Genomic DNA, 72,089 nt, shown 5'->3' on the forward strand with positions numbered 1-72,089 from the left:
AAGTTACCGCCAATGTTGAAATGATCCATTTTCATAGGTACGGAAGTAATAGCTCGTGACATCTTTTTTTTCACAATGCACTTCTGCCATGACCCGCCCCCGCCTAATTTTTATTGGTTGACGTGTGTGTGTGTGACAATTGCTGATATACGCCTAGTCTCTTATGGGAATGAGATAAATAACCTTATTTGATATTTTACGATATTGCGTTAATAATTTCACACATAAATCGCTCCAGAGTATAAATTGCACCCCCGGCCAAACTATGAAAAAAACTGCGACTTGTAATCCGAAAAATACGGGGAAAACATCCAAGGGTTTTGTGAGATGACCACGGACTGGTGTGAGCTTAGCATGAAGAACAAAAAAACGAATGGCAAATGAAAACAACACTGATATTGGAGTTTTTCCTCACTTTCCTTGTTTTGAAATACACAAGTGTATAGTGTTGTCATTAAAACAGTGTTTGTGTTTTGCAAATGTTTGATATAATAAAACTGAAAAAAGAACTGGAAAACATTTATATTTTTCTGGTGTAATCCTGCTGAATGAGAAGTTGCGGTGTACATGCATACAGAGTATAAGTTACAATTACATCATTATTAGTAAATGACACCTTGATCCACTGTAGTCAGTGTAAAGCGTGTATAACAGTGTCAAATCACTGTGGCCTCACAACAAAAACACATCCGTTAATGTCTAAGCCGTGAGTGCAGGTAAGCATGAGGGCAAAAAAAAAAAGGTAAGACAAAGATTAGAATATTTAACAGAAATGTGAAGTCAGTCCTACTCCCAACAAAATCCAGTCGTTGGTCAACACTTGTCTGCGACAAATCCTCCAGAGCCACTGGCCCAAAAGATTTGTGGCAACTGTTAGGTTCAAACACTGATGACATCTATTAAACAAGAAAAAAGGCAAATAATCAAACAGAGACAGAATTAAATTTGGACTCAGATCTGAGGAGAGACATGGCAACTGTAGTATCTGTACAGTTCTACACCACGCTCTGCCAAAAGATTGTACTCCTCCTTTACTTGACTTTCTCCCCCCTCCTGCCCACTGCTGCTTCCTGAGGGAAGTGAGTCGTAAACAGCGTTGCCTTCGGTTACCGAACAGTTCGAAAAGAGTTTGTGAAATAGTTCAAAAAGAGTCCCCATAAAATTATTCAAAGAGAGTCCCATAAAATAGTTCAAAGAGAGTTCCACAAAGTAGTTCAAAAAGAGTTTGTAAAATACTTCAAAAAGAGTTCCTCTGGAGGTTGGGCAGATCCTGCCATCTGTCCGCTTTGAAGTCCCGGTGGAGTTTTACGAGCCTTCTTCTTGGTTGGTTTCAAAGACAGCCTTTTGTCTTCTTGTCAGGAACACAATGTAATACAAAGTTTTTTGTGATAATTTGAAACAATTATTCTAAAAGCAACGCACCAACCAAAAACCAGCAGAAGAAGACACCCTCAAACAGCTTTGGAGATGGATAGGCCATACTCTTCATAAAGCACCCTCAAGTGGAACCCCCAAGGGAATGCTTAGAGAACTCTTGTACTGTAGACGGCCTAAGCCCCAGAGGGGTAATAGGTGAAGGTAAAGTAACTAAGTGGTTTTATTTTGGCTTTATCTTTAACTGACATGAAATAATGTGAAAATGTTTATTCCTCCAAATAATCACATTCTGTTGTTTATTATGTTTGGAGTTGCCATACATGGCTCCAGACAAACTGTGTACTCGTACTATTTTAAGTGTCACCCTTAAGCATATATATTTTAACTGCAGGGGGGTAGGCTGTGGTGACTTCATGTGTTAGATTTATGACATTTGTTTATTGTATTAGACATGGATCCGAAATAAAACAAATATTTGTTTTAACCTCTTAAGGCCCAGGCTGTTTGTTTACATGCTTTTTGTTTTTCTGTTTTTTATTTGGGCTTATTGGACCTTAATTAGAATGAAAACTAAAATTCATCTTTTAATATGATGTTCTTAGTCCATAAGTACAAAACGTGTACTTCATGTGTAGTGACATGCAAAATTTTGCCACCCAAACACCTAGGGAGGTGTTTCGGACACGTCCGACTGGTAGGAGGCCACGGGGAAGACCCAGGACACGGGAAAACTATGTCTACTGGCTGGCCAGGGAATTCCTCGGGAAGACCTGGACGAAGTGGCTGGGGAGAGAAAAGTCCAGGCTTCCCTGCTTAGGCTGCCGCCCCCGTGACCCGACCTCGGATAATCGGAAGAAGATGGATGTATGGATGGAATATTTAAGCCTCTTTTGTACTTCGATAGTTTGTTCGCCGCTTGCTGTACAACAGACATCTTGGCTTGGTTGACCACCATTGGTTTTCACTTCCTGGAAGAAGTCACATGACGGAATGCAAGGAATTGACAAAGAAATCGAATATTTTAGTACTCTTATATTTAAAACACAACTTTTTCTTTTTTGTTCACCAACAGAACAACAAACCCTCAGTTAGATGGTGAGACAAAAAAACGAGTTCTTCCCTTTAAAGTCCGCACTAAGCAGTAGACCAGGGGTCGGCAACCCAAAATGTTGAAAGAGCCATTATGGACCCATCCATCCATCCATTTTCTACCGCTTATTCCCTTTCGGGGTCGCGGGGGGCGCTGGCGCCTATCTCAGCTACAATCGGGCGGAAGGCGGGGTACACCCTGGACAAGTCGCCACTTCATCGCAGGGCCAACACAGATAGACAGACAACATTCACACTCACCTTCACACACTAGGGCCAATTTAGTGTTGCCAATCAACTTATCCCCAGGTGCATGTCTTTGGAGGTTGGAGGAAGCCGGAGTACCCGGAGGGAACCCACGCATTCACGGGGAGGACATGCAAACTCCACACAGAAAGATCCCGAGCCTGGATTTGAACCCAGAACTGCAGGACCTTCGTATTGTGAGGCAGACGCACTAACCCCTCTCCCACCGTGAAGCCCACATTATGGACCAAAAATAATATAAAAAACATTTGTCTGGACCAGGAAAAAATGTCAAGCCTTATATAAGTGTTATAATGAAGGCAACACATGATGTGTCTATATTAGCCTACTATCAAAATGAACTCAAAAGTCTTGTATAAGTTGTAGAGGCAGGGATTTGTTTCTCACTTGTTGCCTGGGGTAGTGGGTGTGGCTACATGTGTGTGGGCGGAGTCTGTGTGGGGCTGAATGATTGCTGAATGGATAACACCTGCACTTGCCTGTGAATTGTTTGGCTGGTATTGAGAGAGAGAGAGTGAACCAGGGTGCCGTTACCTCTGTTGACCGCAAATCAATCTGCGTGTAATGTATTGTATTTATAAAATAAATCACCCTCAAAATGCCGGTAATGACTTCATGTTGCATCCTTGGGCACCGTGACAGCGCCCTGCTTTCCACTCTCAATGACTAATTAGTTTGTGATAGTCACACAACATTGTCAACAGAAAAGGCTTCAGATCCGACACTGATCTGCTGATATTTCGCTGGAATTGTGCACTTTGGACCACTCAAGTAACCGGAGGAAACAAAGGAGCGCAGCACAACCCATGGTATGTGAAACTCAGTGCATTCATACTGTGAAGTATACTTGCCTGGACACAGTTGATGCTGGTTACTGCTGCATATTGGATCGTGTATTACATATACAAACCCCGTTTCCATATGAGTTGGGAAATTGTGTTAGATGTAAATATAAACGGAATACAATGATTTGCAAATCCTTTTCAACCCATATTCAATTGAATGCACTACAAAGGCAAGATATTTGATGTTCAAACTCATAAACTTTATTTTTTTTTGCAAATAATAATTTACTTTGAATTTCATGGCTGCTACACGTGCCAAAGTAGTTGGGGAAGGGCATGTTTACCACTGTGTTAGATCACCTTTTCTTTTAACAATACTCAATAAACGTTTGGGAACTGAGGAAACTAATTGTTGAAGCTTTGAAAGTGAAATTCTTTCCCATTCTTGTTTTATGTAGAGCTTCAGTCGTTCAACAGTCCAGGGTCTCCGCTGTCGTATTTTACGCTTCATAATGTGCCACACATTTTCGATGGGAGACAGGTCTGGACTGCAGGCGGGCCAGGAAAGTACCCGCACTCTTTTTTTACGAAGACACACTGTTGTAACATGTGCTGACTGTGGCTTGGCATTGTCTTGCTGAAATAAGCAGGGGCGTCCATGAAAAAGACGGCGCTTGGATGGCAGCATATGTTCCAAAACCTGTATGTACCTTTCAGCATTAATGGTGCCTTCACAGATGTGTAAGTTACCCATGCCTTGGGCACTAATGCACCCCCATACCATCACAGATGCTGGCTTTTGAACTTTGCGTCGATAACAGTCTGGATGGTTCGCTTCCCCTTTGGTCTGGAGTACACAATGTTGAATATTTCCAAAAACAATTTGAAATGTGGACTCGTCAGACCACAGAACACTTTTCCACTTTGCATCAGTTCATCTTAGATGATCCCGGGCCCAGAGAAGCCGGCAGCGTTTCTGGATGTTGTTGATAAATGGCTTTCGCTTTGCATAGTAGAGCTTTAACTTGCACTTACAGATGCAGCGACGAACTGTATTTAGTGACAGTGGTTTTCTGAATTGTTCCTGAGCCCATGTGGTGATATCCTTTAGAGATTGATGTCATTTTTTGATACAGTGCCGTCTGAGGGATCGAAGGTCACGGTCATTCAATGTTGGTTTCCGGCCATGCCGCTTACGTGGAGTGATTTCTCCAGGTTCGCTGAACATTTTGATGATATTATGGACCGTAGATGTTGAAATCTCTAAATTTCTTGCAATTGCACTTTGAGAAACATTGTTCTTAAGCTGTTTGACTATTTGCTCACGCAGTTGTGGACAAAGGAGTGTACCTCGCCCCATCCTTTCTTTTGAAAGACTGAGCATTTTTTGGGAAGCTGTTTTTATACCCAATCATGGCACCCACCTGTTTCCAATTAGCCTGCACACTTGTGGGATGTTCCAAATAAGTATTTGATGAGCATTCCTCAACTTTATCAGTATTTATTGCCACCTTTCCCAACTTCTTGGTCACGTCTTGCTGGCATCAATTTCTAAAGTTAATTATTATTTGCCAAAAAAAAAAAAAAAAATTATAAGTTTAAACATCAAATATGTTGTCTTTGTAGCATATTCAACTGAATATGGGTTGAAAATGATTCGCAAATGATTGCATTCCGTTTATATTTACATCTAACAATTTCCCAACTCATATGGAAACTGGGTTTGTAAGATGTCTGGGTCCACTGGACCTGGGGCTAATAGAAGTGTGGAAATTGATGTTGTGTGTAACACACGCAACCACCGACACACACACACACACACACAGCAGGTCTAGACAGGAGGAGAACAGAGTGTAGGTACACAGAACATCAGAAGGTCAAATGTGCAAGAAAATGAGAGCAGACAGTGCACGTTGACAAACAAAGTTGCAACCTTGTGTGGGAACCGCAGGTGCAGAAACGTTCATATTGTTGTTACTCAGCCAGCGTTTGTATCATTTAATGCAGGGGTGGCAAACTAATTTTAGCTTGAGGGCCACATGGAGAAAAATCTACTCCCAAGTGGGCCAGACCGGTAAAATCACGACACGGTAACTTCAAAATAAAGACAACTTCTGTTTGTTTTCTTTGTTTAAAAATAGAACAAGCACATTCTGAAATTGTACAAATCATAATGTTGTGTTGTTGTTTTTTCACAATTACCTGTTGCAGATAATAGTATATATACTTTATCTGTCGTTATTTATATTTTCTGAATAAATGATGCGATAATGTTCGTCAGTTAACTCATTGGTGTTAATTTTTAATCTATCAAGATAAAAAAACTCAAATTACAGTATGTTAATTATGTAGTTTGATAATTTTCCTCGACTGATGTACAAACATCATGTGGATTATTTTATACATATGTAGCATAATCTTTAAAGATACAAATATTTGCTATTGCGACATCCAGTGGACACATTTAGAACAGCTCTTTCCTTCATTTAAGAACATCAGGTTCATTTTTCTACTTAGCAAACTCATCCCGCGGGCTGTACGTTTGACACCCCTGGTTTAAATGTTTCCCTTTTAATGTGGCCGTATTGCTCACTGTAAAAAATCATTGTTAATTCTTAGCGAATTGCTGGCTCATAATTGCATTACTTTCACTGTAAAACTTACAGTAAATAGTAAAGGACTATGATTACAATATTTTACTGTAAAACAACAGTTATTTTCTGAGAAACATAACAGTAACGTAATTTTTCCCAGTCATTCGTTTTTTTTTTATTACAGCATTTTACTGTGGCAAAATACTGTTACATTCTGGCAATTTTTTACAGTGCTTCTGTATAATGTTTTATGTGTGTATGTAAACTAATCTCGCGGGCCACATAAAACCTGTTCATGGGCCTGATCCGGCCCTCGGGCCGTACATTTGCCACCCCTGATTTAATGCCTCACAATCAAACACTTTAATGCTAAAATACTGAACAGCTGTTTATTGGGATAAGGTAAACATCTGTTCAGTATTTTGATAAACAGATGTTTATTTGGATAAGGTAAAAAACTGTTCAGTATTTTAACATAAAAGTGTTAAGATTGTGAGGCATTAAATGACACAAAATGCAACGGTTCCATCAGACCCACACATGCTGGCTGAGAATCAACAATATGAACATTACACCAGGTTTAAACGGTCTCGTTTGAAATGTGACCAAATAAAAATGGAAATGTTTTTTAGACATCAGAACAGGCGGGATAGCATGAGACGAGAAGGAACGAGGCTGCAGGTAGAGAGCAGAGGAGACTCCAGGAGCCATGCAATCAAATATGTCTGTAATAGTTTGTCGGTACCTGATAGAATTTCCCACTTACACTAAAACTCGACCAACATCACTGTCTGAGAACAGAACTTGTTTGTAACCCGAGGACCACCTTTGTTCACTTCCCTGGCAGGTAAATTTTGCCCAATAATAAGGAACCTTTAGGAATAGTTTCATCTAAAACACAATTTCATACAAAATAGATGAGTAAGGGGTCCCCATTTCGTCTCCCCATCAGTTTGGGGGTCCTTGGCTTGAAAAATATTGAAGATAAAGATTAAAAACTATACTACACATTTCTGTCAAGTCTTTACCAGCAGGTGGAGCTTTTTGGAGTATATACAAAGGAGTAAGTCACTTCATAGATTTTGTTTTTGAGGGTTCATTGCTTCCAAACGTCTGCCTTTTTCTTCTGTGATGGTTTTACACAATTATGTATCCATCACCTTGTACCCTAATTATTTTTACCGGTATTAAAAACAAACAAGAGCTGGGAATGCATTACAATCAAAATCATCTTTGTTACAAATGAATGTGCAAAACACAATCAAAACAATTATGATATCTGACTGTACATGGGGAGTAGCAACCATGATCTCAATATTTTGTACTTATTGCCGCTGTTCTTAGTGGCACACCAACTTGGAGTTCATGAGGAAATCTGGCGAGTGACAAAACACTTTGATGATTTGAAATTCGGTTCGCAGCCGAGTGTGAAGCGACTGGGATGGGAATCAGCATCTCCAAGTCTGAGTCCATGGTTCTCGCTCGGAAAAGGGCGAAGTGCCATCTCCACGTAGGGGAGGAGATCTTGCCCCAAGTGGAGGAGTTAAAGTAACTCGGAGTCTTGTTCACGAGTGAGGTAGGAGTGGATCGTGAGATCAACAGGCGGATCGGTGTGGCGTCTTCAGTAATGCGGATGCTGTATCGATCTGTTGTGGGCAAAGCTCTCCATTTACCGGTCGATCTACATTACCATCCTCACCTATTGTCATGAGCTTTGGGTTATGAACGAAAGGACAAGATCATAGGTCCAAGCGGCCGAAATGGGTTTCCTCCGCCGGGTGGCGGGTCTCTCCCTTAGAGATAGGGTGAGAAGCTGTCATCTGGGAGAAGCTCAAACTAGAGCCGCTGCTCCTCCACATTGAGGGAAGCCAGAAGGGTTGGTTTAGGCATCTGGTCAGGGTCCTACCGGAACGCCTCCCTAGGGAGCTGTTTCAGGCACGTCCGACCGGTAGAAGGCCACGGGGAAGACCCAGGACACGTTGGGAAGACTATCTGTCCCAGTTGGCCTGGGAACGCCTCGGGATCCCCCGGGAGGAGTTCGACAAAATCGCTGGGGAAAGGGAAGTCTGGGCTTCCCTGCTTAGGCTGGATGGATGAATGGATGGATGAATGGATGGATTTGAAAAAACCTCTAAGCACAACTTACAAAAGCATTCGAGGGAAGCCCTCAAAACCTGTGGATACTCCAGATGGTTGTTTGCGAAAAATGCATGCAGTTCCAGAAAAAAACAAGAACAGAATGGATGAGGAAGAAAAACATGACAGATGCAAACATATTGCCATTCCATATGTATCAGGTGTATCTGAGAAACTCAGAAGATTTTCAACGAACACAACATCCTGGTACACTTCAAACCATGCAACACCCTGAGACAGTGGTGCATCCTAAAGACCGGACACTCCACACCTACAAAAACAATCCGGTGTATGCTATCCAATGTAATCATGAATGCACTGATTCATATATTGGGGGAACCAAACAACAACCAAGCCGACGTATGGCACAGCATTGGCGGGCAAACTCTTAAGGCCAAGACTTAGCGGTTCTACCTGCACCTCAGGAAGAACCAGCACTCCTTGGACAACAAAATGTACAGATTCGGGACTGGGAGGACGGATGGTACTAAAAAGGAGTGAGGGAGGTTAAAAAACTATCCCTGCACAGAGGAGGTAGCTTGCAACAAAACCTGTCTCCCACATACTTCACTTTCCTTTCAACAATTCCTATGAAGAGTGAAGACTGCAATTTAGCATCCAACAAATAACATTCTGGTCAGAGAAGTTGAATGCCATTTGTTTACAACTGAATGGAATGCTTACATGGGGGATTCAGACTATGGTGGACTATAGTAGTCGATCCACAGCAATCGTTCTACCACACAATACCTCAACGCTAACGAGGGGAAATTACACTTCAACAACTGTCATTGGCATTGACAGTTAGGATTGCTCGTTTGCATCAAAACAGTTGTTTTTCTCACTACGATAGAGCAAAACCAACCTTGCCCAGGCACACCCATCTGGTATTGGAGTATAAATATTAGGGGTTTTGGCACCAACCGTGAGACAAGAGCTGACCAATCTAATTCTAAGACTAGATCTGACCAATCCAAGTCTAAGACTAGATCTGACCAATCCAAGTCTGAGACTAAATCCGACCAATCCAAGTCTGAGACTAGAGCCGACCAATCCAAGTCTGAGACTAGAGCCGACCAATCCAAGTCGGAGACTAGATCTGACCAATCCAAGTCGGAGACTAGATCTGACCAATCCAAGTCGGAGACTAGATCTGACCAATCCAAGTCTGAGACTAGATCTGACCAATCCAAGTCTGAGACTAGATCTGACCAATCCAAGTCTGAGACTAGATCTGATCAATCTTAGGTCTATGAGCACGAACTGATGAAGCCTACTTGCATGAGCCTCGAAACGTCTTCTAAGAAAAACCAAACAGTCCAGTTGCGATCGATTGAAGGCCCTGATGACAATGACCTGGATGAATGAGAACATTCATAGACACCTTCAAGCACAAAGTGACCAAGAAAACATTCATTTCCATTGTGTGTCCGCACGTGTATCATCAAAGTTTCATGCAAGGTAAACATTTTTGTACAAAGTGAACATCTAAAGTGCTTTCCCCCTGCGTGTGTTGCATTGTGCGAAGTCATGGTTGTTTTGCGAGCAAATCCCTTACCGCAAACTTTGCAACTGAAAGGTTTTTCTCCCGTGTGGGTTTTCATGTGGGATACCATTGTTGAATTACGAGAGAATTTTTGATCACAAACTAAGCAACTGAAGGGTTTTTCTCCCTTGTGGGTTTTCATGTGGGATACCATTGTTGAATTACGAGATAATTTTTGACCACAAACTAAGCAACTGAAGGGTTTCTCTCCCGTGTGCGTTCTCATGTGGGTTACCATAGGTGTTTTAAGAGAAAAACTTTTGCTGCACACTGAACAACTAAAGGGTTTTTCGCCTGTATGTGTTCTCATGTGCCGTGAGAATTCAGTCTTAGTAGAACATTTTTTTTCACAAACTGTGCAACTAAACCATTTTTGTCCTGTGTGTTTACTCATGTGTAATACCACGGATGCTGTTGGTAAATCTTTCATAGCAGATTGAGCATTTAAAGGGTTTTCCCCCAGTGTGTGTTCTCATGTGTGCATTCAAAGTAGACCTTTGAGCTAATTTATGGTCACAAACTGAGCAACTAAAAGGTTTTTCTACAGTGTGTAGACCCATGTGTGATACCATGCTTGCCTTTTGGGTGAATCTTTTATCGCAGAGTGAGCATCGAAAATGTTTTTCTCCTGAGTGCGTTCTCAAGTGTGACAGCATGTGCCGCCTTTGAGTGAATCTTTTTTCACAAATGGAGCATTTAAAAAGTTTTTCTCCTGTGTGCGTTCTCATGTGTGTTAACATATGTATCTTCAGAGAGAATGTTTTAGGACAAACAGAGCATCTGAAGGGTGTTTCCCCTGTGTGCGTTCGCATATGTCTGGTGAAATAAGTCTTTTTAGAAAAGCTTTGATCACATAGTGAGTAGGTGGAATATTCTTCATCAGTCTTCTTTTCAGAGCATTTGGAGTGTTTGTTGTCAGTGTGAGTCGTCATAAAATCTTCACAGTCTGTATCGCTGCTGAAAAGTTCTAGGCTGTCGTCCCGGTCCTCCTCCTCACTATCTGATAGTGGAGCTAAGAAATGTTCTCCTTGTAGTTTGTCTTTGTCATCTTCAGTCTTAACAGAGACAACAGTGGTGAGACCAGTCTCTTCTGACCCTAGAAAGCAGTCTTTTTCCTGAGTTACCCAGACTTCCCCCGCTTCCTCTTTAACGTTAAGGTGATGTGGATCCTTCATTTCCCAAGTGCAGTTCTCCCCATGTGGATGAGGGGGAATCAGCCGCTGGACGTCTGCTGGACACAAATTAAGTGAAAACTCAGGTGGTTTGTCATCATGGTCTTCAGTCTTCACAGAGACTACAGTCAGTGGTAACTTGGTGAGATCAGCCTCCTCCAGCCTGGAAATACACTCTTCCTCCAGAGTGATGCAGAGTTCCTCTTCGTCCTGGGGGGCTGTGGATCCTGCGGCTTATAAGTGGAGCCACCCCCTTGGACATTTGAAAGACAAAAACACATTTTAACCCCGACTTGTCAAATTGAGTCGTTTCACTGACTGTATCAGTGTAAAAAGTATTTTACTAGACTATTTGAACGAAATGCATGTTATTTGAATATGACATGGCAAAGCACTTCATTGATATCATCTGACTGCGGACGTTTCTCTCTGTGGTGGGTTCTCCTGGTGCCGACAGATCTTCCGGGAGCCCAGTGGTCAGGTTTGAGCAAAGTCTTTTATTGCCACACACAAGTCTCGGCCGCTTTTCAGCAAAATAGATTCTATGACTTTTCAGTCCAGCGTGTCTCTGCTTCCTGCCTCAGTGTGTGTGTCTCGCTCTGCTCCAACTCCCAACTCCAACTACGTGTCTTGTTACGGCTGCTGCTAATAAGGGCGACAGGTGATTAGATAACAATCCCAGCTGGGCAATCTACTCACCTGCCGCTGTCTTCGAGGCCGGTCGTTACACACCCTGCTCCTCGGCAGTTCCGAAAACCACGCCCCCCTCCACACTGACATTTTATGGATTATGCAATAATAGCAGAAGGAACAGATGTCAAAATGAAAAACTCTGCTCTCACTTCTGGAGTTTTGAATTATTTATGAGCTCTTTCAGGCTGCACTTCGTGATCAGAATACAGAATTCAACGGCTTTGATCTTTTCCGGAGTGAGAGGCATGGATTTGTTGCCAAAAAAAGCGAACTGCGATTGCTGCTAGCTAGCTCGCTAATTAGAAAATCGTCAAAACATGTACCTTGCAACATGCAACCAAACCAAAAAAATTGCCCCATCTCAGCCAAAAAATTACAGGACGTTGTAAGAAGGAAACAGTGGATGCACCATTTTTTTTGCAAAAAAAAAAACTGCCTAAGCCCCACCTTTCAACATGCAGGCAGGATTGGTCGTGAAACTAAACCCTCTGACTGTTGGGCACTGTTGATAAAAGCCTGACTTTTTATGTGGAATTCAGTACACTTTGTTTTTAAATCATATCGGTTTGTATGATATTTATTTTCACACTTACACTATAGTATTTTTTCACTTTGATATACGTTTTTTTTTTTTTTGCTATTTTAATTTTGATAGTACCACATAAGATGTTTTAATTGCTGATGAGTTTTAATTGATTTTAAATGTGCCAGAAAATAACCTGTTTTGTGCACTATTGATGTGCTCCAATGAACTGTTAGGGTGTAAATGTGTTTTTGTACAGTATTTCTCCAGCAATGGTCTTGTGGTGACATCACTTATGGTATTATGTTAGATCCGCTATGGACTGGACTCTCTCACTATTATGTTAGATCCACTGTGAACTAGACTCTCTCACTATTATGTTAGATCCACTGTGGACTGGGCTCTGTCACTATTATGGTAGATCCACTATGGACTGGACTCTCTCACTATTATGTTAGATCCACTATGGACTGGACTCTCTCACTATCATGTTAGATCCACTATGGACTGGACTCTCTCACTATTATGTTAGATCCACTGTGAACTAGACTCTCTCACTATTATGTTAGATCCACTGTGGACTGGACTCTGTCACTATTATGGTAGATCCACTATGGACTGGACTCTGTCACTATTATGTTGGATCCACTATGGACTGGACTCTCTCACTATTATGTTGGATCCACTATGGACTGGACTCTCTCACTATCATGTTAGATCCACTATGGACTGGACTCTCTCACTATCATGTTAGATCCACTATGGACTGGACTCTCTCACTATCATGTTTGATCCACTATGAACTGGGCTATCACATTATTATGTTGGATCCACTATGGACTGGACTCTCTCACTATTATGTTCGATCCACTATGGACTGGACTCTCACACCATTATGTTAGATCCACTATGGACTGGACTCTCTCACTATTATGTCAGAGCCACCATGGACTGGTCTCTCACTATTGTGTTGGATCCATTATAGACTGGACTCTCACACTATTATGTTAGATCCACTATGGACTGGACTCTCACACTATGTTAGATCCACTATGGACTGGACTCTCTCACTATTATGTTAGATCCACTGTGAACTAGACTTTCTCACTATTATGTTAGATCCACTGTGGACTGGACTCTGTCACTATTATGGTAGGTCCACTATGGACTGGACTCTGTCACTATTATGGTAGATCCACTATGGACTGGACTCTCTCACTGTTATGTTAGATCCACTAAGGACTGGACTCTCTCACTATGATGTTGGATCCACTATGGACTGGACTCTCTCACTATTATGTTAGATCCACTATGGACTGGACTCTCTCACTATTATGTTAGATCCACTGTGAACTAGACTCTCTCACTATTATGTTAGATCCACTATGGACTGGACTCTCACACTATGTTAGATCCACTATGGACTGGACTCTCTCACTATTATGTTAGATCCACTGTGAACTAGACTTTCTCACTATTATGTTACATCCACTATGGACTGGACTCTCTCACTATTATGTTAGATCCACTATGGACTGGACTCTCTCACTATCATGTTAGATCCACTATGGACTGGGCTATCACATTATTATGTTGGATCCACTATGGACTGGACTCTCTCACTATTATGTTACATCCACTGTGAACTAGACTCTCTCACTATTATGTTAGATCCACTGTGGACTGGACTCTGTCACTATTATGGTAGATCCACTGTGGACTGGACTCTCTCACTATTATGTTAGATCCACTATGGACTGGACTCTCTCACTATCATGTTAGATCCACTATGGACTGGGCTATCACATTATTATGTTGGATCCACTATGGACTGGACTCTCTCACTATTATGTTACATCCACTGTGAACTAGACTCTCTCACTATTATGTTAGATCCACTGTGGACTGGACTCTGTCACTGTTATGGTAGATCCAATGTGGACTGGACTCTGTCACTATTATGGTAGATCCACTATGGACTGGACTCTCTCACTATTATGTTAGATCCACTATGGATTGGACTCTCTCACTATTATGTTACATCCACTATGGACTGGACTCTCTCACTATTATGTTAGATCCACTGTGAACTAGACTCTCTCACTATTATGTTAGATCCACTATGGACTGGACTCTCACACTATTATGTTAGATCCACTATGGACTGGACTCTCACACTATGTTAGATCCTCTATGGACTGGACTCTCACACTATTATGTTAGATCACTATAGACTGGACTCTCACACTATTATGTCAGAGCCACCATGGACTGGTCTCTCACTATTATGTTAGATCCACTATGGACTGGACTCTCACAACATTATGTTAGATCCATTATGGACTGGACTCTCACACTATTATGTTAGATCCACTATGGACTGGACTCTCTCACTATGATGTTAGATCCACTATGGACTGGACTCTCTCACTATGATGTTAGATCCACTATGGAATGGACTCTCACTATTATGTTAGACCCACTATGGACTGGACTCTCACTATTATGTTAGATCCACTATGGACCGGACTCTCACTATTATGTTAGATCCACTATGGAATAGACTCTCACTATTATGTTATATCCACTATGGACTGAACTCTCACTATTACCTTAGATCCTTATGGACTGGACTCTCACACTATTATCCTAGATCCACTCGACGTCCATTGCACCAGTCGCCCTAGGGGCGGGGTCCCCACATCTGCGGTCCACTCCAAGGTTTCTCATTGTCCCTTTGGATAGAGTTTTTCCTTGCCCTGATGTGGGATCTGAGCCGAGGATGTCTTCGTGGCTTGTGCAGCCCTTTGAGACACTCGTGATCTGGGGCTATACTATATAAGTAAACATTGATTGATTGATGAGGTAATCATGGAAGTCGGACATCACTGGTAGGGTAGGCAGTGTGAAAAATGTCCACATACCTTGAATTTGAAGCCCGATTCCCGTCTTGCTGACGGTTCCTAGTTGTTGTCGATAACGCTCGTTCTCCCCTCTTGTTCGAGAAATGTCCTCCTCGTATGACACAATCGTTATTTTAAACAGAGCGTATATTTCATCGGCCGCCGCCATTAGTCACTTCCTTATCAAATCTTTCAACATTTTACGAATGTTTTCGTTGCCTGCGTCTGTCTTTGAAGCCTTGCTCACTTTCACCTTTTTCTTCTTCGTTGCACTGCTGCCACCTTGCGGCGGTATTGAAGACTGCACAAGATGAGGGCCGCAAAGAGGTTACAACCAGACTCATATTATTTACAAAGAAAGTGCGAAATGCAACACAAAGTAAACAAAATTGACGTGTGTCGGAAAAGTCTGGCCTTGTTCTGCATTAGTAATTTCCGATGTTTACTTTGCTTTTATTGTGGCAATCATAGACATCTTATCAGTAGATGCAGCATTGGCGGCTGTGACGCGAGAAATTGGGCCGCCATCTTGAAGTGGTGATGAGCAGGCTAAACTGACAGTTGACAGGTAGAAAACAAAGATGGTGTTCCGAGTTTTCCTGCTCTAACGAGCGGACTGTTGAAAATAGTAATCGGGGTATTACTTTTCACAAGTAAGATTTAACATTGGCGTACTATTGGTTGTATTTTGTGAAAATAATATTACCACAGTGTTGAGAAGGAGCAAAGATCTTCAATAGTACTGAAATTGTAGCCGCTAGCAAACAAGAGTATGACCATAATAGAATTGCTTGTCAATGAAATTAATTACATTTAAAAATGTCATACTTGAATAACATAAATTTGAAATAAATTATGAAGATAAAGATTGTAAAAGCCAACAGAGGTAAAAGTTAGGACCACGATCCGAAATTTTGTAGGGGGCGGAAGGGGAATATATGTTTGCTAACTAGACAATCAGATAGACAGTGGCTATACCGTATTATTGTATATAGTTCTCTGCAAAACTACATAATATTTTATTTTGTCTTCATTATTTTGTCAGAATGCACCAGAATGCTTCATTTGTATGTGAAAATCACAAAGAAATCTTCTGGGGGAGAATGACCCCCCCCCCTACAGGGGTTTGATTTACAAACTTTCAGCCCCACCTAAAAAGAAAAATTCACCAGAAGCCACTGATTATGATGCATTCTCATTTTAAGCAAAGCATAAGACATTACTTTAGTATAATTGTAACCAGGAATAAGTTTTCAAGTAACAATATTCAAATACCTACATTGTAGGGTAAGACAGAATTGGGTTTAATTCTGATTCCAGCGAAACAGATTTGTGGTTTTAGCTGATATAAAGACTTTCAGGTGTTTATATATGTTTATATTTAAGTATTTGGCAGACGCTTTTATCCAAAGCGACATACATAAAAAAATACATATAAAACAGTCAGTGTAAACATGATCATTTAAGGGAAGAATGTAATAGAAAATATAAATACAAAGTGTCAAGACAGAATAAACTCTCTGCTGCTGCAGCAACAGAGATACAGTCTATAGGTCCCAAAGATATATAGATATCTAATGTATTCATACATTGTTTGTGTAGGATATACACATGCATATATATAACCTAATCATATTGTTTCTTCAACTTAAAAAGAGCAGACCGTTTTTTCCCCCTTTTTCCGGGATTCTTCTCCCAGTTTTGGTCTCGGGCGTCTGGTCACTTATAGCATATAAGAATATTCTATTACTGTTAAGCAAACTATGAAAAATAAAACGTGTGTCCTTTATGATAGCTACACGTATGACAAAAAGCAGGTGAAAATCAGTGGAATTCAGTGCGGTAAAATGTATTAAATGCGCTGACAGTTCATTGCTCCTGCCAAATGAATTGCACTGAGTGGAACGGATCACCACTCCAAGATAATGGATCTGATCACCACTCCAAGATGGCGGCCCCGCGTCTCGTCGGCGCCAGTAGGCAGTAGCGCTCCATGCTGCTTACCCTTAAAAGATGTCTTTAGTGGCAATGCAGTCCGCCATGTCCCTTCTTTTAAAGCAGGTCTTCAGTATCCATCCATCCATTCATTTTCTACCGCGTGTCCCTTTTTGGAGGTTGCAGGGAGCTGCTGTTGCTTTTCCCGGAATTCCAAAATACCTGTTTAAATTCAAGGGGTTACCATATCAACATTCATCAACCGTTTTGAAAAATGTGTTAGAATGCGCATTAGGACGACACAGCGATGGAATAATGTTCCAACGTTTTTAAAAAAAAAAACTTGCAATGTCATTAGAATCACATTTTTTATTCATCCAAGAATAAAGCTGACATTGTTTGCGAGAGAATGTAAAAAATTCAAATAGTTATTTTACTTGAATAACTAATCCACGTAAACAAAGCCTTTTTCGTCAAAATGAGTCATACCTGTTGGAAAATAACCACTTTATTAATTCATGAAAAATATCCTTTTTTTCTTGCAAGTCTCTAGCTATTGTCCTCATCAACATTCGATCAAAATAATACATTCTCTAACAAAAGTATGCCTTCACTTTCATAAAATGCATACTAGGCCCAATGTGGAATATATATATATATATATATAATCTTTTTTAAGCATTTTGGCTTCATACCATCAATATTATGACACAGTTTTAAGACGTTAGGTTTCCTGTGCTTCTATTTCGGCGATCTAGTCTGGGATGTCATTTCCTGTTTGTAGTGTTTTTCTGTATAATATGGGCTCTTAAGTGATGGTGTAAACAGCATCGAGTGCGTTCCTGACTAAAATGTAAGTATACATCAAATATAGCACGGTTATTAATGCTAAACTGCCTATAATGTGTTGGACGTAGCCTTAACCGAGTGTCAGTTTGCAACATAGTTGCCAACCCTCCCGGATTTTCCGGGAGACTCTCGAAATTCAGTGCCTCTCCTGAAAACCTCCCGGGACAAATTTTCTCCCGAAATTCAGATGGAGCTGGAGGCCATGCCCCCTCCAGCTCCATGCGGACCTAAGTGAGGACAGCCTGTTTTCACGTCCGCTTTCCCACAATACAAACAGCGTGTCTGCCCAATGACGTTATGACTGTAGAATTATCCAGGGCAAGTTCTTGGTTTCTTATGTGGGTTTATTGTCAGGCAGTTACATTAACGTCCTCCCAGCGCGGTAACAACACACAACAACAGCAGTAACGTTTTCGTCTGCCGTAAACAGCAATGTTGTGACACTCTTAAACAGGACAATACTGCTATCTACTGTACATGCATATGGTTAGAAAAATAGTGACAGAATAGAACAAGGATGGACAATTCAACCCTTAACTCAACAATGAGTAAATGAGGGTTATGTGTGTGCATATGTGTAAATAAATTAACACTGAAATTCAAGTATTTCTATTATATATATATATATATATATATATATATATATATATATATATATATATAAAATACTTGACTTGGTGAATTGTAGCTGTACATATACTCCTCCCCTCTTAACTACGCCCACAATCACGGCACCCACCTGTCACAATTAGCCTGTTCACCTGTGGGATGTTCTAAATAAGTATTTGATGAGCATTCCTCAACTTTCTCAGTCTTATTTTTCCACTTGTGCCTGCTTTTTTGAAACATGTTGCAGGCATCAAATTCCAAATGAGCTAGTATTTGCAAAAAAAAAAAGTTTTCCAATTCAAATGTTAAATATCTTGTCTTTGCAGTCTATTAAATTGAATATAAGTTCAAAAGGATTTCCAAATCATTTATATTCTTTTTTTTATCTACACATCATGCTAACCTAACTGGTTTTGGGATTTGTAAATCAAATACTCTTAATAAAACAGTACTGCAATATCATCCAATATAAAACAGGTCATATATTAAAATAAAGAAGAAAAATCAACAGTCTTCGTTGAACTCGTATGGAAAATCTAACGGGAAATAGTCACCAGCAAATAGACGACGGCACAAATTCCTTTCTAGCATGCGCATATACAAGAGTGACAAACGCTTTCCATGGTGCACATCAAATAAAGTACATCAACAAGATATGAAAAGTGTTATCAGTTTTACTAAAGATATATAATCCTGGTTTTTGGAAGAAGTAACAGTTGACTTGCACTATGAGTATGAAGATAAAACCAGCAAGTTGATCGATACATTAGACACCATTCATTGACAGAGACATCAACAATGATTATGTGTTGCATTCAAAGTCCAGAATTAAATACAGCATCAAACAAAATATATTAGGGAAGGGAAACGGTCTATAGATTTGTGTTAAAGACACTTAAACACTTCTAACACCAACTGTATGGAAGCCAGACAAACTATCAGTGGCTCTGCACGTGTTTGTTCAAAGACGACTTCCGAGAAAACCCGTCTCCGCAAATTGAGCACTGGTATGGTTTTTCTCCCGTATGCGTTCTCGTGTGTGACACCAGCAACGTCTTTCGGGAAAATCTTTTATCGCAAACCGAGCAGGTGAAAGGTTTTTCTCCCGTGTGCGTTCTTATGTGTAACCTGACAGAATTTTTCTCAGAGAACGTTTTGCCACAAACCAGGCAACTAAAAGGTTTTTCCCCCGTGTGCGTTCTCATGTGGGACAGCATGTGTACCTTTTGAAAGAACGTTTTACCGCAGTCTGAGCAACTGAAAAGTCTTTGTCCCGTGTGTCTCTTCATGTGCGAACGCATATTACTTTTGACAGAGAACAGCTTAAGGCAAATAGAGCAACTGAAAGGTTTTTCTCCAGTGTGCGTCCGCATGTGTTGAGCTAGGTCACTCTTATAAGAAAAGGGTTTATCACAAACTGAGCAGGTTAAACATTTTTTACACATGTTTTGTTTAGAACATTCAGAGTTTTGGATGTCGGTATCAGTCTTAATATCATCTTCACAGTCTGTATCGCTGCTCAAAGGCTGTTGGGTGTCGTCTCTGGCTCCATCCTCTGGATAGTGTGACGTGTAGTCACTGCCTGATAGTGGAGCTAAGAGGTTGTCTGCTAGTGATTGTCCACAGTGGTGTTCGTCAGCTTCTGTCCTCAGGTTTCGTGGTAATCTGCTGCTGCTTTCAGGCTCCGCCCCTTTGTTCTTCTCCCTGAGAGTATAATGAAGCTGTAGTTTGTCTTCATGGTCTTCAGTTTTCACAGAAACAACAGTCAGTGGCAACTTGGTGAGATCAGCCTCCTCCTGCCATAAAAGACACTCTTCTTCCTGACTAATCCAGAGTTCATCCTCCTCCTCTTTAATGCGCTGTGGATCTTCTTGCTCTAAATTTGAGCTCCCCGCATACGGATAAGAAAGACCTTCTTCTTGCCGACCAATCAACTGCTGGACGTCTGCAAGACAAGTAGTAATTATTATGAGATATGATCGTGAAATAACAAGATGACATTGTGTTTTTTTTTCATTTTTTTTGGACAGGAAAAATAATATCTGCCTTGGTTCTTGTGGTTTTGGTCTCAGAACAACTACCGTATTTCCTTGAATTGCAGCCGGGGCGCTAATCAATTTAAAACCTCTTTTCACTCCGGTGTTTACCAAAGGCATGCAGTAAAGGCAAGTATGCGCTAATTATTTTAAAACCTCTTCTCACTCCGGCGCTTACCAAAGGCATGCGGTAAATTTAGGCCTGCACTTATTAATTTGAGTGTGATGTAAGGATACCATCATTAAAAGCACATTTAATAAAAACATTATTATGGTCTTACCTTTACTTATAAATGAAGTCCATGCACAGGTCCTTTTGATCAAAAGCATTGATTACTTGTTTATAGAAGTTTTCCTTATCTTTCTTCAGTTTTAAAAGTCTCTGTCTCGATGGAGATCTTCCTTTATTATCTCCTGCTTCGATTGAAAGTCCAGTTTAGAAAACTGTTTTATTTTAGATATGTAATCCTCCATGTTAAAAGTGCAAGTGAGAGGAAAAAATAAACGATCGCTGCTCACTCTTGCTGCTTGTTGTCACTTCTTCTGCAGCCGAGTAGTTGCAAGAAGGATCACTAGCGCCCTCAACCACCAGGAGGCGGGAGTCATTTAATGACTCACATTTGACACACGCAGCTACTGTATATTAATAAAATATAACTGCTTACTGTTCTTTTTAGCATATTCAATAGTTTGGACCTTAAATCCTACTGAATAGCTCTTAATCTTCTTCCCTTTATGAGATTTCAAATTATTGAATCAGCCTCGTCCATTTTGAAAATGATGATAGGTGAAGTGTCACTCGTGACGTGACGAGTTTGACCCAGCGGAAATTCTAGGCATATGCTAATTATTTTGCGAAACAAGTTTGACCCGGCGGAAATTCTACACATGCGCTAAAAAAAATCATATTTTTCGAAACGAGTTTGACCCGGCGTTAATCGTGAGCCGGCGGTAATATTAAGCATGCGCTAATTATTTTGCGAAACGGGTTTGACCCGGCTGTAATTCTAGGCAGACGCATACTATATACCCGGCGGCAATTCAAGGAAATACGGTGGCTAAAGATGTTGTTACTTGTCCTCTTGCTGAAGGCAGCACACACACACAAAAATGTGCAGGAAAGATGAAACGGTTGCATTTACACGTGTAGTTGAAGAGATGTTTACTGGAACTTGTCGACACGGTTTTGTGCTGCGATCACACTTTTTGCAGTTGATTCAGAGAAACAAAAATGGATGTTCCAGCCACGATAAAAAGTCTAACTCCTTAATGTTGCATGAAGCCAAACAATGTCGATTAGTGTTGACCAGATACCAATATTTTGGTACCCATACCAAAATATATTTCGATACTTTTCTAAATAAAGGGGAGCACAAAACATTGCATTATTGTTTTTTTATTTTATTTTTTATATATTACGTTACATTAAACATATTTCTTATTGCTATTTTGTCCTTAAATAAAATAGTGCACATGCTAGACAACTTGTCTTTTAGTAGTAGGTAAACAAACAAAGGCTCATGATTTAGTCTGCTGACTTATGCTGTAACGTTTCCATTCTATTATTTTGTCTATATTATTAAAGACAAGTGGTAGAAAATGAATTATTAATCTACTTGTTCATTTACTGTTCATATCTGCTTATTTTCTCTTTTAACATGTTCCATCTACACTTAAATATGTAATAATCAATTATTCTTCTGTTGTTTGATACTTTACATTAGTTTGGGATGATACCACACATTTGGGTATCAATCCGATACAAAGTAGTAACAGGATCATACATTGGTTGTATTCAAAGTCTTCATGTGTCAAGGGACATATTTCCTGAGTTTATACTGTAACCATAATAACAACTAGAACAGTGGTTCTTAACCTTGTTGGAGGTATCGAACCCCACCAGTTTCATATGCGCATTCACCGAACCCTTCTTTAGTGAAAAATAAAAATAAAAATTTTCAAATTCAAGAAAAACTTATGTTTTTTTTTATTGGTGCACAAAATGAACCGTGCATGAACATCACCTTGTTCACAGAACAAAACCAACACAGTGCATGATTTCACAACAAATTGCACACCTTACACACATTACCAAGAATTGATTAACGTGGACCCCGACTTAAACAAGTTGAAAAACGGGTGTTACCATTTAGTGGTCAATTGTACGGAATATGTAACTGTTTCATATAATGTATTCTCTTCCTTTGCAATCTGCTAGTCAAAGTTTCAATCAATCAAAAACCTGCAAATAAGACGGAAAATTAGAGGGAACATTGTTTGGGGCTATCCGTAATACGCCGACAGGGAGAAGTTTTTATTTACAGGATAATTCGGATGTGTCTATACTTCCGTGGCGGTGGCTCCGCTGAACCCCTGAGGCCGACTCACCGAACCCCAAGGGTTCGATCGAACCCAGGTTAAGAACCACTGAACTAGTAACACACGAGCCTCCACCAGGGGGCAGTGTAGTCTACCCAGATGTAAAACATCTTTTGCAGAATCAGCCTTTTCATATAAAGCCATAAAGGAATGGATCCACTGAAACCATGTGTGTTAAAATCATGGTTGTTTTTACAAATGATGACCGATGTGAACAAGAGCAGGTATTGTCTTTGTGTGATGATATCAGTGAGGTTTGGTTGTATTGTATATTAAAATATGTGTCCATGAAAGGGCATTTTATGACTTTTCTTAAATTTGATTACATGCTATGATAGGTTGATTGTGTTGTCATAAATTTATTGCATGATTTTTGTATCCCTTTAATTTAGGTAGCCAGGGACTGCAGATGGAAATGAGCTATTTAGCTATAATCTGGTGCAGAACATATCTGTCTTTGAGGTTAATGTTTCTGTGCATAGTCCCTTCAAATAAAGATTAAACTAAACTAATATACTTTTTTTTTTAAACGAAAGAAGATGTGATGCCAAAAAATATCGACGTAGTCATAGTAGTATCAACTTGATACACTCTTGTACTTGGTATCATTACAGTGGATGTTAGGTGTAGATCCACCATTGGCGTTTGTTTACATTTTGACGCCGGTGAGCTATGGTGTGTAGTGAAGCATGTTAAGCTATTCCTCGTCCTGCAGTGATAATGATACATGTAAGAAACATACTTTATTTGTCGCCGTGGAGGCGAAGATTAGTGATTTTAAAGAAGCTAAAATACTGCCGACTGAGGCTGGACTTTAGATGTCTTAAAGCACCTCTTCCTGAGGGCGTTTATCTATACTTTTTAAGCCAAAATGCGTCCGTTCTCCCTTTTCTGTCTACACACTGTGTCTGCTTGTGAGTACTCCGTTATTGTGCGCTGTCGAACATGCTCGTCTGCTCGTAAAAACAGGAATGACACGACGTGACGACAACGAGGGCGTGAGAGAACGGTGGACCGGTACCTTTTAGAGACAGTATAAAGCCGAATATGATTCATTAGTATCGTGGTACTATCCCAATAACGTACAACCCTAATGTTGATAAAGTTATGTTGTATGTTTTTTTGACATGCTAGCAGGATGTACATGTTGAACTTACAGATTTTATTTTGCTAATACTGTCATATTTGTTAGGGACCGATGTCCCTTTGAGACAGAGGTTCCTAATGAATTTCTAAGGTTTTATTATTATTCTTTATTATTATTCTGCCACCTCTTTGAGCTGTAATTTGACCCCCTTAACATGCTTCAAAACTCACCAAATTTGACACACACACACATCAGGACTGGCGAAAGTTGCGATCTAGTCAAAAAACCTAACCCCAAAACTCAAAATTGCGCTCTAGCGCTCCTTAGGAAGAAAACATAGACAAAACTGTCTGTAACTCCCAGTAGGAATTTCGGAGAAACGTGAAACAAAAACCACTACGTAGGTTTCAGTTAGACCTATATTTCATCCACTGACACCCAACGGCTAAAATCAAGAGGAAGTTTACTATTCTTACTTCAATACAAAAGTTGGCAAAAAAAAAATCGCTTTTTATCAAACATTATCTCCTCTGAAGCGGTTAGTCATTTCGGCTTCAAATAAGCACAGAAGAGAGATTGAACCCTTCTGATTAAAAATTGATGAAATAATTTTAATTACTACCCCGGTTTGGATTTTATGAGCCCCCAAAGAAGTAGAACACTGGTGAAGTGAAGTGAATTATATTTTATATAGCGCTTTTTCTCTAGTGACTCAAAGCGCTTTACATAGTGAAACCCAATATCTAAGTTACATTCAAACCAGTGTGGTTTGAATGTAACTTGACCCACCTGGAAGCAGGTGGGTAAAGTGTCTTGCCCAAGGACACAACGGCAGTGACTAGGTTGGCAGAAGCGGGAATCGAACCTGCAACCCTCAAGTTGCTGGCACGGCCACGCTACCAACCGAGCTAAACCGCTGTTGTGTGTACTGCCGTCACAAAATGGCGGCTTCCAGCTCAGAGAAAACTGCATCTAACTCAATGTAGGACTGTCATACACACATGACACAAAGACCTCCATTTAGGTCTCACTGAGACCTATATTTCATACACTGGCCGCCCCCAACTAAAATCAACAGGAAGTTTGCTATTCCCACTTCAATACAACAACTGCATTACATTCACCATGCATTAGAGTCTGAAAATGGCGGCCCCAAGGCATCCTTATAAAATGCCCAAGCCAATTTACAACTGTTATTACTATGAGACTGATGGATAACACGTGTATGTTGGAATAATTATGTATATATTATCATCATAACTATATGCTTAAGGGCCGTTACTATAAAGTATTGTCAATTTGTGTTGAAGGGTTTTTTCTGTATTTGTGCAGAGCTAGCAATCTGAGAGATTGCTTGCCTTTCTTTTCCATGAGTGTTCTGTTCAGATACCGCCTGCTGACTGCCAAGGCCAAACTTTGTGTTCTGGGACCAGCACAAGAACAGACTGGGCGATAGCACCAAGTGTCAACATATTTGCAATTTTGTATTATCATATCTTGTCGAGTTCACTCCCCCCTTTTCCCTTAGTCACAATGATGTAATAGGGATTTCCTTAATAAATACAGGAGGCACGCGGGCTGTGCTTTAGAACGTTGTTTTTGATCTGTAACTAGAGTACAGCCCAAAACACGTGTCTCCTCATGAGCTCTATTTAACCCTGTGTCTGCTTGGTTCCTTGGTTCTTGTCTGATTAATAGATGTCACCAGTGTTTGAACCTGACATCTTCTTGGTCCTTCGAGCCGGATCCCAACAAGTCTGACGATTCCAGCCGGGTGAGTAAAATTGGAAGACCATGGCACCCACATCTCCCATTGAGGAGCTGATTTTCTTCACCCCGGGCTGGGATCAGAATGACTGACGGGAACCGAGGACAAGAGGAAGGAACGCAGATTTCAGTGAGTACATTTTGAATTACAAAGAGAAAAAGCGCGTAACTGAGGGTTATGACGCATAAAAGAAAAAAGCGACGCATAGAAAAAGCGTGTAACTGAGGGTTAGACGCATGAGAAAAGTGTGTAACTAAGCGTTACGACACAGAAAAAGCGTGTGACTAAGGGTTACGACGCAAAAACAAACCCTGTCAATCCTAGGCTCTAAACAGGTGCAAAGGCCTAAGAATCAGAAAAACGGCAGAGTCCACAAAGAATGGAAATTCTTTAAGATTCAACATTGAAAATAAGCCAAATTAAAGACCTTGGAGTCCACGTAAAAACCGACAATTAATGAAAACTGTAAGATTCAACATTGAAAATAAGCCAAATTAAGGACCTCGGAGTCCACGTAAAAACAGACAATTCTAAAACAGAAGAGGCCATAAAAGGACGACTGAGTCCTCGGGATCCGAAAATTCAAGTAGGAGTGTGAAAGGTGTGAACGTGAGAGTGTGTGGGAGTGATCCCCACTAGGCTATCATTCCATTCTAAAGTTGTGAGCAGTAATAGTGGGTTATTGTGGAAACTCTATGTAAGACACCTCCACTGGGGGATAAAACCTCCAACAGAAGCGACGTGTACCACAATAATAAATTAAACCACTATCTTACAACAAAGACAAAAGTAATCCTTAAAAGTTCGGCTCTGTAGGGGACGACGGATTACTCCAAATTCTCAAAAGGGGAAAGGGGACAAGTAAACCAAAGGTTAGTCCAAAAGACAAGTTTAAATCAAAAAACTGGAAAGCAAAAGAAAAAACTAATCCAGACTTACTGAAATTTCTCAACCTCAAAACATGAATTTACCGGTAGTAAGTGATATAGTAAACAACAATCAAGGTTATTCAGCATTACTAGGTCAGGAGACATCCAAATCTCCAAAGACTACACCAAAAGACAAAGAAAATGATCAGAGTGATCATAAGGTCATACTAAGTTAAAAGATTAAGAAAGACGCATGACATATGATTGTTGTTGACCTTGTTGTATTTTATAAGACTAATTCGTTTTGAATTGATGTGTTGTTAAGGAGAGAAATAGATGTATTAAATGTAAGTTTTATTGTGAGTAGTGTGGAGAAAGAGAGAGAAGTAAAAATAGATGAAGAATTGGGAAGAAATCAATATATATATAAACATATATGTATAAGAATAATTTAATGCAAAATGGAATAAACTAATGCGTACGACAGATAATGTGGGGATATTGAAATAAGAGATTAACAGAATGTAGACTGAAGATATACATGTATGTTTGTGTATATAAACAGCGCTGTTATATATGCAAATATATATATGTATATTTTTAAAATAATGGAACAAATAAAAACATAGATTATTAAGTATAATAAGAGTTTATATGTATAGCATGATAAAGTGGTATACATTTTAACCCAGCAAAGAAGAAGAGGAAAAAGAAAGGGCTAATAGAAACGAAAGTTAAAGTAAAAAGTAAAGTACCAATGATTGTCACACACACTAGGTGTGGTGAAATTTGTCCTCTGCATTTGACCCATCTCCTTGTTCCCCCATGGGAGGTGAGGGGAGCAGTGCGCAGCAGCAGTGGCCGCGCCAGTGAGCTTATGAGATAGGCCCAGTTAAGAGAAGAAATAGGCAAATTGTAGGGGAAGATAGTGAGGAAGAGGTACAGACCGAAGCCACCACAACCAGCGCTTCAACAATAACATAATGCAGATTATCCACGGCCATACAGTGAAAGCGTATTGGAACAACCAACAATATATATATATATATATATATATATATATATATATATATATATATATATATATATATATATATATATATATATATATATATATATATATATATATATATATATATATATATATATATATATATATATATATATATATATATATATATGAGATCAAAAAGGGACCCAAAAAGAATGCAGCCAACCAAAATATTAGATAACAATGACAACGACAGCACTTATACTGCATGATGGTGTTTTGGGAAGGAAGGACACTTTGTACAAGATTGTCCTGAGGAAGGAAAAAAAAAAATAATAATAATAATTTAAAAAAAGACGCTCTGTGAGTGTTGTTTGCCTTATCTCTTGGGATAAGGTGTGTGTGTGTGTGTGTGTGTGTGTGTGTGTGTGTGTGTGTGTGTGTACGGCGCATTAGGAGGGGAGGTTTGAAAATAGATTAATTATGCGTAATACAATTCTTAGGTTGTATTATTTTTTTTTTTATATTTGCAAGTACACCATACATCTGGGTGCTGAGCTTAGATAAAATAATGGCATAAGATAGAATATAAAAAGAGGCATGGCAATCACAACAGCTATCAGTTAGCTTTAGACTTTTGATAGTATGCGAGTAATAAAAGAACGATAATAAATACATGCTTTTATTTTGTAGAATATTGCACACGACAGGAAGTTAGAGTGCACAAGTGAAAAGTGTGGCATGACAGCATACTGGAATGTAACTGACGGACACAAATGATAGTTTAAAAAGCCCAAGACGCAAGAATCAGTAAAATAATGACATTTAAATGATGTGCTAAATAAATAGCACCATTTTCTCAGTAGGTGCAAGGGCAGGAGAATTACTATAACCATTACAATGTTTTGCTTTGAATATTGTTGAATAATAATTACAAATAAAAAATATAAAGTAATTGAAGAATGTCTCTTCTGAGTTACAAAATTATAGTTTAATTCACATAGACAGTTTTAGTGGGTTTAAAATTGTACTTAAAATTACATGAAGTAATAAGTATAACATTTGAATTACGAATATTGACTAGTGTTTATTAAGAAATAAATGCTGTAATTTTAAACATCATATGCAGGATTTGGACACATTTCACAGTGATTGATATCAGTAATGCATTCTTCTCGGTACCAATACAATGTTGGTTTGTATTTACTTAGAAAGGGAAAAGATACACCTATACAAGACTCAAGGGTATGTGGAAAGTCCGACAATCTATTCACAAGCAATGCATGCAAGCATGTCCAAATTTGACCCTCCAGGAGGAGGACAAAAGTCCTGATATACGTAAATGACCTGTTATTACCATCACCGGATAAGGAAACCTGTAGAAAAGATACATTAGCCTTATTATATCATCTACATTGTAAAGGACACAAAGTAAATAAAACAGAAGTCCAATTATGCAAAACAGAAGTAAAACATCTAGGACATTCTCTGAACAAAGATGGACGCACTTTTGTGGAAAGTAGAAAAACAGCAGTACTACAAGTACAAAAACCACAAACAAAGAAGCTTATTATGTAATTTTTAGGCTCAACTAATTACTGTAGAAGTTGGATACCAAATTATGCTGAAATAGTAGCTCCATTAAATAAATTAATGTATGAAAAAGATCTACAAATGTCAACACCTGTAGAGTGGAGTTTAGAAACTAAAGCAGCATTTTGTAAAATAAAAATAGAATAGGATGTGCGGTTGTTACAGCAACTGAAGTTTTGAAAGCTATCAAATGACCATCAAATTACTCAATGCAAGCTGCACAACTAGTAGCACAAAGGTATGTAAATTAATAAAAGATCAAAATGCTACAATACACACAGATATTCTCTACAGTACACACATTAGCACAACAAAGGCAAAATAGAGGAATGATTACATCAACAGGAAAACCAGTAAACACATGGAAAACTATTAACAGAATGATTAAAAGCGGTACAGTTACCAGCTAAAATAGCAATGTGCAAATGTGCAGCACACATCAACAGAACGGACGCAATATCACGTTTTTCGAACAAACAGCAAAACAAACAGCAGAAGAAGAAATTCAAGTTTTTAAACTACAAACTAGTGACATGAATAATGATATACTAAAAGGCATGCAACAACAAAGTACTCCAAAAGAAAAAGATGAATGGATAAAATAAAATAAAATAAAATAAAAAACGGAAAAGAGAAGACATCTATTTATGTCCAGACAATAAACCAATCTTATCAAACATCTGTATAAGTGGGCAGCAGTATTGAGCCATGATTGTACTCATGCCTCAACAGGAGGGATGGTGACCCTTGTACAGATTTATTATTAGTAGATGCATTTTTAAGGTGGGTAGAAATATTTCCCAAAGGAAAAGCATGATGTATTATAATACCAAGATAGGGTATAACTAAATCTATACAGTACAATGGACCTCATTTTGTAAATCAATTAATCGAGAATAAGAAGCTATTTAACCAACAGGAAGCAATATGTGAAGATGGGTGAAAATATGTAAACATGGCTAGGTATATCTTGTGATAAATACTGGGACCAAGATTGTTTAATCCTTATACAAACGACATTTGTAAAGTTACAGAGGATTTAAAGTTAGTTTTATTTGCAAACGACACAACTGTTTTCTGTTCAGGAGAGAACATACAGAAGATAATACACGAATACAAATAGACGAAGTAGATATTGAAAGGAAAAAAGTAACCAGATTTTGGGTAGTATTAATAGATGATAAAATTAACTGGAAATCTCACATACAACATAAGGTGGCAAAAAAAACATTTCAAATATGGGGAAATAACCATAAATGTGCGCACTTTATTTATTGAGTCAAAAATATTAGGTTTTGGTGATTCGGTAAAATTGCAAACAGCTAAAATGATGTACAAAGCAGGTTATGACCTGCTACCAAAGAATGCACAACAATTATTCTCAACTAAAGAGGAGAAATATAACCTTAGAGGGAACATTTTATTTAAAACATTCGTATGCACGTACAACACTTAGAACCTTTAGCATATCAGTATGTGGAATTAAATGATGGAATTGATTAAGTAAAGAAGTTAAACATTGTACTGATATGATCCAGTTTAAGAGCTTGTTCAAATTAATAGTGCTCACAAAGTACAAAGAAGAATTATAAGAATTTCTTTCAACCTTATTGAAAATAAGATATTTCTGCATCTCAGTATGTTGGTAATGACTAAATTAATTGATTAAGTATTACAAAACGGTTGTGTGTACTAATTCACAGATGTTATTTTATTATAAAAAGGTCAGTAAATGATCCTATATATTTGTAAGCGCTCTGAGGTGGGAAAGGGGTAAGGATTAAATAAGTTTTGCTTCTTCCTACTCCTTTTTGGACATGATGTAAAGTGAAATGATATGAAACTGTGTGAAATACTGTAAGTTTGTTCATGTTCAAAATAAAATAAAGAAAGAAAGACTATAGGATCATTATTCCACATTGAACTCAAAAAACCCTGTGCTTGTCATCCATAAAGCGCAGGACTAGTGGAAAGGAAAAATGTAACAATTAAAAACAGACCAAAGAAATTTATGGAAGAAGCAAAACGTCCACGGACACAATGTAATAGATTTAGTAAAAATGTACATGAACATTACAAGTACAGCCGCATTACACGACAAACAGGAAATGCTAAGGCAAGAACAACGGACTATGCCGTCTGTTGAATAGATCTGATCCTAAAACCCAGGTCTAAATATAACAACCTGTGTCCCATAGATAGTCTTGTGGGCCTAAAATGAATCACTGATGTTTACGGTAGCTTCCAATACCACCCCCACAACACTATTTCCTGTAAGAAACTTTAAAGGATTCCCACCACGGGAACAGACTGACCAAATTCCTGGTGTATCTCACAGGCCATACAATACAGGGGAAAATGGACACTACATATATTATATTATAGTATATATTATATGTATTATTCTACTTATTTTGTGTCTGGTTTTGTATTTGTTCTTTTGTCATCCTGTGAAGTGCATATTATTTTTTTGTTGTTGTTTTTGGATGTATTTGTTTGGTTTGTATGCTTGTGAATCTGGGCTATCCATTATGTAAAGACTACTTATTATGTTGAAGGGGGCAGGAAATATAAGATTTTCTTCATCCTGTTCCTTGTCAAGCATAGTTGTGTAAATATGTGTTTAGTTGCTAAAGTTTAATTGTCTATTGATAATGAATGAATGAATGAATTACTTGCCCCGGGATATAGCGAAGAAGCTAAGTTATTTAAAAGTCAAATAACACTGAAACATCAAGGCCCAAATCTAGTGTTAACCATATCCCTCCCTGATGGACAAAATAGAGCACCAGTGCCACACTGTTCAACAAATCCAGATGGGGTTTCCAATTATGGTCATGGTCAAGTGGACTACACACATTTCCCGGTGATTGTTTGCATAAATCAAACCATGCACAACACCTAACAACCCAGAGTGAACACCTATACTAAACGTGCTGGAGTCACGTTTGTAAGCGTATCATTTGGTGATGTGTATAAATGGTTCAAAGTAACAATTGGTGTGTAATAATCGGTTCCTCCTTAGGCTGTTAATTGGTTACTCATGACAAACAAGTTAATTTGAAGTAATCAGCAAAATAACTCCTGAATGGGATTGCACTACATGGGACAAATTCTACTCTGTAACCAAAGAAACAAAGCAGAAACCAATATTTGATAAACATGTGACAAAAGCGAAATTACACCTGCATTAACATGCTAGGCTCTGGACAACAGTTAGATAGATATTAGTATTTTATTGAGAATCTTAGCATCAGACAACTGCTTACACATAGTAAATGTATCAATATTTGTACAAGAATTGTTAAAACGCCTGAACAGTTTGATACCTGAACACTGGAAAAGAAGTACACTTGATGTAACCTGGCAAAGTGTTGGAGATCCAACTTATATTGATGTGATAGGTGTCCCCAGAGGTGTACCTGACGAGTACAAAAAGGTAAATCAAGTTGCAGCTGGATTCGAATTAATCCTCTGCTGGTGGTGTACGATTAACAAAAATGTTGACGAAATAAAGTACGTCCACTACAACGTACAGAGATTATGAAATTGGACAAAGGCCGGACTTGAAGTCATCGCTGATCAACTCGCCGCAACCTCCCTTATGGCCTTTCAAAACCGTATGGCGCCAGACATGTTGTTAGTGGAAAAAGGAGATGTGTGCGCAATATAGGGTGGACAGTGTTGCACTTACACTGATGCAGAAGATAGCCTGACCAGAGCATTGGAAGGCCTTCGCACCCTCAAACGGTAAAAATGAAAGAGCATTCATCTATGTGGGATGGATGGTTGGATGTGTTCGGCAAATACAAGTCCTTGGTATCATCAATTCTAGCATTTATGGCTGTATTTGCAGCAATACTGACGTTGTGTGGATGTTGTTGTATTCCCTGTCTGCATTCTCTGCTTAACCGTCTGATCACCACAGCGATTGGCCCAGCAGATGATAGAATTGTTCAGATGCACCTTCTGGCGGACGACAAAGAAGATGAATCTCACGAGGATACCTACCTGGACAGTGTTCCTGATCTGTTTTTAGACCCTGGTGACTATATGTAAAGAAAAAAAATATAGAAACATATGATGACGTGTAAACATAACTTGGCCCTAAAGACATGAATTATTAACTGAAAATCGTAAGAAGACGTAATTGGGGATAAGAAGAGTCTGGGGAAGTTATGTGATAAACAGGAGGGAATTGTTAGAATAATAATGTATATATTATCATCATAACTATATGCTTAAGGGCCGTTACTATGAAGTATTGTCAATTTGTGTTGAAGGGTTTTTTTCTGTATTTGTGCAGAGCTAGCAATCTGAGAGATTGCTTGCCTTTCTTTTCCATGAGTGTTCTGTTCAGATACCGCCTGCTGACTGCCAAAGCCAAACTTTGTGTTCTGGGACCAGCACAAGAACAGACTGGGCGATAGCACCAAGTGTCAACATATTTGCAATTTTGTATTATCATATCTAGTCGATATGATCGGTGCGGCGTCTTCAGTAATGCGGACGCTGTACCGATCCGTTGTGGTGAAGAAGGAGCTGAGTCGGAAGGCAAAGCTCTCAATTTACCGGTCGATCTACCTTCCCATCCTCACCTATGGTCATGAGCTTTGGGTCATGACCGAAAGGATAAGATCACGGGTACAAGCGGCCGAAATGAGTTTCCTCCGCCGTGTGGCGGGGCTCTCCCTTAGAGATAGGGTGAGAAGCTCTGCCATCCGGGAGAAACTCAAAGTAAAGCCACTGCTCCTCCACATCGAGAGGAGCCAGATGAGGTGGTTCGGGCATCTGGTCAGGATGCCACGCGAACGCCTCCCTAGGGAGGTGTTTAGGGCACGTCCAACCGGTAGGAGGCCACGGGGAAGACCCAGGACACGTTGGGAAGACTATGTCTCCCGGCTGGCCTGGGAACGCCTCGGGATCCTCAGGGAACTAGACGAAGTGGCTGGGGAAAGGGAAGTCTGGGCTTCCCTGTTTAGGCTGTTTCCCCAGCGACCCGACATCGGATCTGCGGAAGAAGATGGATGGATGGATATCTTGTCGAGTCCACTCCCCCCTTTTCCCTTAGTCACAATGATGTAATAGGGATTTTCTTAATAAATACAGGAGGCACGCGGGCTGTGCTTTAGAACGTTGTTTTTGATCTGTAACTAGAGTACAAAGCGGTCCCGTCCATAGCTGCTTGCAGTTTTAATTTTACTTGGTTTTCACTGTGAATTTGGAGGACAAGCTTTAAATAAACTGCAAGGAGCCCTTGTTCTCTTTATTCTCCCATGTAGATCTTGGCTTCGCGGTAGGGCTGGTCGATATATGGATATACTGGATCTATCGCGGGTTTGTCTCTGTGCGATATAGAAAATGACTATTTGGTGATATTGGAGTATACGTACTCACGCAGTTGCTTTTAGCTGCGGGCATTACACTGCATGCGTTTCCCACTCTTTGTTGTCCCTCCTTCTCACAGAGACTTAAAACAAGCGCATCTTCTTACATACGTCACATACGTATACGCCCTCGCGGAGCAGAGAGGTAGCGTGGGTAACGTTGGCTGTGTTGCACAAGGTAATACGAGAGAAAGAAGGTAACTAATGAAGGAAGAATTAAATTCCCAAGAAAAACAGCAGGGGTTCCATCGCCTGGCGGTGGTTTGGCTTCAAGCGAGAAGATGTCGAACAGACCGTAATTTGTCAAGCGTGGGGCAAAAGCGTTGCTACAAAAAGTAGCATTACTGCTAATATGTAACATCATTTGAAAAGTCACCTGCTAGAGAATGAAGACTGCTTACTCCGCATGTCAACGTCTCTGTTCGGTGCCACACCATCAAAATGCAGAGGCAACCATTTCCACATCAACACTGTATGAAAAAAATAGTCAACAACATAAGGAGATAGGTTCCTGCGGACGTTATCACTTAGCGATTTGATTTCCTATTATGCAGCTCATTTTTATTTGAGAATTATTGAAATATCTTGTGTGACATCATGCACAAAAGTGAACTTTATTTGTTTTAAAGTATTGTAGTGGCGTTCTGTACAAAAAGTGCACTCTAATTTTGTGTTGTTCTGAAATGTCATCTTAGTGACATCATGCACAAAAGTGCACTAATAACTTGTTTTAAAATGTCTCTGACAATCTTGCACTTTCTGTTTTGGAAATGACATGAATGTTTGTGCCACTGCTTAATAACTGTTTAATAAATATACACTTTTGGTCAATTGACTTGCCGTATTTTTCGGACTATAAGTCGCAGTTTTTTTCATAGTTTGGGTGCGCCATATATTCCGGAGCGACTTATGTGTGAAATTATTAACACACTACAGTAAAATATCAATATTATTTATCTCATTCGCGGAAGAGACGAAGAAAATGCCAGCAATCGTCACACACATTTCAACCAATACGAATTCGGCGGAGGAGGGTCATGGCAGAAGTGCATTCTGGGTCATGGAATGCTAACTGCTATATTCTATTGCCGCAACTGTTAAAATGGATCATTTCATCGTTGACGGTAACTTACAAAAACTGCAAAAGGCTGAACAAAAATGGCACCGAAAAGGAAATCATGTACTGCAGATTACAAACTGGACGTAGTAAAAATATGCGGCAGAAAATGAAAAGAGGAAGCGGCGCATACCTTTGGAGTTGGCAGAGTTGTTTAGAACCGACATCGAAGAAGAAGATTTCATAGGATTTATCGATTAAGAGTGACAGATTGTTTGGTAAAGGTATAGCATGTTCTATATGTTATAGTTATTTGAATGACTTTTACCATAATATGTTATGTTAACATACTAGGCAAGGTAGTTGGTTATTTATGCATCATATCACGTACACTTATTCAGCCTGTTGTTCACTATTCTTTATTTATTTTAAATTGCCTTTCAAATGTCTATTCTTGGTGTTGGATTTTATGAAATAAATTTCCCCCAAAAATGCGAATTATACTCCAGTGCGACGTTTATGTTTTTTTTCCCTTCTCTATTATGCATTTTCGGCCTGTGCGAAGTATACTCCGGAGCGACTTATAATCTGAAAAATACGGTAGTTGTGATTTCCCTCTCTGCATGAAAGTTTAAAATAAGCATATATTATTGCAGTATGAAGAAGAACGTTTTAATGTAGACACATAAACTCATCATACAGCTGTGATTATATGCATCAAGTGTTCATTCAAGGCTAAGACATATTATTCGAGATACATATCGTGTATCGCGATATGGCCTAAACCAGTGGTACCCAAAAAAAAAAAAAAAGTTTATTTTTTTATTAAATCAACATAAAAAACACAATATACACTTACAATTAGTGCACCAACCACAAAAACCTCCCTTTTTCAGGACAAAAAACATCCCTTTTTCATGACAAAGAAGAAAAAAAAAAAGGAAACCCCCCCACCCCCTGGTCCGCGGGACAAATTATTAAGCGTTGACCGGTCCGCGGATACAAAAAGGTTGGGGACCACTGGCTTAAACATATCGAGATATTAAAAAAAGGCCATATCGCCCAGCCCTACTTTGCAGCATCCCATCCCACGACGCGACTTCATCCAAGATGCACTCTCGGCCATCTTTGAATGAACCCTTAAATGTTGGCGTTCCCCGTCATATCTGGCCGTCCGCGTATTCTCCCAAACGCTTAGGTATTTTTGCTCCCATGCGCACCTGGAATAAATCCAGCACCCCGTGGAAGGTTAAACATTATATTGCACTTGAAGTTTAGATGCAGTGTACAGTTGTACACCTAAATGTGTTAATATGTATTACTTGCACATTTTACTTGAATATTGACATCAATGACTAATAAATGTATGAGTTGCTTTAACAACAGCTACAATACCCCCTGGCCTTAGTCAGAATAGTCGGTAAATTGTGAAAAGCTGTATCAATTTATGGCCGTTCTACTCACCTGGACTGCGGTGAGGCTGTGAGGAGTCAGGTGGTTTGTCTTCATGGTCTTCGGTCTTCACAGAGACAACAGCTAGAGGAAGCTTGGCGAGATAAGCCTCCCCCTGCCCTCGCAGACACTCTTCCTTCGGCGCGATCCAAAGTTCCTTGTCTTCCTCTTTAACTTGAGGGGCCTGTGGATACTCCTGCCTGGAAGTGGAGCTCCCCCACTGCGGCCGACACCCTTCTTGACAGCCCATCCGCTGCTGGACGTCTGCAGGACATGAACAATATCAAGTAAGTGGTGGTGTCCTACTAATGAACATTTATTGTTTATTATGAATTGGGTTATAAATAGAGATGTCTGATAATGGCTTTTTTGCCGATATTCCGATATTGTCCAATATTTATTATGAATTGTCCAATTCCAATCCAGTTTGGTTGCTCCTGATGGCTTCATCTGGCCAGGATCTTCAGCTCTCACTGGATCGGTTTGCAGCCGGGTTTGAAGCGACTGGGATGAGAATCAGCCCCTCCAAGTCCGAGTCCATGGTTCTCGCCCGGAAAAGGGTGGCGTGCCATCTCTAGGTTGGGGAGGAGACCCTGCCCCAAATGGAGGAGTTCATGTACCTCGGAGTCTTGTTCACGAGTGAGGGAAGAGTGGATGGTGAGGTCGACAGGCGGATTGGTGTGGCGTCTTCAGTAATGCGGACGCTGTATCGATCCGTTGTGGTGAGGAAGGAGCTGAGCCGGAAGGCAAAGCTCTCAATTTACTGCTCGATCTATGTTCCCATCCTCAATTATGTTCATGAGCTTTAGGTTATGACCGAAAGGACAAGATCACGGGTACAAGCGGCCCAAAGAGTTTCCTCCGCCGGGTGGCGGGTAATTGGGGAGGTGTTTAGGGCACGTCCGACCGGTAGGAGGCCACGGGGAAGACCCAGGACACATTGAGAAGACTATGTCTCCCGGCTGGCCGGGGAACGCCTCGGGATCCCCCGGGAAGAGCTGGACGAAGTGGCTGGGGAGAGGGAAGTCTGGGCTTTCCTGCTTAGGCTGCTGCCCCTGTGACCCGACCACGGATAAGCGGAAGAAGATGGATTGATGGCTATGAGGTTTTTTTTCCCCTTGGCCACAGTCTGGACCTCCTCCCCAGTGTTTACCTGTTTCTCACCTTTTTTTTAAGGGGCGCCGGAAGTTGGCAGACCCGTCAGCGATCCTGTTTTGTCTCCCTTTTAATGTTTGTCTGCTCTTCAATGGGATTGTGTTGAAAATCTTAATTTCCCCTCGGGGATCAATAAAGTATTTCTTGATTCTGATTATCTACTACACAGACAAGTACTCATATATAACAAAAACATTGTAGATATATACACTGAAGTTTACTTTTGGACTGAATTGCCCATTTTAAGTACATTACTTTATTATTGTTATTATTCTTTGAAGGAAGTGTGTTGCTTAATTGCGTACAACTTAACTTTCCTTGTGATGACTTAAAACAGGGGTCGGCAACCTAAAATGTTGAAAGAGCCATATTGGACAAAAAATACAGAAACAAATATGTCTGGAGCTGCCAAAAAATAAAAGCCACATACAGATATTGTGTCATGAGATATACATTTAATTAAAAGGACTTAAAGGAAACCAAATGAGCTCAAATATAGCTACAAATGAGGCATAATGATGCAATGTGTACATACAGCTAGCCTAAATAGCAGGTTAGCATCGATTATCTTGCAGTCATGCAGTGACCAAATATGTCTGATTATCACTCCAAACAAGTCCATAACATCAACAAAACTCACCTTTGTGCATTCATACACAACGTTAAAAGTTTGGTGGACAAAATGAGACGGACAAAGAACTGGCATAAAAGACGTCTGAGAAAGTCGGAGAAAGTTATACATGTAAACAAACTACGGTGAGTTCAAGGACGGCCAAAATTAGTAGGACAAAACAGCGCTCGCCAAATACTCGAATCAGTGAAGCATGTCTACTAAAAGCAGTGTGCTTTAAAACAATCAGGGAGGTTAGTGTCATGTGTGTCCTCCTACAGAAACAATTTTAAAACAGAAAATATATATTTTGATATATTTTTCCATGTTTCATACATTTTTGAAAAAGCTCCTGAGAGCCACATGCGGCTCTAGAGCCGCGGGTTGCCGACCCCCGATTTGAATAGAATGACGTCTTTTCCTCTCCTCTGAGTCGAAATGACGTCATCTTAATTATATATTAACGTTACAGCGATTTATGATCGAAACTACCTTCCTATATTTGCAACCGAAAGTATTTCCAACATACCTTCAAAGTCTAACACAATTGGGACCTCGCTTACAGCTTTCAAATGTCGAGCCTTAGTCCCTCTTGTTCGATAAAGTTCCTCCTCGTACGACGCTATCGTCCTTTCAAAGAGAGCAAATATTTCATCAGCAGCCGCCATGAGTCTCTCCTTTATCAACACTTGCAACATTGCGTGTGTGTTTATTCTCTGCGTGTGTGTTTATTCTCTGTCCAGCAGGGCTTTGTCTCAGGTCGTCCAGCGAACTTTCGCTTTTGTCTTCTTCGATGAGAGTTTACGGCACCCCAAGTATCTACGAGTGCTGCCACCTTGTGGCAAAATTGAAGACTGCTCGAGATGAATAGAATAGAGTAGAATAGAATAGAATAGAATAGAATAGAAAGTACTTTATTGATCCCTGGGGGAAATTCAGCACCACAGTTCGCTCACAATAGACAATAAACATTTAGGTATTTTTTTCATGTAAATAAATACAATACAGTCTATTATACAGCATTATTTACATGTGAATAATATAAATACAGTCTATTACAGTGGTTCTCAACCTTTTTTCAGTGATATAACCCCTGTGAATTTTTTTTTAATTCAAGTACCCCCTAATCAGAGCAAAGCATTTTTGGTTGGAAAAAAAGGACAAAAAGAAGTAAAATACAGCACTATGTCATATGTTTCTGATTTATTAAATTGTATAACAGTGCAAAATATTGCTCATTTGTAGTGGTCTTTCTTGAACTATTTGGAAAAAAGATATAAAAATAACTAAAAACTTGTTGAAAAATAAACAAGTGATTCAATTATAAATAAAGATTTTTACACATAGAAGTAATCATCAACTTAAAGTGCCCTCTTTGGGGATTGTAATAGAGATCCTCCTGGATGCATGAACTTAATTCTAAACATTTCTTCACAAAAAAAGCAATCTTTAACATCAATATTTATGGAACATGTCCACAAAAATCTATCTGTCAACACTGAATATTGCATTGTTGAATTTATTTTCACATTACATTCATATTTTGTTGAAGTATTATTCAATAAATATATTTTTAAATGATTTTTTAATTGTTGCTACCTTTAGAATATTTAAAAAAAATCTCACGTACCCCTTGGCATACCTTCAAGTACCCCAAGGGGTACGCATACCCCCATTTGAGAACCACTGGTCTATTATACAGCATTATTCACATGTGAATAATATAAATACAGTCTATTATATGGCATTATTCACATGTGAATAACATAAATACAGTCTATTATACAGCATTATTCACATGTGAATAACGTAAATACTGTCTATTATACAGCATTATTCACATGTGAATAATGTAAATACAGTCAATTATACAGCATTATTCGCATGTGAATAACAAATACAGTCTATTGTACAGCGCTATTCACATGTGAATAACATAAATACAGTCTATTATACAGCGCTATTCACATGTGAATAACATAAATACAGTCTATTATACAGCATTATTCACACATGAATAATATAAATGCTGTCTATTATACAGCATTATTCACATGTGAATAACATAAATACAGTCTATTATAGAACATTATTCACATGTGAATAACATAAATACAGTCTATTATACAGCATTATTCACATGTGAATAATATAAATACAGTCTATTATACAGCATTATTCACATGTGAATAACATGAATACAGTCTATTATACAGCATTATATACATGTGAATAACAGTCTATTATATAACATTATTCACATAAAAATAACTAATACAGTCTATTATACAGTATTATTCACATGTGAATAACATAAATACAGTCTATTATACAGCATTATATACATGTGAATAACAGTCTATTGTATAACATTATTCACATAAGAATAACTAATACAGTCTATTATACAGTATTATTCACATGTGAATAACATAAATACAGTCTATTATACAGCATTATATACATGTGAATAACAGTCTATTATATAACATTACTCACATAAGAATAACAAATACAGTCCATTATACAGCATTATTCACATGTGAATAACGTAAATACTGTCTATTATACAGCATTATTCACATGTGAAAAACATAAATACAGTCTATTATACAGCATTATATACATGTGAATAACAGTCTATTATATAACATTATTCACATAAAAATAACTAATACAGTCTATTATACAGCATTATTCACATGTGAATAATGTAAATACTGTCTATTATACAGCATTATTCACATGTGAATAACATAAATATTGTCTATTATACATCATTATTCACATGTGAATAATGTAAATACAGTCTATTATACAACATTATTCACATGTGTTTAATATAAATACAGTCTATTATACAGGATTATTCACATGTGAATAACATAAATACAGACTATTATACAGCATTATTCACATGTGAATAACATAAATACAGTCTATTATACAGCATTATTCACATGTGAATAGTATAAATACAGTCTATTATACAGCATTATTCACATGTGAATAATATAAATACAGTTTATTATACAGCATTATTCTCATGTGAATAATATAAATACAGTTTATTATACAGCATTATTCACATGTAAATAACATAAATACAGTTTATTACATAGCATTATTCTCATGTGAATAATATAAATACAGTCTATTATACATTTAAGTACAATCAAAGGGAACATATGCATTATATTGGGGCGGCATAGCTCGGTTGGTAGAGTGGCCGTGCTAGCAACTTGAGGGTTGCAGGTTCGATTCCCGCTTCCGCCATTCTAGTCACTGCCGTTGTGACCTTGGGCAAGGCACTTTACCCACCTGCTCCCAGTGCCACCCACACTGGTTTAAATGTAACTTAGATATTGGGTTTCACTATGTAAAGCGCTTTGAGTCACTAGAGAAAAGCGCTATATAAATATAATTCACTTCACTTCACTACTGATGGCTGTCGGTATGAAGTGACAGTAAAAATTGATTTCATTAAAGTAAACGATTAATACAAAAATATTCAACGCTCATGTATGTAAGGAGATCAAACCTAACTGTCAACAAGGGTTTTTGAGGCTATAATAAAATATAACTAATTGGAATCCTACACACATAATGCAATGATAATGCAAACGTGCTAGGCACCGAGCTAATAGTCTAAGCTCAGTGCCCAGCACAGCCTCTTACAGAGAGTGAGGTTCACTAACATACACTTGCACACATACCTATGATGTGCTATTCTTCATATTGACCACTAAATAACAGTGCTGATACATATATGTTTAATACATGTAAACAGTGGTGTGCTGTTAGGACCAGCAAGACCTTCTCTGCTGGCGCTAACATAATTCATGATCATAGATTAATAAAAGTCCATTTTAATCTACTTTCCATAAAGTATTCATCATATTCTATTCGTGTTTTGATTGATTGATTGAGAAGTTTATTGACCTCTTGAAGAATTTAATCCATGTAATGCTTTAATAATGCAAATGGATGGCACAAAAAGCAAAAAGTTTCCATTGAGGTCCATTAAATATTCATCACATTGATACATTCAATAATAAAATATATATTACCTGTAACATGTTTATAAAAAAATCCCGTTTAAAAAATGGATAAATGATGTACATATACACAGTATACATGTCAGGTGATTTGAAGAACAATGTATACAAAAAATAGGTGGGGGTCGGGGGTACATACACTATGTACATGACACTATGTAAATATGTTGACTCCAAGAGTGTGCAAAACAGAATGAGAATATATATATATATACACTATAACCACATATAAACATATATACACTATAACCACATATAAACATATATACACTATTACCACATATAAATATATATACACTATTACCACATATAAATATATATACACTATTACCACATATAACCAAATATACATACTCTATAACCACATATAAATATATATATATATATATATATATATATATATATATATATATATATATATATATATATACATACACTATTACCACATATAACCAAATATATATACTCTATAACCACATATAAATATATATACACTATTAGAAGATATAACCAAATATATATACTCTATAATCACATATAAATATATATACCTTATAACCACATATAAATATATATTTATACCCTTTAACCACAGTGTATTCTTCTTCTGCTTTTTCTTCTTTTTCTTAATTGTATTATTATAATTAATAGTATTATCATCATCATCTATCTTCTTCTTATTATTATCATCATCATCAACCTTCGTGATCTTGCTCTTCTTTTTCTTCTTCTTCTTCTTCTTTTTCTTCTTCTTCTTCTTCTTATTATTACTATTATTAATAGTATTATCATCATCCTTCTTCTTATTATTCTTATTATTCTTATTATTAATAGTATTATCATCATCATTCTTTTTCTTATTATTATTATTACTATTCTTACTATTCTTCTTCTTCTTCTTCTTCTTCTTATTATTATTATACTATATACATACTCCTTATTATTATTATTATCATTATTATTATTATTAATAGTAGTATCATCATATTTATTATTCTTATTCTTATTATTATTGTTATTATTAATAATAATATTATCATTATTATTATTAATAATAGTAATATCATCATCATTCTTATTATTATTATTATTATTAATAGTTTTATCATCATCATCATTCTTCTTATTATAATCTTCTTTTTAATTTGTATTTTTATTATTAATAATAATATTAATAGTACTATCGTCAACATTCTTCTTATTACTATTCTTCTTCTTATTATTATACTATATACATACTCCTTCTTATTCTTATAATTATTATCATTATTATTAATAGTATTATCATCATCATCATCATCATTCTTATTATAATTATTTTTATTATTATTTGTATTATTATTAATATTAATAGTATTATCATCGTCATTCTTCTTATTACTATTCTTCTTCTTGTTATTATTATACTATAAACATACTCTTTCTTATTATCATCATTATTATAATTAATAATAGTATTATCATCATCATAATTCTTCTTCTTCTCATTATTATTATTATTAATATTAAATGTATTATCATCGTCATCATTCTTCTTATTATGATTATTATTAATATTAGTATTATCATCATCATCATTCTTCTTCTTCTTCTTCTTCTTCTTCTTATTATTATTATTAATAGTATTATCATAATCATTATTGTTATTATAATTATTGTTATTTATTGTTATTATTAATATTAATAGTATTATCATCATCATAATTCTTATTATTCTTGTTCTTGTTCTTGTTCTTGTTCTTGTCCTTGTCCTTGTTCTTGTTCTTCTTCTTCTTCTTCTTCTTTTACTTCTTCTTCTTCTTATTATTATTATTATTACGTGTTATGTGTGCTGGTATGACAAATTCACAGTATGCTAGAATCATCGCCAGTCTTCAATATTGCCGCCAGAGGGCGGTAGTTTAAAGTCACGAATGGTCGATGCCGTAAAAGGTCTACCGAAGAAGAAAAAGACGAAAGCTCACTGCAGCGCTTCAAAACAGACGGAAAAAGGAGGGCAAAAACGGCTAAGTGTAATCTGCTTAAAATCTTTTAAAAATGCTGAAAGAGTTGGTGCAGGAGCGATTAATGGCGGTAGCCGATGAAATATACGTGCTGTTTGAAAGAACAATGGCATTGTACGAGGATGAGCTTTCTCGAGCCAGAGACGACAAGGAGCGATATCGACAACAACTGGAAGCTGTCAGCAAAACTCACATTAGGCAACAATTTCAAGGTATTTTTTTATTTTTTTGCTGATTACTAACTTTTCACCTAATTATTTCAATTATTGTACAAGCACAGGGCCCGGGAGACAACACGTTTTCATTGGTTAAATCACAGAATCATACATGTAGATTTTCAGGATACCACCCCATGTAATCTTCCATCCATCCATTTCCTACCGCTTGTCCCGTTCGGGGTCGCTGGAGCCTATCTCGGCTGCATTTGGGCGGAAATCGGGGTACACCCTGGACAAGTCGTCACCTCATCACAGGGCCAACACAGATAGACAGACAACATTCACACACTAGGGCCAATTTACTGTTGCCAATCAACCTATCCCCAGGTTTTTGAAGGAGGCAGGAAGCCTGGTGGAACTCACGCAGTCACGGGGAGAACATGCAAACGCCACACAGAAAGATCCCAAGCCTGGAATTGAACCCAGGATTTTCGTATTGTGATGCACATGCATGAACCCCTCCTCCGCCGTGCTGCCTCCATATCATCTTGTTTAGTAACTATCGCGCTATTGTTCTGCACCAGGTTGTCTTGGGTCGTCCTCCTTTCTCCTACCTTCAGGTGTCCCGTGAAGAGTCAGAGCATCCATTCCGAGCGCATGTCCAATCTATTACCACCGTCTTTTCAGGACGACGGTTACCAAGTCCTCTTGTTTGCATCAAGTGAGTTTCTGAGGCACATTGTACGGAGGACTGACTCCAATCCATGTAACAAGGTGGAGAGGACACAGCTCTGGTATAGTCTCAGTTCTGTTCTCGTGCTACGCTGTTGCAATCTCTATAGGTTGTTCAACATTCTGAAGGATATGGTGGCGATGTTTTGGCGGTTCCTAATGTAATTTTTTGCTCCCCCATTACATATGACAATTGCTGTCAGGGTACTTGGATTCCTCTGTAGTTGAGATATACAGTACAGGCCATAATTGTAGAAACATCTTCTCATTCAACGCGTTTTTTTTAGTTTTGTATAGGGATGTCCAATAACGGCTTTTTTTGCCGATATTCCGATTTTGTCCAACTCTTAATTACCGATTCCGATATCAACCGATACCGATATATACAGTCGTGGAACTAACACATTATTATGCCAAAAATTGTTGTGATGCCCCGCTGGATGCATTAAACCAGGGGTGTCAAACTCATTTTAGATCGGGGGCCACATGGACAAAAATGTACTCCTAAGTGGGCCAAACTGGTAAAATCACGGCACGATAACTTAAAAATAAAGACAACTTCAGAATGTTTTCTTTGTTTGAAAATAGAACACGCACAAATGTACAAATCTTAATGTTGTTGTTTTTTGTTTTTTTTACACTTACATGTTGCGGTTAATCATTTATTTGTCGTTTATATTATCTGAATAAATTATGTGACAATGTTCATCGTTGGTGTCTATCAACATTAAAAAATATATATATCTAAACAAATTACAGGTTGTTATTTATGTAGTTTGAGCATTTTCCTCGACTGATGTACTAACATCATGTGGTTTATTTTGTACATATGTAGCATCATTTACAAAGATACCAAGAATTGCTATTGTGACATCTAGGGGACACATTTAGAACAGCCGTTTCTTTCATTCAAAAATTTCAGGTTCATTTTTATACTTCGCAAACTCATCCCGCAGGCCGGATAAAACCTGTTTGCGGGCCTGATCCGGTTCTCGGGCGGTACGTTTGACACCCCTACATTAAACAATGTAACAAGGTTTTCCAAAATAAATCAAATCAAGTTATGGAAAAAAAGGCCAACATGGCACTGCCATATTTATTATAGAAGTCACAAAGTGCATTATTTTGTTTTAACATGCCTCAAAACAGCAGCTTGAACTTTGGGACATGCTCTCCCTGAGAGAGGATGATGAGGTTGAGGTGTGGGGGAGGGGGGTTTAGCGGCCGGTGTATATTGTAGCGTCCCGGAAGAGTTAGTGCTGCAAGGGGTTCTGGGTATTTGTTCTGTTGCGTTTACGTTGTGTTACGCTGCGGATGTTCTCCCGAAATGTGTTTGTCATTCTTGTTTGGTGTGGGTTCACAGTGTGGCGCATATTTGTAACAGTGTTAAAGTTGTTTATACGGCCACCCTCAGTGTGACCTGTATGGGTGTTAACCAAGTATGCCTTGCATTCACTCGTGTGTGAAAAGCAGTAGATATTGTGATTGGGGCGGCACGCAAAGGCAGTGCCTTTAAGGTTTATATTGGTGCTCTGTACTTCTCCCTAAGTCTGTGTACCACTACGTACAGCGGCGTTTTAAAAAGTCTTGAATTTCACTTTTTGAAACCGATACTGATCATATCTGATCTTACATTTTGAAGCATTTATTGACCAATAATATCGGCAGTCCGATATTATCAGAAATCTCTACTTGTGTATATTGTCACTGAAGGCATCAAAACTATGAATGAACACATGTGGAGTTATGTACTTGACAAAAAAAGGTGAACAAACTGAAAACATGTTATGGATTTTAGTTTCTTCAAAATAGCCACCCTTTGTTCTGATTAACTTTTTTGCACACTCTCTGCATTCTCTCGATGAGCTTTAAGAGGTCGTCACCTGAAATGGTTTCCACCTCACAGGTGTGCTTAGAAAGCTCATCGAGAGAATGCCAAGAGTGTGCGAAGCAGGATTTTACTATAGTGTTTTGTGAAGAAGATTATTTGTGATGTGTACATTTTCCAAATGTGCTTGTTCTATTTTGGGCCGAAGTAAAACAAAGAAAACAATCTGAAGATGTCGTAGTTGTACAAACCCCGTTTCCATATGAGTTGGGAAATTGTGTTAGATGTAAATATGAACAGAATACAATGATTTGCAAATCCTTTTCAACCCATATTCAATTGAATGCACTACAAAGACAAGATATTTGATGTTCAAACTTATAAACTTTATTTTTTTTTGTAAATAATAATGAACTTTATGGCTGCAACTCGTGCCAAAGTAGTTGGGAAAGGGCATGTTCACCACTGTGTTACATCACCTTTTCTTTTAACAACACTCAATAAACGTTTGGGAATTGAGGAAACTAATTGTTGAAGCTTTGAAAGTGGAATTCTTTCCCATTCCTGATTTATGTAGAGCTTCAGTCGTTCAAAAGTCCAGGGTCTCCGCTGTCGTATTTTAAGTTTCATAATGCTCCACACATTTTCGATGGGAGACAGGTCTGGATTGCAGGCGGGCCAGGAAAGTACCCGCACTCTTTTTTTATGAAGCCACGCGGTTGTAACACGTGCTGAATGTGGCTTGGCATTGTCTTGCTGAAATAGGCAGGGGCGTCCATGAAAAAGACGGCACTTAGATGGCAGCTTATGTTGTTCCAAAACCTGTATGTACCTTTCAGCATTAATGGTGCCTTCACAGATGTGTAAGTTATGCATGCCTTGGGCACTAATACACCCCCAGATCATCAAAGATGCTGGCTTTTGAACTTTGCGTCGATAACAGTCTGGATGGTTCGATTCGAATATTTCCAAAAACAATTTGAAATGTGCACTCGTCAGACCACAGAACACTTTTCCACTTTGCATCAGTCAATCTCAGATGGTCTCGGGACCAGAGAAGCTGGCGGCGTTTCTGGATGTTGTTGATAAAAGGCTTTCGCTTTGGATAGTAGAGCTTTACTTGCACTTACAGATGCAGTGACCAACTGTAATTAGTGACAGTGGTTTTCTGAAGTGTTCCTGAGCCCATGTGGTGATATCCTTTAGAGATTGATGTCGGTTTTTGATACAGTGCCATCCGAGGGATCGAAGGTAACGGTCATTTAATGTTGGTTTCCGGCTTACGTGGAGTGATTTCTCCAGATTCTCTGAACCTTTTGATGATATTATGGACCGTAGATGTTGAAATCCCTAAATTTCTTGCAATTGGACTTTGAGAAACGTTGTTCTTAAACTGTTTGACTATTTGGTCACGCAGTTGTGGACAAAGGGGTGTACCTCGCCCCATATTTTCTTGTGAAAGACTGATCATTTTTTGGGAAGCTCTTTTTATACCCAATCATGGCACCCACCTGTTCCCAATTAGCCTGCACACCTGTGGGATGTTCCAAATAAGTGTTTGATGAGCATTCCTCAACTTTATCAGTTCTTAAACTGTTTGACTATTTGGTCACGCAGTTGTGGACAAAGGGGTGTACCTCGCCCCATATTTTCTTGTGAAAGACTGATCATTTTTTGGGAAGCTGTTTTTATACCCAATCATGGCACCCACCTGTTCCCAATTAGCCTGCACACCTGTGGGATGTTCCAAATAAGTGTTTGATGAGCATTCCTCAACTTTATCAGTATTTATTGCCACCTTTCCCAACTTCTTTGTCACGTGTTGCTGGCATCAAATTCTAAAGTTAATGATTTGCAAATCATTGTATTCCGTTTAAATTTACATCTAACACAATTTCCCAACTGATATGCAAACGGGGTTTGTATTTTTAAGTTATCATGCCAGGATTTTACCCGTCCGGCCCACGCGAAAATAGATTTTCTTCCACGCGGCCCTTGAGGTAAAATGACTTTATCACGCCTGTCTTGGTCTGTTGTGCACACAGGCTGCTATATCGTTACATGCGCTGTTGCAACTTGTTCTCGTGGAAATTTAGCGTATAAGGAAAGTCATTTTTGAATGAATTCATGAGTGGGTGAATGGGTGAAACATGTCGTAGATCAAGGATCACCTGTATGAATAGACCTAACTTGACCATAAGCTTTCATAACGTTCCTGTTTATGTCCTGCAGACGTCCAGCAGCTGACATGTTGTCAAGAAGAACATGCAATTCAGTCGCAGCTCAGTTCCTCTTTAAAGCGGGATGATCAGCGGCCCCCCCGTATGAAAGAGGAAGAGGATGAACTCTGCATCACTGAAGATGGCGAATGTCTTCTTGGGCTGGAGGACTCTGACCTCACAACATTGCCCCTTACTGTTGACTCCATGAACACTGACGGCCATGAGGACATATCACACCGTTATCCAAGTTCTAGTGTGGGAAACCGAGGGGTGGTGCCCCCAAGCAGCAGCTCACCACAACACATGACAACAGAAGTTCATAGTGACGGCACAATGTCAAACTATCCTGAAGATGAAGACATGGGCGACGCCCAAAAACCTTTGAGCACCCGTGAAGGCGATATAAGGACTCATACTCTCAACCGACACTCTGAATGCTATAAAAAGAAGCCAGGTAAAAAACATGTCGCCTGCTCAGTCTGTGCTAAAAGATTCACTCTAAAGAGGAATTTGACTCAACACATGCAGACTCACACTGGGGAAAAACCTTTTGGATGTCCAGTTTGCGGTAAGAGATTCAGTCGAAATTCAAATATGCTGAAACACACAACAACGCACACAGGGGAAAAACCTTTTGGCTGCTCAATTTGCGGCAAAAGACTCTCTCAGAAGGGAGTGATGTTAAGACACATGCGAATGCACACTGGAGAAAAACCTTTTTGTTGCCCAGTTTGTGGCGAAAGTTATTCTCTTAAGATAAGTTTGACAACACACATGCAGAGACGTCACCGAAAATAAGTGTTTTCTTGTTTACTTTGTGCTAAACAACTATCGACCCATACCAAACCTGCCTTTTTTGGGCAAAGTCCTTCTAAAAATTGTGTGGCAATAGCTTAGTGACTGTCTCTTGTACAACAATGTGCAGATCTGGTACTATACGCTGGTTAAGGTTAAACTTCTACCGGGTCTTTGTCTTTCCAATGCCAAATCCTGGACGTATATATGTATATGGTGATAATAAAATGCTTTTCTATACTTCATCCATCCATCTATCTTCTTCCGCTTATCCGACGTCAGGTCGCGGGGGCAGCAGCCTAAGCAGGGAAGCCCAGACTCTCCTCTCCCCAGCCACTTTGTCAAACTCTTCCCGGGAAATCCCGAGGCGTTCCCAGGCCAGCTGGGAGACATAGTCTTCCCAACGTGTCCTGGGTCTTCCCCGTGGCCTCCTACTGGTTGTACGTGCTCGAAACACCTCCCTAGGGAGGCATTTAGGTGGCATCCTGACCAGATGCCTGAACCACCTCATATGGCTCCTGTCGATGTGGAGGAGCCGCGGCTTTACTTTGAGTTCCTCCAGGATGGCAGAGCTTCTCACCCTATCTCTAAGGGAGAGACCCGCCACCCGGCGGAGGAAACTCATTTGGGCCGCTTGTACCCGGGATCTTGTCCTTTCCGTCATAACCCAAAGCTCATGACCATAGGTGAGGATTGGAATGTAGATCGACCAGGAAATTGAGAACTTTGCCTTCCGGCTCAGCTTCTTCTTCACCACAACGGATCGATACAGCGTCTGCATTACTGAAGACGCCGCACCTGTCGATTTCACCATCCACTCTTCCCTCACTCGTGAACAAGACTCCGAAGTACTTGAACTCCTCCACTTGGGGCAGGGTCTGCTCCCCAACCCGGAGATGGCATTCCACCTTTTTCCGAGCGAGAACCATGGACTCAGACTTGGAGGTGCTGATTCTCATCCCAGTCACTTCACACTCTGCTGCAAACTGATCCAGTGAGAGCTGAAGATCCTGGCCAGATGAAGCCATCAGGACCACATCCTCTGCAAAAAGCAGAGACCTAATCCTGCAGCCACCAAACCGGATCCCCTCAACGCCTTGACTGCGACTACAAATTCTGTCCATAAAAGTTATGAACAGAATCTGTGACAAAGGGCAGCCTTGGCGGAGTCCAACCCTCACTGGAAACGTGTCCGACTTACTGCCAGCAAGGCGGACCAAGCTCTGACACTGATCATACAGGGAGCGGACCGCCACAATCACACAGTCCATATTCAGATGAATGCACTACAAAGACAAGATATTTGATGTTCAAACTCATACACTTTATTTTTTTTTTTTGCAAATAACAACTTAGAATTACATGGCTGCAACACGTGCCAAAGTAGTTCGGAAAGGGCATGTTCACCACTGTGTTACATCACTTTTTCTTTTAACAACACTCAAACGTTTGGGAACTGAGGAAACTGATTGTTGAAGCTTTGAAAGTGGAATTCTTTCCCATTCTTGTTGTATGTAGAGCTTCAGTCGTTCAACAGTCCGGGGTCTCCGCTGTCGAATTTTACGCTTAAAATTGCGCCGCACATTTTTGATGGGAGACAGGTCTGGACTGCAGGTGGGTCAGGCAAGGATATTGTTGATAAATGGGTTTGGCTTTGCATAGTAGAGTTTTAACTTGCACTTACAGATGTAGTTTCTAACAGTGGTTTTATGAAGTGTTCCTGAGCCGATGTGGTGATATCCTTTACACAATGATGTCGGTTTTTAATGCAGTACCGCCTGAGGGATCAAAAGTCAGTAATATTGCTTTGGTGCAGTGATTTCTACAGATTCTCTGAACTTTTTGATGATTTTACGGACCGTAGATGGTAAAATCCCTAAATTCCTTCCATCAGCTCGTTGAGAACTGTTGTTCTAAAACTGTTCGACAATTTGCTTACAAAGTGGTGACCCTCACTCCATCCTTGTTTGTGAATTACTTAGCATTTCATGGAAGCTGCTTTTATACCCAATCATGGCACCCACCTGTTCCCGATTAGCCTGCACACCTGTGAGATGTTCCATATCAATCAATCAATCAATGTTTACTTATATAGCCCTAAATCACTAGTGTCTCAAAGGGCTGCACAAACCACCACGACATCCTCGGTAGGCCCACATAAGGGCAAGGAAAATTCACACCCAGTGGGACATCGGTGACAATAATGACCCAGTGGGACGTCGGTGACAATAATGACTATGAGAACCTTAGAGAGGATGAAAGCAATGGATGTCGAGCGGGTCTAACATGATACTGTGAAAGTTCAATCCACAATGGATCCAACACAGTCGCGAGAGTCCAGTCCAGAGCAGATCCAACACAGCAGCGAGAGTCCCGTTCACAGCGGAGCCAGCAGGAAACCATCCCAAGCAGAGGCGGATCAGCAGCGCAGAGATGTCCCCAGCCGATACACAGGCAAGCAGTACATGGCCACCGGATCGGACCGGACCCCCTCCACAGGGGAGAGTGGGACATAGAAGAAAAAGAAAAGAAACAGCAGATCAACTGGTCTAAAAAGGGAGTCTATTTAAAGGCTAGAGTATACAAATGAGTTTTAAGGTGAGACTTAAATGCTTCTACTGAGGTAGCATCTCGAACTGTTATCGGGAGGGCATTCCAGAGTACTGGAGCCCGAACGGAAAACGCTCTATAACCCGCAGACTTTTTTTGGGCTTTGGGAATCACTAACAAGCCGGAGTCCTTTGAACGCAGATGTTTTGCCGGGACATATGGTACAATACAATCGGCAAGATAGGATGGAGCTAGACCGTGTAGTATTTTATACGTAAGTAGTAAAACCTTAAAGTCACATCTTAAGTGCACAGGAAGCCAGTGCAGGTGAGCCAGTACAGGCGTAATGTGATCAAACTTTCTTGTTCTTGTCAAAAGTCTAGCAGCCGCATTTTGTACCAACTGTAATCTTTTAATGCTAGACATGGGGAGACCCGAAAATAATACGTTACAGTAGTCGAGGCGAGACGTAACAAACGCATGGATAATGATCTCAGCGTCTTTAGTGGACAGAATGGAGCGAATTTTAGCGATATTACGGAGATGAAAGAAGGCCGTTTTAGTAACGCTTTTAATGTGTGCCTCAAAGGAGAGAGTTGGGTCGAAGATAATACACAGATTCTTTACCGAGTCGCCTTGTTTAATTGTTTGGTTGTCAAATGTTAGAGTTGTATTGTTAAATAGAGTTCGGTGTCTAGCAGGACCGATAATCAGCATTTCCGTTTTTTTGGCGTTGAGTTGCAAAAAGTTAGCGGACATGCATTGTTTAATTTCATTAAGACACGCCTCCAGCTGACTACAATCCGGCGTGTTGGTCAGCTTTAGGGGCATGTAGAGTTGGGTGTCATCAGCATAACAGTGAAAGCTAACACCGTATTTGCGTATGATGTCACCTAGCGGCAGCATGTAGATGCTGAAGAGTGCAGGGCCAAGGACCGAACCCTGGGGAACTCCACACGTTACCTTAACGTAGTCCGAGGTCACATTGTTATGGGAGACACACTGCATCCTATCAGTAAGATAAGAGTTAAACCAAGACAGGGCTAAGTCTGACATACCAATTCGTGTTTTGATACGTTCTAATAAAATATTATGATCGACGGTATCGAAAGCAGCGCTAAGATCGAGGAGCAGCAACATAGATGACTCATCAGAATCCATCGTTAGCAATAGATCATTAGTCATTTTTGCGAGGGCTGTCTCCGTGGAGTGATTTGCTCTGAAACCGGATTGAAAGGTTTCACATAGATTGTTAGACGCTAAGTGTTCATTTAACTGCTCCGCAACAATTTTTTCAAGGATTTTTGAAATAAAGGGAAGGTGAGACACCGGTCGGTAGTTTACCATGAGGTCAGGATCGAGGTTAGGTCTTTTAAGAAGAGGATGAATAACCGCTTTTTTGAATGCTAGGGGAACAGTGCCCGAGGAGAGTGATAAGTTTATAATATTTAGCACTGATGGACCTAATAATACAAAGAGCTCCTTGATCAGTTTCCCAGGAAGAGGGTCAAGTAAGCATGTTGTCTGTTTTATTCCATTTACACGTTGTAACAATTCCTCTAATGTTATTTCCTCAAAACGAGAGAAACTATTTTGGAGGGCAGTATCCGCCGTATATACCATCGTATCAGTGTTAATAGAACCCCGTTGTAGCTGGGACGCATTGTCTTTAATCTCCTTTCTAATGACTTCAATTTTCTTACTAAAGAATTGCATAAAGTCATCAGCTGAGTGGGTTGAGCTACTGGAAGGGGTCCCTTGTTGGGTTAGCGATGCTACCGTACTAAACAAAAATTTAGGATCGTTTTTATTACGGTGGATGAGATTTGAGTAATATTTAGCTTTAGCTGAGGTAAGCATGCGTTTATAAGTTATTAAACCATCACTCCATGCTTGGTGGTGCACCTCAAGTTTAGTCGTGCGCCATTTGCGTTCCAGCTTTCTACATAATAATTTCTGAGCTCTAGTTTCTTCTGTAAACCACGGGGTGCGCTTTTTTGGAGCCTTTTTTAACTTTAGCGGTGCTATGTTATCAATGGTTTCGCGCAGGGTGTCGTTAAAGTTGTTAGTGAGGTTATCAATAGAGCCCACATACTTTGGGAATGGTGCCATAACCGAGGGCAGTAGGTCAGCAAGAGTTGTCGTTGTGGCCGTATTAATGTTGCGGCTGCTATAGCAGTTATTATTATTATTAGTTTGACGAACATGCGTCTGAACCTCGAATTTTATAAGGTAATGATCGGACAATACTTTAGTATACGGGAGTATCGTAACTTTGGAGACGGTGATACCCCTGACAAGCACTAGGTCTATCGTATTACCGTTGCGATGCGTGGGTTCATTTATTATTTGTGTGAGACCACAGCTATCAATTACAGTCTGGAGCGCTACGCACGGTGGGTCCGATGGGGTATTCATATGGATATTAAAGTCCCCCGTTATGATTATATTATCGGCGTGTGTCACAAGATCAGCAACGAACTCTGAGAATTCATTGATAAAGTCCGAATAGGGCCCTGGGGGGCGGTAGATAACAGCCAGGTGTAGAGGCAGCGGTGTGACAGACTTCATAGTAAGCACCTCAAACGATTTATATTTATTATTTATGTTAGGACTAAGGTTAAAGTTTTCGTTGTATATTAGTGCGACCCCCCCACCCCTTTTAAGCGGACGGGCAATATGCGCATGTGTAAAGTTAGGAGGACATGCCTCATTTAGCGCAAAAAAGTCGTTTGGTTTAAGCCAGGTTTCGCTGAGACCGATGACGTTAAGATTGTTGTCTCTGATAATATCATTAACTAATAACGTTTTGGGAGACAATGATCTTATGTTTAAAAAAACTATATTATAGGTAGTTGGCTGTTTTAGGGAGTTTTTGATCAAATTATCCGTAGTAGCAATATTAATAATGTTGTGTTTATTATGCCCAGTGCATTTAGTATAGTTACGACCATATCTAGGAATTGATACGACAGGAATTTTCCGATTGTTTGTTTGTTGCTTTGATAAACTGCACGCATCATGGTTAGCCACCTCAGTAACGGGGATTTTCCGATTGTTTGTTTGTTGCTTTGATAAACTGCACACATCATAGTTAGCCACCTCGGTAAAACACATGTCCAACTCTGAAACACTCAAAGCAGAAAAAACTTGTTCTAATTAAACTGACTCCTTACCCAGACCAGTAGTCTCGCATTTTCCATTTAAATCTGGCTGCAGGATGGAGGGAAGTGGTGTTCTGTGGGGATTAGCCTTCTGCTTTGTTTTTAGCCCCGCTCGACATCCGCGTTTCCGATCACACCGCTGGCGTCTGCTCCGTAGACGGCCCCCGCTGCTACTAGACTCCCCTGCTTCACGGGCCGCTGGATGTAGCCGCCGACGTATTCCCATGCTAGTTAGCATGTTTAGCACGCACGCGTCTATCAGTCCAAAACGGCCCGATATGTCCACATCAAAAAGTGTCTGGCGGTCGTACGTGATCACGGAGTGACCACGATGTGAGCCAGCCATAAAGTCTGTGGAATTGTCCGGTATTTCTGCCAAATGTTTCATCTTTAGCAGGAGCTCCGCGAGGACGCAGCCCGGTCGGGCGCCGCCATAAGTGTTTGATGAGCATTCCTCAACTTTATCAGTATTTATTGCCACCCTTCCCAACTTCTTTGTCACTTGTTGCTGGCATCAAATTCTAAAGTTAATGATTATTTGTGAAAAAAAAAAAATGTTTATTAGTTTGAACATCAAATATGTTGTCTTTGATTTGCAAATCATTGAATTCCGTTTTTATTTACATCTAACACAATTTCCCAACTCATATGGAAACAGGGTTTGTACATCGCTAACGTAATAACGGATTATAAAACCACCTGGTCTATTGCCAAACACAGTTGGCACTGATCCAATTAAAAGTGTTTTTTTAATAAAATAATTCTTCATTTTGCAACAGGACGATGACGCGATTGTCTTACAACAGAAGGCTAAGCAGGCTACACAACAAATCGAGCTAATATTGCATGCACTAGTGTGCCGTGAGATATTATCTGATTTGGGTTAAAAATATTTTTTGCAAACCAGTAATTATAGTCTGCAAATTACGTGTTGTTGTTGAGTGTCGGTGCTGTCTAGGGTGCGTCAGAGTAACCGTGTAATACTCTTCCATATCAGTAGGTGGTAGGAGATAGCTAATTGCTTTGTAGATGTCGGAAACAGTGGGAGGCAGGGTGCAGGTAAAAATGTGTCTAATGCAGGGGTGTCCATTCTTTTTCCACTGAGGGCCGCAGACTGAAAAATCAAAGTATGCGGGGGCCATTTTGATATTTTTCTTTTTAAAAGCAATACAATAGTTGTTGTTGTTTTTTTTACCTTTATGGCTTTCTTCAAGTTTGGTTCCCAGTCTCTGGAAGGGTCTCAGTCATGAAAATGTTAGAAATAAGTCATAAATTATTATTTTTTTCATTTAACGCTTGAATCTCGAGATCAACTTCAGGTTTGTCTGTCGTTATAACATTTTATTAAATTTAGTTTTTTATGTTTATGGCCTTTATGTCAAAACCCTTATTTATACGGCAAACACACAAACTATGCAGCAATTCCCCCCAAAACATTTCAAAGTGGAATATTTGACGTGAAGTAATTGGAACCCTAAACAGGTCAATAATTCATAACAATAAAAAAAAGAATAAGTGTTGAAAATAAACTAAATGTATATTTATATTTTTTTACTTTAAGTCTGTAGATCTCTTGATTATAAGATTTTATCATTTTTTTCATACTTTTTTGTTTGTTTGATGCCCTTTTTGTGAAAGAAAACTTTGTTTCGCACAAAATATGCAATATTATCCCCTCAAAATATTTGAAAGTGAAATTGTTCCAGTAAAGTAATTGGAGGCTTCAGCAGGTCAATAACAGTCCGCATGGCAGCTTTGTGTTATTAGTGTCGACACTGCAACTTTTTCTTGTTACATGTCACTGTTTACTCTTTTATTACACTCTTTTATGTTTAAAATTTTTATTATAGTATTCTTTAGAATGGGCGGGGGGCCATTAACAAATTAGCTGGGGGCCACAAATGGCCCTCGGGCCGCACTTTGGACACGCCTGGTCTAATGCTTAAACCAAAAATAAAGACAAGGCGAGTACCCATAAGAAAAGCCACTGAAGATTAGGGAAGGCTATGGAGAACAAAACTAAAACTGAATTGGCTACTAAGTGAACAAAAACAGAATGCTCGACGACAGCAAAGACTTCCTGTGGAGCACAGACGGCGTCCTCAATGTACATCTGAACATGACATGACAATCAACAATGTCCCCACTAAGAAGGATAAAATTAACTGAAATATTCTTGATTGCTAGAACAAAGTAGATGCGGGAAATATCACTCAAATGAAGACATGAAACTGCTCCAGGAAAAGACTAAAAAAAGATAAAAAGCCACCAAAATAGGAGCGCAAGACAAGAAGTAAAACACTACACACAAGAAAACATCAAAAAAGTCAAAATAAGTCAGGGCGTGATGTGACAGGTGATGACAGTACACCTACTTTGAGACAAGAACTATATTGATGCATGCTTGGTTATATGCTTTAAAGTCCATCCATCTGTCCATTTTCTACCGCTTATTCCCTTTGGGGTCGCGAGGGGCGCTGGCGCCTATCTCGGCTCCAATTGGACGAAAGGCGGTGTAGCTCGGTTGGTAGAGTGGCTGTGCCAGCAACTTGAGGGTTGCAGGTTCGATTCCCGCTTCCGCCATCCTAGTCACTGTCGTTGTGTCCTTGGGCAAGACACTTTACCCACCTGCTCCTAGTGCCACCCACACTGGTTTAAATATAACTTAGATATTGGGTTTCACTATGTAAAGCGCTTTGAGTCACCTGAGAAAAGCGCTATATAAATATATTTCACTTCACTACACCCTGGACGAGTTGCCACCTCATCGAAGGGCCAACACAGATAGACAGACAACATTCACACTCACATTCACACACTAGGGAACATTTAGTGTTGCCAATCAACCTATCCCCACAATTGCGACACCGACTTTTTACTGTCAACTGAGTTTTGTTGTTTAATGATCTCTGCTGGTGGTGTGCCTCCGGATTTTTTCAACGCAAAAAATGAGCCTTGGCTGACAAAAGGTTGAAAAACCCTAAGGGTACACACTCCAGTACAGTAATTGGCGGTATGCACATATATAATGTCAGCTGCCACTCGCCCTACAAAGAAGAACAATCATCCGTGTAAAAGTAGTCTTTTTTAAATATGTTTTGTATTTTTTTGTTATTTTACAACTGGCAGATTTGATATGAAGTTTAGCACTTTAACCTATAAAGACGTGTTTTTTGTTGTTGTTTGTTTGTTCTTGTTAATTTTGTAAACCTTTATTTATAATATGCAACATTTTCAAAGAATCAAGAAATGATAATAATCAAAACAAGTACAGAAATAGGGGGTCTTCGATCCCCCCGCAAGATGGACTCAGTGTGACGTCAAGTATGTTTTCGCTGCCGTAAATGAAAAGCGGAAGTTAGCAAAGCCGCAAAACGAACAAAGAGCTAAAGGCGACGAAGTGTATTCGAGTAAAAAAAAACACAACTTTGAAAATGTTGAAAGATTTGATAAGACAGAGACTAATAGTGGTAGCTGACGAAATATTCGCTATGTTTGAAAGAACAGTGGCGTCGTACGAGGAGGAACTTTGTCGAACAAAAGAGGAAAATGAGCGACATCGACAACAACTGGAAGCTTTGAGGCAAACTGGACCTGCTCTACAAATTGAAGGTATTTTCACATGTTTCTTGCTCTCCTTGTACTGCACTATACCTTACACATACTCATTATACCTTACACATACTCACTATACCTTACACATAAGCTCTCTCTATGAGTGAAGATGTCTAAAATCGATATGTTTATGATCTAGATCAGAGGTGTCCAAACTATTTGACTGCGGGCTAAAAATATTGTATAGTATGTATAGTAGCATGTATACTATGTATGTATGTATGTATGTATGTATGTGTGTATATATATATATATATATATATATATATACATTAGGGCTGCAAATCTTTGACTGTCCCACAATTCGATTCAATATCGATTCTTGGGGTCACGATTCGATAATATATCGATTTTTTTTCGATTCAGCGCGATTCTCGATTCAAAAACGATATTTTTCCGATTCAAAACGTTTCAGTATTCATTCAATACATAGGATTTCAGCAGGATCTACCCCAGTCTGCTGACATGCAAGCAGAGTAGTAGATTAAAAAAAAAAAAGCTTTTATAATTGTAAAGGACAATGTTTTATCAACTGGTTGCAATAATGTAAATTTGTTTTAACTATTAAACGAACCAAAAATATGACTTATTTTATCTTTGTGAAAACATTGGACACAGTGTGTTGTCAAGCCTATGAGATGCGATGCAAGTGTAAGCCACTGTGACACTATTGTTCTTTTTTTCTATTTTTATAAATGTCCAATGATAATGTCAATGAGGGATTTTTAATCACTGCTATGCTGAAATTACATCTAATATTGAGACCGTTGTTGATAATATTAATTTTTGTTTCACTCCTTTTGGTTTGTTCTGTCGTGTTTGTGTCTTCTCAATTCAATCCAATCCAATCCACTTTATTTATATAGCACATTTAAACAACAATAACGTTTCCAAAGTGCTGCACAGCCATGTTAAAAACAATTGTAAAAAAAAAAAAATAAATAAATAAATAAATAAAATAAAATAAAAAAAGTATATATATATATATATATATATATATATATATATATATATATATATATATATATATATATATATATATATAAAAATATATATATATATTATGCTCCACCAATGACTGAATAAAAATAAAAAAGTGTAAAACCAATAAAAACAATATAAAAACAAATATGATAAAAAACTATTTTAAAAGGGTAAAATCAATTAAAACAGTAAAATAGAAATCAAAGTGTATAAAAAACACAGAGGACAACAGAGAACAGAGGACCACACAACTCACGTTGTGTTAAAAGCCAAAGAATAAAAGTGGGTCTTAAGACGAGACTTAAAACACTCCACTGTGGAAGCAGTTTGAACATGGAGCGGCAGAGTGTTCCAGAGCTTAGGGCTCTGTTTATTGCAGTTCTGAGTGTTGCTGGGTCAGGTTTGCTTTTGGAATTGGATTGCGATGTTATGGTATTGGTGTGTATTGCTTTGTTGGATTGATAAAAAATAAAATAAACAATCGATTTAAAAAAAAATGAGAATCGATTCTGAATCGCACAACGTATTCGAATCGATTTTTTTCCCACACCCCTAATATATATATATATATATATATATATATATATATATATATATACACATATATATATGTGTGTGTATGTATATATACACCTATATATGTGTTTGTGTGTGTGTGTATATATACATATATATGCATATGTATGTATGCATAGACGTGTGTGTGTGTGTGTGTATATATATATATATATATATATATATATACACATATGTGTGCGTGTATATATGCATTCAAATATGTGTTTGCATACATTTATATATATATATATATATATATATATGCATATATGTATACCTAATATATTTACTTATATATATAGATACATATAGCTGCGATGAGGTGGCGACTTGTCCAGGGTTTACCCCACCTACCGCCTGAATGCAGCTGACATAGGCTCCAGCGACCCCAAAGGGGACAAGCGGTAGAAAATGGATGGATGGATATATATATATACACACACACATATATATATATATATATATACACACACATATATATATATATATATATATATATATATATATATATATATATATATATATATATATATATATATATATATGCGTGTGTGTGTGTATATATATGTATGTATGTATATATATTTATGTATGTATTTGTGTGTATACATGCATGTATATATACACAAAAAATGTGTGTGTGGTTGTGTATGCATTTATATATATATATATATTTGTCTATATATTTATATGCATATTAATATGCATATATGTATACCTATACATAGGTATACATATACATGTGTGTGTGTGTGTGTATATATATATATATATATATATTTATATATATATATATATATTAGGGGTGGGCAAATTAATGCGTTAATTATGCGTTAACTCATCAATCTATTAACGCCGACAATTATTTTATCGCACATTTGCGTATGTTGTTTACATGCTTTTATTTTGTTAACGCCTTTTCTTAACAAGATGGCATCTCCCGGATGTACTTCGGCGTCGAGGGGCTCTTGGTAAAGATGGAACATTTGGCAAAAATACCGGACAATTCTGTACATTTCATGGCTGGCTTACAGATCACTTACGACCGCCAGACAATTCTGAATGTGGATAGATCGGGCCGTTTTGGACTGAATGACGCGTGCTTGCTAGACCGGCTAGCTAGCATGGGAATACTTTGCCGGCTACATCCAGCGGCTTGTGAAGCAGCGGAGTATTTGTGTTGTCCGTCTATTTATGAATAATGCAGACGAGGAGTGTTGGCTGAGTTCTTAACGTTTGCTTTCAGAGCGTGCATATCACAACATACAAGATGCCGTCATGGCGACACAACCTATACCGGGCTACCGTGCATGCTCGTCACTCCTGTTGCATGCTGGGTAGGGTAGTTCTTTTTTTCCCTGGCTCATAACATCACAAATAGTACAATGTATATGCGTTCAGTTTATCAAAGCACCAAGCAAACAATCGGAAAATTCCCATCATATCAATTCCTAGATATGGTCATAATTATTTTAAGTGCACTACGCAGAATAAACACAACATTATAAATATCGCTACTACGGATAATTTGATCAAATATTCCCTAAAACAGCCCACTACCTATAGTATAGGTTTTTTAAACATAAGACCCTGATAAAAAAAATGTTTCTGCTGTTACCTCAGAAATTGCCTGTTCAGATGTTATGATTGTGGCTCAGAGATTTGTATGTAGATTATATATTTTTTTTCCATAACTTAAATACCCTGGCAGTGGCAATAAGCTTAAATGTTTGTATTTACATTTTTTGAGTTGATTTTCATAAAATATGCTATTTAACTGCTACTGTTTAACAAGGACTGATTTAAATTGTGCTTGCACAACAAATGTTTTGGCGCTTTTGTTCATGTGGGAGAATATTCCAATAAAGGTGCATTACACACTACTTTTGAATTCATTATTGGGCTTTGCGTATACAATGCAGTTAATCACGATTAATCGGAGAAATAGTGCGATTAACTTCGATTAAAATTTTTAATCGTTGCCCAGCCCTAATATATATATATATATATATATATATATATATATATGCGATGAGATGGCGACTTGTCCAGGGTGTACCCCGCCTTTCGCCCGATTGTAGCTGAGATAGGCGCCAGCGCCCCCCGCGACCCCGAAAGGGAATAAGCGGTAGAAAATGGATGGATGGATGGAAATGAGAATTGATTCTGAATATATATATATATATATATATATATATATATATATATATATATATATATATATATATATATATATATATATATATATATATATATATATATATATATATATATATTAGGACTGCGGATTCATCAAGGGAGAATGACATGTGGGAGTACTCCTGACCAGCATAACCCCACTGCTTCGGCAGGTCAGACGGAAGAGACCCAATGCCAGGTGACAAACCACAGTGCAGAGGGTCCCAGCAATGCTGAGGGGGAAACGTCAGTGGAAGCAGGAGGGGAGATGAATGCAGCGCCCGAGAGCGAAACTCATGCAGTGCCCCAGAGAGTTGCACAGTCAGAGAGCCAATGCAAACATCCAGAAAGGCGCAAGAAGATCAAGTGGCCAAGGGCGGAAAACCAAGCAGAATGGCGCAAGCTTGACGATCACCTGAGAGGGGTACTGGAGCATTCCCTGCGAGGGACGGTTGAGCCCAAACTAACCTCGCTGAGTAACATCGTTTATGAGGAGTGCAGAGAGAGGTTCGGAGAGAGCGCAAACAAGCGAGCCACAGCCCAGAGGCACAAAGGACGAAAGGAGAGGGACATCGAGGGGGCTCATAATGAACAGGCGGCAGTTGCGTAAGAGGTGGAGGAAAGCAGCAGCGGAGGAAAAAGAAGGCCTCAAAGTGCTATGGGACGATCTCAAGCAGCGTCTTGCCAAGCTGCGTCGGGCAGATAGACTCAGAAGGCGCCGGAAACGAAAGGAGAAGGAAAGAAAATACTTCTTCAAGGATCCTTTCCGGTTTGCCCGTCAGCTCCTGGACGAAAAGCGAAGTGGCAAGCTGTCCATCGCGAAAGAGGATCTGGAACAACACATCAAGGACCAGTATACGGATGCAGCCAAAGATACACCACTTGGCTCACCAGGCCATGTGCCACGTCCAGACCCCCCAGAGACCCTTTTCGACACTTCCCCACCTAGGCTGAGCGAGATTAAAGAAGTCCTTAAAAAAGCCAGATCAGCCTCTGCACCAGGGCTTCCGTATAAGGTGTATAAAAACTCTCCGCAAGTGACCACAATCTTGTGGAAGCTCATGAGTGTTGTGTGGAAGAAGCAATCCATTCCAGCAGAGTGGCAAGAGGCAGTTGGAATATTCATCCCCAAGGAGCTAAATTCCACCAACATCAGCCAGTTCAGGACAATTGCTTTACTGAACGTGGAGGGGAAAGTATTTTTCTCTGTCTTGGCAAGAAGGATATCCAGCTTCCTCAGCAACAACTGCTACATCGATACAAGCTGTCAAAAAGCCGGACTCCGTGGTGCATAGAGCATGCATCCGTGATCTGGGATCAGATACAGCGTGCCAAAAGAGAAAGGAGTAACCTCCACGTGGTATGGACCCGACCTGGCAAATGCCTATGGCTCAGCACCACACAAGCTGGTTGAATTTGCTCTGGATTTCTTCCACGTTCCTGTGTGTGTCGGTAACATCATAGCCAAGTATTTCAACAACATGACAGGATGGCAGCGGTTGGAAGTGGGAATTGCCATGGGCTGCTCCATGTCACCAATCCTCTTTGTGGCTGCATTTGAAGTGTTACTCATTGGAGCAAGGCAAATGGCCAGAGGCCTGAAAACACCGTCAGGAGGAAGACTCCCCGCTCTGAGAGGTTTCATGGATGATGTGACAAGCATCCTACAGACCGCCCCATGCACAGCACGACTCCTCAAGCGTTTCGACGAACTGACCATCTGGGCGAGAATGAAGATAAAGCCCTCTAAGTCCAGGAGCCTGTCAATCAGGAAGGGTGTGAGAGATGACAGGACAGTCTTTACAGCAGGAGGTGAGAAGATTCCACTCCTGGCAGAGCAGCCCATCCGAAGCCTCGGGAGGGAGTATACAGCAGAGCTCTCGGACAGGCAGATGGTGAGGGTGGTCCAGAAACAACTAAAAGAGGGGCTCATAAGGATTGACGGCAGCCAACTTCCTGGGCAGCTGAAGGTTTGGTTTTACCACTTCACACTTTTCCACCGCGTGATGTGGCCGCTAAAAGTAGCCGAAATTCCATCTTCTCAGGCCAGCAAGATGGACAGCACCGCCAACGGTTATATCAGGAAGTGGCTGGGCCTCCCTCGCTGTTTCTCAGTCACAGGTCTTTTCGGCAAGAACATTCTGCAACTTCCTCTAAAGTCCATCAATCTGGGTTACAGGCAGGAGAAGACTCGCCTTGTACTGGAGATGAGGGAATCAAGAGACGAAGCTGTGAAGATTGCAGCGGTGATTGTCCGCACTGGACGAAAGTGGAGGGCCCAGGCGGAGGTGGACCAAGCTGTCTCGAGGCTGGAATACAAGGAGATCCTGGGAAGAGTCCAAGACAGCCGGGCAGGACTGGAATGGGAGAAACCAGTCCAGTTCTGGTCCAATGCCACGAGACAGCAGAGGAAGGCCATGGTGGTGGAAGAGGTCACACAAGTGGCACAAGACCAGTATCAGATCGAGGCCGTATCCCAGGGAAAACAGGGGGCATGGACTCGCTGGGAGGATACCATCCAAAGAGTCATAACCTGGGCCGACATCTGGCGAACTCCTCAATGTCGGCTAAGCTTCCTCGTGAGGGCAGCGTATGACACCCTGCCATGCCTTCGAAACCTCGCCCAGTGGTTCGGAAGCGATAGCAAGTGCTATCTGTGCAGCAAAGGCAATGCAGGACTCAAGCACATCCTTTCGGGTTGCAACGTCGCGCTGACGCAGGGGCGCTTCCGGTGGCGACACAATCAGGTGCTGAGGAAGCTGGCAGAGCTGTTAGAGAGATGCAGAGTCGGGGCAAACAACGCCAAAGATCCCCATCGGCCAAACATCAAGTTTATCAAACCAGGTGAGGTAGGACAGAAAACAGAGAAGGAAAGATCATCACTTCTGCTTACCCCTGGTAAGGGCTGGGAGATGCGCGTTGACCTGGACAAGCAGCTAGTCTTCCCAAAGGAGGTAATACAGACAACGCTAAGACCAGACGTTGTGATGTGGTCCTCAGCTGCTAAGAAAGTCCTCATCATTGAGCTAACCGTGCCATGGGAGGAGGGAATACCAGTAGCACATGAGTTCAAAAGGTCAAAGTACAGCGACCTAGAAGAGGACTGCAAGGGGGTAGGCTGGTCTGCGTCCATTCACCCCGTGGAGATCGGATGCAGGGGCTTCGTAGGAGGTTCTGCAACCCGGCTCCTGCGTGCGGCGGGGATGACCGGTTCCAGCCTGAGGAGGGCCATCAAGGAGTTGGCAGAGGAGGAGAAAGCAAGTTTCTGGATGTGGCTAAGAAGGAGGGACAACACTTGGGGCTCAACACCCCAGTGAGGTCAGTTGCAGGGAGTGGCGCGGGGAAACGTCCCCGCGTAGCCACTGCCCCCCCACCGCGAGGTGTCCTGGCTTGGGGGCGAAACATCAGTGAACGGTGGCACCAGCTGACGACCCTGCAGCTGACCTCGAGGTGCTCCGGAGGAGGTGCGACAGGCAGAGATGACTAGTAGTTAGGTCTGTACGTATTAATGTATATGTATATATATATATATATATATATATATATATATATATATATATATATATATGTATATATATGTATATATACAGTATATATATATTTTTTATTTATTTATTAATTTTTTTAATGAATGTGTATATATACATATTTGGATGCGTATATGTATGTACGTGGATATATATATATATATATATATATATATATATATATATATATATATATATATATATATAGTAGAGTGGCCGTGCGCAACCCAAGGGTCCCTGGTTCAATCCCCACCTAGTACCAACCTCGTCACGTCCTCTGTGTCCTTGAGCAAGACACTTCCCCTAACCAGCTCCTGATGGGTGCTGGTTAGCGACTTGCATGGCAGTTCCCTCCATCAGTGTGTGAATGGGTTAATGTGGAAGTAGTGTCAAAGCGCTTTGAGTACCTTGAATGTAGAAAAGCGCTATACAAGTACAACCCATTTATCATTTATTATATATAATATATGTATATGTATATGTGTGTGTGTGTGTATGTATGTATGTGTATATATATACTGTATATATATATATATATATATATATATATATATATATGTGTGTGTGTGTATATATATACATATGGATATGTATATATATATATATGGATACATATATATATGTATATATATATATATTTATATAGGTATGTGTATATACAGTGTGTATATATATATAAATATATGGATACATATATATGTATATATATATAGATACGTATCTATATATTTATATATGTGTATATATATATATATATATATATATATATATATATATATATATATATATATATATATATATAGATACATATATATATAGATACACATATATGTATCTATATATGTAGGTATGGGAAAAATCACAAGACTACTTCATCTCTACAGAACTGTTTCATGAGGGGTTCCCTCAATCATCTCGAAATGATTGAGGGAACCCCTCATGAAACAGTACATATTGCGCTCTACCACGGTATCGAGCACTATTCTCTGGATAATCCAATCAAGACATATGTATATATATATATATATATATATATATATATATATATATATATATATATATATGTATGTGTGATATGTATGTGTGTATATATATATATATATATATATATGTGTATATGTATGTATATGTATGGATACGTGTATATATGTAGATACGTATATATATATATATATGTATATATATGTATATTTTTCTTTATATGTATATTTATGCATATATGTATATGCATGTGTATATGTATATCTGTTTTGTTTCCTCTGAATAAAGATTGATGGGCAGCATGGTGGAGTAGAGGTTAGTATGTGTGCCTCACAACACGAAGGTCTTAGGTTCGATCCTTTCTGTGTGGAGTTTGCATGTTCTCTCCGTGACTGCGCGGGTTCCCTCCGGGTACTCCGGCTTCCTCCCACTTCCAAAGACATGCACCAGAGGATAGGTTGATTGGCAACACTAAATGATCCCTAGTGTGTGAATGTGAGTGTGAATGTTGTCTGTCTATCTGTGTTGGCCCTGCGATGAGGTGGCGACTTGTCCAGGGTGGACCTGCCTTCCGCCCGAATGCAGCTGAGATAGAATCCAGCACCCCCCGCGACCCCGTAAGGGACAAGAGGTAAAAAATGGATGGATGGATGGATGGATCACAGCTCTGTGCTAAGAGAGCACAGCCTGTAGGTTCAATGTGCAAAATTGAATATCTCGGTTGCTCAGACAGTCATTTCTTTATATACGTTTAGATTGGGGTAAACATTAACGAAATACGTTAATGTTTTCATGTTCGCATTTTAGCTAGGGAGCTGACACCAGTCAGTCCGTGAGTTTATCAAAGTGCAATTTTAATTTAAAAGGGTAATACTAACCGTCGGGAGTTTTGCTGTGGTCATTATTCCCGTTTATTTTTACACTCTTTAATACAGCCCTGTTTTCCCTGTAAAATGTCTAACCAACATGCCTTACAAAGACAGTACTTCGGATTGGAGCTTTACATGATTTCCCCCCACCCTCTACAACATGCTACTGTGAGAAGATAGTTTCCTAAGTTGTCCTTTCCACCTAAAGGGAAAATAAAATATGATTGGATTTCGTCTTTCATTTTCATCTACTTTTCATTGCTTCGACTAAATTGTCAGTTAATTTCGTCATTGTTTTCACAGAACGAGTATTTTTTGGTGATTTGTTATCCTCCAAATTGAGTTAATCATGGTAAAATATGTTGTTGACGATAACTAAAACGAACATTTTTAGTAAAAAAAAAATGACCTCTGACTTGGAGGGTGTAATATTTGTCCGATCTGAAGTGTTTGTGTTGTTTGTTTCCTGCAGACGTCCATCAAGAAGAATGCCCTCCTCAGTCGCAGGCCACCAACTCCAATGTGAAGCAGGAGGATTCACAACCCTCTGACATTAAAGAGGAAGATGAGGAACTACGAATCACTGAGGAGGGAAAGTGTCTCCAAGGGCCGGAGGAAACTGAGCTCAACAAGTTGCCACTGACTGTTATCTCTGTGAAGACTGAAGATGGTGAAGAGGAACCACAAGCAGACAACCTATTCGCTCCACTGTCAGCTAGTGAGGCTGAAGACAGAGTTGAAGAACCTTTGAGCGGCAATTCAGACTGTGACGGTGATGTAAGGATACACACTGACAAAAAACACCCTGAATGCTCTGAAAAGTCAGGTGTAGAACATTTGGCCTGCTCCCTTTGTGCTAAAAACTTTACTAAAAAGAGCAATTTGAATGCACACATGAGAACACACACGGAAGAAAAACCCTTTAAGTGCTCAGCTTGTGATAAAAGATTCTCCTACCGTTCAACTATGGTGTCACACATGATAACACACACAGGAGAAAAACCTTTTCGATGTTTAGTTTGTGCTAAGAGCTTTTCATATAAAGGTAATTTGAATGTTCACATGCAGTCACACGAAACAGACAAATCCTTTAGGTGCTCGGTTTGTGACAAAAGCTTTTCTTATAAGAGTAATTTGAATACACACATGCAGACTCACAAAACAGAGAAACTTTTCAGTTGCTCGTTTTGTAGTAAAGGTTTCTCTCAGAATGCAACTTTGGTATCGCACATGAGAATACACACTGGCGAAAAGCCTTTCGGATGCTCAGTTTGCGACAAAAGATTCTCTCAGAATGCAACATTGGTGTCGCACATGAGAACGCACACTGGAGAAAAACCCTTTAAATGCACAATTTGCGGCGAAAGCTTTTCAAACAAATGCAATTTGACGCAACACATGCACACACACAAGGCAGAAAAAACCTTTAGCTGCTCAGTTTGTGATAAAAGCTTTTCTTACAACAGTTCTTTGTATGCACACATGCAGACGCACAACACGGAAAAACCCTTCCAGTGCTCATTTTGTGGTAAAAGATTCAGTCAAAAGGTCAATATGGAATCACACATTAGAACACACACTGGAGAAAAACCCTTCATTTGTTCAGTTTGCGATAAAAGATTCTCTCACAATACCACTTTGGTATCACACATGAGAACGCACACTGGAGAAAAACCTTTTAGTTGCACAGTTTGCGGTGATACATTTTCTTACAGATATAGTGTGACGCAACACATGCGGACCCACAAAACTGAAAAACCCTTTCGGTGCTCAGTTTGTGGTAAAAGATTCATCCAGAAACTAAGTATGGAAACACACATGAGAACGCACACTGGAGAAAAACCTTTTGAATGCGCAATTTGCGGTAAAAATTATTCGTATAAGAAAACTTTTGTAGCTCACATGCAAACACACAATGGAGAATAACGGTTTTCCAGTCCATTGTGCTAAACCAGGAGTTCCCACTACGTCGATCGTGAGCTACCGCTTGATTCCTAGGCATTAAAAAAAATGACATATCATCAATCTTCACTATGATGACGACCATCTGGAACGGATCACAATAAGTGATGCCATCCCGCCTGCGTTAACAGAATAAGAGCCTTAGATTACTAGTGCACACAAGCTAGCAAGCTATTGACTTAGCCACCACTTTCATGCGGAGGACTGTGTTCCCCTTCACAATGCAAATTCGAAGTTGTGGAACCTACCAGCAACTCCTGTGTATCCTCACAGATTCCAATCAATGCAAGTCAACAGCATACGGTAATACACTCGCTTATATTGTTGTCTTCGAGAACAGACGGGAATCTATATGTCATTCAACATGTTTGTAGTTAGATCAGGAAAAAAACAGAGGCATTTTCATCCCTACAAGCCTGTTTCGCAGGGTTCTCTGCTCTTCAGGGGATTTTATGAAAGAGGCTTGTAGGCATGATATAGCCTCTGTGTTTTTTCCTGACCTAACGTACATATTCCGCTGTACCCCGGTATTGAACACTGTATATCGGATAAACCACAGAAACCTTGACTATATGTATAAATAAATAAATATATACATATATATATATATATATATATATATATATATATATATATATATATGTATATATATATATATGTGCGTCTGCCTCACAATACGAAGGTCTTGAAGTCATGGGTTCAATCCCAGGCTCGGGATCTTTCTGTGTGGAGTTTGCATGTCCTCCCCGTGAATGCGTGGGTTCCCTCCGGGCACTCCGGCTTCCTCCCACCTCCAAAGACATGCACCTGGGGATAGGTTGATTGGCAACACTAAATTGGCCCGAGTGTGTGAATGTGAGTGTGAATGTTGTCTGTCTATCTGTGTTGGCCCTGCGATGAGGTGGCGACTTGTCCAGGGTGTACCTCGCCTTCCGCCCGAGTGTAGCTGAGATAGGCACCAGCGCCCCCCGCGACCCCAAAAGGGAATAAGCGGTAAGAAATGGATGGATGGATGGATATATATATATATATATATATATATA

At 39.4% G+C, this 72,089-nt stretch overlaps 4 protein-coding genes across 10 annotated transcripts in view; 3 read left to right on the plus strand and 1 right to left on the minus strand.

Annotated features, from left to right (window-relative positions):
• LOC133554521 (zinc finger protein 12-like) overlaps positions 1-1,869 on the plus strand; it is a 24,026-nt gene extending 22,157 nt beyond the window's left edge. For all 5 annotated transcript variants that reach the window (XM_061903393.1, XM_061903401.1, XM_061903410.1 and 2 more), the window contains one exon: positions 1-1,869. This exon is cut by the window's left edge and continues 1,264 nt beyond it. The gene's annotated coding sequence lies outside the window, so the exon portion shown is untranslated.
• Positions 1,870-17,374: 15,505 nt separating this feature from the next.
• On the minus strand, positions 17,375-39,661 carry LOC133554543 (zinc finger protein 37A-like). 3 transcript variants are annotated; one of them, XM_061903468.1, is made up of 4 exons: positions 39,392-39,661; positions 37,110-37,361; positions 34,965-35,058; positions 20,288-20,423 (listed from the first exon to the last, which is right to left on the minus strand). In XM_061903468.1, the coding sequence occupies exons 1-4, from the start codon at positions 39,558-39,560 to the stop codon at positions 20,330-20,332; spliced, it is 609 nt and encodes a 202-aa protein (XP_061759452.1). In that variant the 5' UTR covers positions 39,561-39,661; the 3' UTR covers positions 20,288-20,329. The 3 variants fall into 3 exon arrangements, with proteins under 3 accessions (XP_061759445.1, XP_061759436.1, XP_061759452.1); XM_061903461.1 differs by lacking the exon at positions 34,965-35,058 and having other exon boundaries at positions 17,375-20,423; positions 39,426-39,661; XM_061903452.1 differs by lacking the exon at positions 34,965-35,058 and having other exon boundaries at positions 17,375-20,423.
• Positions 39,662-44,826: 5,165 nt separating this feature from the next.
• On the plus strand, positions 44,827-50,903 carry LOC133569607 (zinc finger protein 773-like). The gene is made up of 2 exons (XM_061922106.1): positions 44,827-45,135; positions 49,874-50,903. Exons 1-2 carry the CDS (start codon positions 44,958-44,960, stop codon positions 50,659-50,661), a joined length of 966 nt encoding a protein of 321 aa, XP_061778090.1. The 5' UTR covers positions 44,827-44,957; the 3' UTR covers positions 50,662-50,903.
• Positions 50,904-59,696: 8,793 nt separating this feature from the next.
• Positions 59,697-72,089, plus strand: part of LOC133554558 (gastrula zinc finger protein XlCGF57.1-like) — a 13,108-nt gene continuing 715 nt past the window's right edge. Inside the window, exons 1-2 of the mRNA XM_061903476.1 lie at positions 59,697-59,984; positions 69,557-72,089. The exon at positions 69,557-72,089 is cut by the window's right edge and continues 715 nt beyond it. Coding sequence (XP_061759460.1) covers positions 59,807-59,984; positions 69,557-71,010 — 1,632 coding nt within the window. The 5' untranslated portion in view covers positions 59,697-59,806 and the 3' untranslated portion in view covers positions 71,011-72,089. The remainder of the gene's footprint in view (positions 59,985-69,556) is intronic.

This window comes from Nerophis ophidion, linkage group LG01 (genome assembly GCF_033978795.1).
Source record: "Nerophis ophidion isolate RoL-2023_Sa linkage group LG01, RoL_Noph_v1.0, whole genome shotgun sequence".
NCBI classification, from domain to species: domain Eukaryota; kingdom Metazoa; phylum Chordata; class Actinopteri; order Syngnathiformes; family Syngnathidae; genus Nerophis; species Nerophis ophidion.

Excerpts from the sequence above, each read along its gene's own strand:
- LOC133554543 (XM_061903452.1), bottom strand. The coding sequence starts at position 39,560 with ATGTTGCAAGTGTTGATAAAGGAGAGACTCATGGCGGCTGCTGATGAA. Across the intron at positions 37,362-39,391 it reads AATTGTGTTAGACTTTGAAG|ACGTCCAGCAGCGGATGGGC; the intron begins GTATGTTGGAAA and ends CATGTCCTGCAG. Across the intron at positions 20,424-37,109 it reads ACAGCCTCACCGCAGTCCAG|ACGTCCAGCAGTTGATTGGT; the intron begins GTGAGTAGAACG and ends CTTGTCTTGCAG.
- LOC133569607 (XM_061922106.1), top strand. The coding sequence starts at position 44,958 with ATGCTGAAAGAGTTGGTGCAGGAGCGATTAATGGCGGTAGCCGATGAA. Across the intron at positions 45,136-49,873 it reads CATTAGGCAACAATTTCAAG|ACGTCCAGCAGCTGACATGT; the intron begins GTATTTTTTTAT and ends TATGTCCTGCAG.